The following is a 69,789-nucleotide window of genomic DNA, read 5'->3' as shown; positions in this document are numbered from 1 at the left end:
GGCTGGGAAGACTGGGGCAAGGCATGGACAGGCTAAGGCTGGAGCAAGGCTTGGACAGGCTGGGAAGACTGGAGCAAGGCTTGGACAGGCTGGGAAGACTGGGGCAAGGCATGGACAGGCTGGGAAGACTGGGGCAAGGCATGGACAGGCTGGGAAGACTGGAGCAAGGCTTGGACAGGCTGGGAAGACTGGGGCAAGGCATGGACAGGCTGGGAAGACTGGAGCAAGGCTTGAACGGGCTGGGAAGACTGGAGCAAGGCTTGGACGGGCTGGGAAGACTTGGGCAAGGCTTGGACAGGCTGGGAAGACTGTGGCAAGGCATGGACAGGCTAAGGCTGGAGCAAGGCTTGGACAGGCTGGGAAGACTGGGGCAAGGCTTGGACAGGCTGGGAAGACTGGGGCAAGGCATGGACAGGCTGGGAAGACTGGAGCAAGGCTTGGACAGGCTGGGAAGACTGGAGCAAGGCTTGGACAGGCTGGGAAGACTGGGGTAAGGCATGGACAGGCTGGGAAGACTGGGGCAAGGCAAGGACAGGCTGGGAAGACTGGGGCAGGGCTTGAACAGGCTGGAAAGACTGGGGCAAGGCATGGACAGGCTGGGAAGACTGGAGCAAGGCTTGGACGGGCTGGGAAGACTGGGGCAAGGCTTGGACAGGCTAAGGCTGGAGCAAGGCTTGGACAGGCTGGGAAGATTGGGGCAAGGCTTGGACAGGCTGGGAAGACTGGGGCAAGGCATGGACAGGCTGGGAAGACTGGGGCAAGGCTTGGACAGGCTGGGAAGACTGGGGCAAGGCAAGGACAGGCTGGGAAGACTGGGGCAGGGCTTGAACAGGCTGGGAAGACTGGGGCAAGGCTTGGACAGGCTGGGAAGACTGGAGCAAGGCTTGGACGGGCTGGGAAGACTTGGGCAAGGCTTGGACAGGCTGGGAAGACTGGAGCAAGGCTTGGACGGGCTGGGAAGACTGGAGCAAGGCTTGGACGGGCTGGGAAGACTTGGGCAAGGCTTGGACAGGCTGGGAAGACTGGGGCAAGGCATGGACAGGCTAAGGCTGGAGCAAGGCTTGGACAGGCTGGGAAGACTGGAGCAAGGCTTGGACAGGCTGGGAAGACTGGGGCAAGGCATGGACAGGCTGGGAAGACTGGGGCAAGGCATGGACAGGCTGGGCAGACTGGGGCAAGGCATGGACAGGCTGGGAAGATTGGGGCAAGGCTTGGACAGGCTGGGAAGACTGGGGCAAGGCATGGACAGGCTGGGAAGACTGGGGCAAGGCTTGGACAGGCTGGGAAGAGGGGAGCAAGGCATGGACAGGCTGGGAAGACTGGGGCAAGGCTTGGACAGGCTGGGAAGAGGGGAGCAAGGCATGGACAGGCTAGGAAGACTGGGGCAAGGCTTTGACAGGCTGGGAAGACTGGAGCAAGGCATGGACAGGCTGGGAAGACTGGAGCAAGGCTTGGACAGGCTGGGAAGACTGGAGCAAGGTATGGACAGGCTGGGAAGACTGGGGCAAGGCTTGGACAGGCTGGGAAGACTGGGGCAGGGCTTGGACAGGCTGGGAAGACTGGGGCAAGGCTTGGACAGGCTGGGAAGACTGGGGCAGGGCTTGGACAGGCTGGGAAGACTGGGGCAAGGCTTGGACAGGCTGGGAAGACTGGGGCAAGGCATGGACAGGCTAAGGCTGGAGCAAGGCTTGCCAGGCTGGGAAGACTGGAGCAAGGCTTGGACAGGCTGGGAAGACTGGGGCAAGGCATGGACAGGCTAAGGCTGGAGCAAGGCTTGGACAGGCTGGGAAGACTGGGGCAAGGCATGGACAGGCTGGGAAGACTGGGGCAAGGCATGGACAGGCTAAGGCTGGAGCAAGGCTTGGACAGGCTGGGAAGACTGGAGCAAGGCTTGGACAGGCTGGGAAGACTGGAGCAAGGCATGGACAGGCTGGGAAGACTGGGGCAAGGCAAGGACAGGCTGGGAAGACTGGGGCAAGGCTTGGACAGGCTGGGAAGACTGGGGCAGGGCTTGAACAGGCTGGGAAGACTGGGGCAAGGCATGGACAGGCTAAGGCTGGAGCAAGGCTTGGACAGGCTGGGAAGATTGGGGCAAGGCTTGGACAGGCTGGGAAGACTGGGGCAAGGCATGGACAGGCTGGGAAGAGGGGAGCAAGGCATGGACAGGCTGGGAAGACTGGGGCAAGGCTTTGACAGGCTGGGAAGACTGGAGCAAGGCATGGACAGGCTGGGAAGACTGGAGCAAGGCTTGGACAGGCTGGGAAGACTGGAGCAAGGTATGGACAGGCTGGGAAGACTGGGGCAAGGCTTGGACAGGCTGGGAAGACTGGGGCAAGGCATGGACAGGCTAAGGCTGGAGCAAGGCTTGGACAGGCTGGGAAGACTGGGGCAAGGCATGGACAGGAAGAGAATGCCGGCGAGGACTGGAACTGAGGCCTGAGTGCAGACAAAGACTGGATGAAGACAAGACAGGACAGGGCCAGACAACAAGGAACATAAAGGCTCGAAGGCAGCGATACAGGAAGTTAGGGACTAGGCAAGGCAAGGCCCCGAGAAGCAAGGCAATAGTGGCTAGGGCATGGAGCCAAGAGCAACTTGATGTGGAAGTGAGGAGGGTTTGGCAAGGCTGAGGCTTGGGCGTGGTGCAGGTGAGGAGGAGGAGACGAGGTTCGCTGAGGATTCCTGGGGGTGAGGAGGCTGCACCACAGGCTGTTGGGTGAGCTGTGAGGAGACCTCTGCTGGCGGGGAGGCGTCAAAGTCAGGGTACGATGAGGCTGCGTAGCAGGTGAAATCATAACCGTTTCTGTCTCCCATTTCTTTGTCAAATGTCCTGTAAAATCTAAGCCCGCTCCCGCCCCACCCATAAGCAAACATTCAGCTGGTAATAGCACTAAATCCATCCCCTCACAGTTATTTCCAATCCAATAACCTTGCGGTAAATGCCTCCTCCTGCTGGATCAGTTCTTAGGGCTGGGCTTGTTTTGGACAATCTCATCGGAAGGGTTAAGAGGACTCAGGCAGGTACTGAGCTTGCCCCTCTCTTGCTGGGGATTTACATTCACATAGTCTGAGACATAGGCTGCCTTCCGCCTCTCAGCTGCAAGGACGGTGCCGGTGTAGGTGACGTCTTCTGTGGGCCGGGCCTAGTTGGGGGAGAAAGCCGGACCTCATCAGTCCTTCTGCTGGGGGTCTCCGCTCCCATCACTCACTCTTCCTGCAGTCTTAGCTTCAGGCTCTTACCCACCTGGCCCGAAGGTTCACAGCTGCTCCCTGAACTGTCCGAGCTCTCGGAGGATGGGTCACTGTCCCTTGCAGAAAGACAGGGGCTGTTTGTTTGTCACCCCGAGGGTTGATAAAGGAAGCAAGAATGTGTAGGAGAGGGTGAGGGGGAAAAGAGAGAAGGAGCGGCAGAGTGAGAGAGACCCTGAAAGACCATTTAGGCGCAGAGCCAGAGGATGGAAGTGAAGGAAGAGGGTAACCTCACACCTTGCCAGGGAGGCTGCTTGGAACATGTGGGGGGCTCACCATGTCTTTATCTCTGGGGGACAGTAGGACGCCCTTTCCTCCTTCATTAAGCGCCAGATGAGTACTGAGGGCTGGGACTCACTGGTCTGCTGCTCGTCCGGGATAGCAGGAGGCCTTCTCTGGCATTCGGGCTGGGTCCTGGCCGTCAGGAGACCCCAGGGCAGGGGCCTTTATTCCCGCTGCAGGAGTGAGTCTCTGTCAAGGAAAGGCAAAACATTGCAGAGCGCACCCAAAGGCACAGAAGGAAAAGGAATTCTAATTTGCACGACTCGCACTTCTCCTCCAAAGCTGGAATGAAGTGCGTTTCCCATGACAGCGGGACACTGCACCTCTTCTCCTGCTGAGTCTGATGTGGAAAATGCTGAGGATTAGCACCAGCAGGAGGCAGCTGCCATGACCAGCAGGGTTCCTGCACAGTCCCACCAGTACGCACACATCCCGGGAGAAGGAGCCGACAGCCTGAAAGTGTCCGTAGCGGCAGCAGTTAGTGATGCACCATCAGCCACAGAGAGAGCCACAGTCTGTGCCCTCACCCCCACAACACACAAACATACACCCGCCCGACAGCCCCATGAGATGTCCGGTGGAGAACTGGGAAAGCAGGGCGAGTCCCACTGACGCTCCTTGTGACATCACTCTCTATTGCATCAGACTGTAAGCCCTCCGGGGCAGGGACCTACCAAATGCACCCGATTGTAACTTGCCTTGTGCTTGGATTTGGAAAAGCAAGTAAATAAATCTAAAATCCATACAGAGGAATCCAGCTTTCTGTCCATCGTGCCCTGCCAGGTTCATTTCTAGGGAGTGGAAACACGATCCAGTAATGCACACTGCCCCACCCCTGCAAAATAAATAACTGGAAAAGGATGGGAACGCTCCTCTGTAGTGTTTCCCTTCTCACTAGTGCGAAACCTGGCCAGTGCCTTAGTCACTGCTGCAGCAGGTGCCTGCCCGATGAGCTTACCTGGGGGGCACACAGCAAGAAAACGCCTGCCCTGTGGAGCTCTGCAGACATTAGCTCAGCCTTGCACCAGGCCCAGATGTGGCAAGGATGGGATTGTCCCATTTTTATTTGAGAAGAAACATTTCCCATATGTGGCCCCTACATATTATGCAGTTCTGCGGTGCTGCACAGAAACACACAAGAGACCGTCCCTCCCTGCTCCCTGGAGCCCGCAGCCTCCTCCAGGCAAACAAAACCAGAGTCTAAGGGAAATGCACTTATTACAAGAGGTTAAAATGTAAAAGCAGCCTCATACAGCTCAGTCCTTCTCCTTCCTGCCCAGAGGCCATTCTTGCTATTTCACTCTTTAAGATAAAGACAATCCTGGGATGAGTCTTCTGCCTCCTGGCAGGGCCTTACCCACATGTACAGTCTGGGGGCTGCTTGCATGGGGTTCATGCCCGCTCCTGTAAAGGTTCGTCATGTGGGGATGTGCTAAGGACTCTGCAGCCCAGAACGGTGAATTACTGGCAGAGCCCTCCCGACGGGCTTTCCTGCATCAGCATCCCCAGTGCTAACAAGAGGCAGCTTCCCATTCGGATTTCTCCCGATCTGTTTCCTCTTCTCTGCGTTCTTTGTGCTATGTTTCATTTCTGATCTAATGCCTCACATCTGATAATGACAACTGCAAACTGATGCCTGGAGGAGGAGCAAACCTGTGGCAGAACTGCAGCAGACTTACATACAGAACCTGGCTGTTAGTTCAGAGGTGAAAACTTATCTGCTCGGCCGTCCGGGCCGGGGGTGGGCCAGAGGGGAAAGCAGCCAGCCCAGTGGCAGGGCTTTTGAAGTTAAAGAAATCTTCCAGCTCTTATCAGCTTCGGAAAAATGGCTTAATTCTAAAATTATTGCCTTAGTTTAATTTCAGCACAAAATGAAGTGTGAAAAATATACAAACACATAACGCACAGCTTTCAGGGCCTCTGAGGAATAAAACTCTCTCCCGAGCTCATACAAAGGCTCCAGAGGGAGCAGGAACCAGCTTTCAGCACACAACACCAAGACTGCTTGGAATTCCCGCTCGGAATTTTAGCTTTGGGCTTTTTCCTGCTGAAATGAAATTTGGGGTCAGTGCCATTGCATTTTGTCGTTGCCCTGGAAATCTCTTCAGTCCTTTTTTACATTTGCTCTCCTCTTTCAGGCAATGATCAGAGACTCTCTTCTCCAAGGTCAGCAGCACTGGGACAGCCAGATGGGAGACTTCCTTTACTGGTCCTTACTGGCACGATGCCCAGCCCCTCTGCAGTGGTTGTGTACACCAGCACCATGTTTTGTTTTTTGGGGGGACCAGCAAAATCCCCAGAAACCTGCAGGTGCCACAAGCGAGAAGGGGCTGGACGTTGGGTGGATGTGAGTAATGAAAGAGGATGGATGGGGGATTTGTAGAGAGAGAGAGAGACGGTGTTGGGCAGGTGAGGATGGAGCGGAGAAAGAGAGAGAGAGAGAGACGGTGTTGGGCAGGTGAGGATGGAGAGAGAGAGAGAGAGAGATGGTGTTGGGCAGGTGAGGATGGAGCAGAGAGAGAGAGAGAGAGAGAGACAGTGTTGGGCAGGTGAGGATGGAGCGGAGAGAGAGAGAGAGAGACAGTGTTGGGCAGGTGAGGATGGAGCGGAGAGAGAGAGACAGTGTTGGGCAGGTGAGGATGGAGCGGAGAGAGAGAGAGAGCGAGACGGTGTTAGGCAGGTGAAGATGGAGCGGAGAGACAAAGAGAGAGAGAGACAGTGTTGGGCAAGTGAGGATGGAGCAGACAGAGAGAGAGAGAGATGGTGTTGGGCAGGTGAGGATGAAGCAGAGAGAGAGAGAGACGGTGTTGGGCAGGTGAGAATGGAGCAGAGAGAGAGAGAGAGACAGTGTTGGGCAGGTGAGGATGGAGCAGAGAGAGAGAGAGACAGTGTTGGGCAGGTGAGGATGGAGCAGAGAGAGAGAGAGAGAGACGGTGTTGGGCAGGTGAGGATGGAGTGGACAGAGAGAGAGAGAGAGACGGTGTTAGGCAGGTGAGGATGGAGCGGACAGAGAGAGAGAGAGACGGTGTTGGGCAGGTGAGGATGGAGCGGACAGAGAGAGAGAGAGACGGTGTTGGGCAGGTGAGGATGGAGCGGAGAGAGAGAGAGAGAGAGACAGTGTTGGGCAGGTGAGGATGGAGCAGAGAGAGAGAGACGGTGTTGGGCAGGTGAGGATGGAGCAGACAGAGAGAGAGAGAGAGAGAGACGGTGTTGGGCAGGTGAGGATGGAGCGGACAGAGAGAGAGAGAGACGGTGTTGGGCAGGTGAGGATGGAGCGGAGAGAGAGAGGGAGATTGGATTCTGGCCAGGAGGCGGGCGGATGCTGATGTGAACGGGAGATGATGAGAGGAGAGAAAGCAGACAGGGAGATAGAAGGAAGGGATGCTGGGCACTGGGAGGGCACTGCAAGGCTTGAGAGAGGGTGAGGGCACCTAATACCCTTCCACCAGCCCTGCATCTCTCCAGTATAGCAGCTACATCGTTTTTATATACCATTATTTCAAAACCCCCAACAGTGAAAGCAAACATTAATAATACAATGAGAAATTCATATTACGTCGCACCCCTTCGCCCAAATTCTCAAACTCCCAAACCTGTCTTAGGCAGCGGAAGAACAAAGCTTATTTTTATTTGAGAGTTGAATCATCATTCAACTCTCAAATAAAATGGCACAATTCTTTCCTTAAAAGGTTCGTTTTAAAAAGTTGTTTCTCTTCGCAGCAGTCAGGGATGTGTTTCTGGGTTTTATCACAGTTGCACTGTACCGTGAGGAGTGACTGAAGCCCACTCTTTCAATATGTAAACACCACACATAATCTGACACACAACTACTCATATAATTGATCTTTTTTTAATTGCAAAGTTTTTCTGATGCTATAGCATCAATTTCTATGGAGCTAAGCTGCTATATAGAAAGCTTATTTTGTTCAAAACAAAATCTTTGCTCTGCACCAGTGGTGCAGGGTCTCCTCTTCTTATGAGCTTCCTTTGAACCCAGGGCTGGAGACTCCTGAAAGGAGAAATCTCGTTCTTCGTTCGTTCATGCTACTGGGCTTTGCATCTTCCCTGGAGGAACTGCCCCTGGCAGACTCCTGCCAGAGGTTCAGAGCAGACAGATGTGCAAGACCAGACCCAAATGATCAAACCTTTATTTAAAAATAAGCTCGCTCTCTCTCTCTTTTAAAGGGTCGAGAGTAGACCTTGTCGCGACCATTCACTGGCTTATTTCATCTTGGCGTCTGTGAGGAGAGGCCACTATGAGCCTGGTTGGTTAAGTCCCACTGAGGGCTGCATCCAGACAAAGGCTCTCTGTGTTGGTTTTGTTACCTTAATGAATTCTGCTGGCATTTAATTCTGTGGAGATTCCTAATTAATAAAGGTTGAATGTCAGTCCTTGTCTCTTTCCTGGTGTTTGTTCTTCCGCTGCCTAAGACAGGTTTGGGAGTTTGAGAATTTGGGCGAAGGGGTGCGACGTAATATGAATTTCTCATTGTATTATTAATGTTTGCTTTCACTGTTGGGGGTTTTGAAATAATGGTATATAAAAACGATGTAGCTGCTATACTGGAGAGATGCATCCTTTTTGGGTTAAAGTGCAAGATTTAGGGGTTTTTCTTGAGTCAATATTATCTTTTATAACACAAATAATGCAGTTTTAAAAACCGCTTTTTATTAATCGTATCCTATCCTTTAGCCTCTCCTCATATATCTTCCAATACAGACCCCCCACCATTTTGGTTGCCCTTCTCTGGACCGCCTCCATCCTGTCTGAATCCTTTTTGAGATTCAGTCTCCAGAACTGAACAGAATACTCCAGGTGAGGCCTCACCAAGGACCTGTACAGGGGGATTATCACCTCCTTTTTCTTACTGGATATTCCTCTCTCTATGCAGCCCAGCATTCTTCTGGCTTTAGCTATCGCCTTGTCACATTCAGGGGCGGATTGGCCTATGGGGGGATCGAGCATCCCCCGGTGGGCCGACTGCTCCAGTCACGTGGTCTGCCGTGCGCGGCCGTGACAGAGCCGCGCTCGGCAGACCACGTGACGTGTCCTGGGCAGCGAATACCCGGGCCGGTCCGACATCGTGAATCCGCCGCTGGTCACATCGCCTCGCCGACTTCGGATATCAGACACGTGTTTTACTTCTTCCTGAGAGGTTCTAATGGTGCACGAACTTCAAACCTTTTCCGTCAGAAAGGAAACAGCAGAACTAGGGGTCATGAAATGAATCTTCAGGGGGGGGGGGGGACGATGCAGAACCAACGTCAGGAGATATTTCTTCAGGGAGAGGGCAATGCCCTCCCGAAAAAGGTGGAGAGGATGGGAATAGTAAATGAATTTAATAGGGCATGGGATAAGCACTGCAGATCCCTAAAGGGCAGAGGCTGGAAACGAGGAGAAGGCTGCAGGGGATGACCTGCACGCAGCCGCAGTTTAAGAAAAAGGCTTTTAAAGATTTTTGCCTTCTCTGCTTAGCTTTGCAGAGGCTGCCTGGGGCCTTCAGGAACAAAGGCAGGAAGGGCTTCCTCACGGAGCAGAATTTCTTGGGTTTGTTCTTTGCTGGAATTCTCTCTTTTCCAGCCCCCGCTGCGGGGAGACCAGGCTGCAGCATCAGAGAAGGCCCTCGGGACCGTCCGTCCTCCAGAAACACTTGGGCGCCTTTCTTTTCAGCATCAAGCTTCATAACAATGAACAGGAAATCTGTGGGGAAAATAAATTGCTCATTATAATAAACTCTGGAAAAAATAAAACAAGGCTGAAAAGAAAGCTCCTTTGAAGCGCCGTGCACGGCTGCATCAGGCTGGATTTAGGGATCGGGTGAATGGACCCAGCACAATTTAACACCTGAGGCTTTTCTCTTTTAGGAATAAATTTCAACTTAGCTCCAAATTTACTCCTTAAGCCAAAACCTTTGCTTTCAAAATTGCATGGGAGAATGAGTTGGTGCATTTTTTTGTGGGGGAAAGGGGAGAAGAAGGGTTTATAGTTTGTAATATTCTGACAGTGGTAGAAAGCATTGAATCTGTTCTCTGGGCTTCATATTTGGTGCAGAAGCAAATTCCCTGCCTGCTTTTCTTTTGCAATTTGCCCCAAATTATAGAATTTCCCATCGTATTCTATGCACTCTGGCGGACTCTCTTGTTCCCCTGCCCTTCAATTTATTTAGTACTTAATCCAAATCGTCCTAAACCCATTTTTCTCCATTGAGAACCTTCATCTAGAGGTTTATTATGGGGGCTTTCCTGAGTTTTAGCCCAGGCCTCTGCAGTCCACAGGGGAATAAGTGAATAAAGGACACTGGCAGGGCCTTGTCCGAGCTGGCAGGCACCACACAGCGGCTCTGGAGCAGGAGCTTACTGAGTGCGGAGACCCCCGCAGGTTTCCACTGCCCCCTCCCCAACACCCTCTGGATATTAACGTTTGGGCCTCCTGCAACCTCAGCTCAGGAAGGGACCTCCTGCCTTACATCTTTTAAACAGGTCCTGGCCAAATCCCCTGCACCCTCAGGCAGGACTGGAGGTTCACTCACCCTGGCGCCAGCAGGGACCCCTCTCACAGGGCTTTGACGTTTGCTCTCCTTCCAGAGCTGCTGCATTTACATTTGTCACTTCCCAGCCTGCCCTGGAGGTGAGATAAGGATCTCCGAGGAGATCTTGTCAACTGGAGAGGAAATTAGAAAAACCTGCCAGGTCTCAGATGCAGGCGAGGAGCCCTACCTCGCACAAGCCCAGTTCAGGTGGAGGTGCAGAAGAGCTGGCAGGCAGACAATCCCACAGCTCTGCACCAGGCGCCCCTTCCAGTGCATTTCTTTCCTAACTCGCCTACACGGGCCACAGAACTCAGAGACATTTGCGGGGCCCTCCGAGTTTATTCGGAGAACTCCTGCACCCCGCCGGCTGCAGAGAACCTGCAGAGCGCGATGCCCAATTTCCTGCGGGGAGAGCCTTGCAGGGACTCTGTGAATCCCCGGCCCTAACCCATTTCCTTTCTGTCTTTTTCTCAAATCGGGCAGGAATAAACCAAACTCAGGCACCGCACCGTCCTCTTCCTGGCCCCGGCAGGAGTCGTCCTATGTGAACGTCATCGCCTGCAGCCGCGGGGCCAAACTCCCAGCTCTTACGGCAAGATTGGCCCCGCGGCCGCAGGCGATGACGTTACATGAACGCGATCCGGCCAGAGAGGACCTGTAACCTGATGGCATGACGAAGAAACGGAGACCCTGAGCGACTGAGTGAGGGGGAGAGTCTGTGTATGCGAGAGAGGGGATGAAAGGCTGTGGGTATGTGAGAGAGTACCTGTGTGCCTATAAGTGAGGTGGAGAGAGCCTGTGAGGGAGTCTGTGAGAGGGGGGAATGAGCCAGTGAGTGAGTGAGGTGGAGAGAGCCTGTGAGAATCAGTGAGGGGGGGGGGGAATGAGCCAGTGTGGGAGTGAGGTGGAGAGAGCCTGTGTGAGTCAGTGAGAGGGGGGGGGGGAATGAGCCAGTGTGGGAGTGAGTGAGTGAGGTGGAGAGAGCCTGTGAGAATCAGTGAGGGGGGGGGGGGGGAATGAGCCAGTGTGTGAGTGAGGTGGCGAGAGCCTGTGAGGGAGTCTGTGAGAGGGGGGAATGAGCCAGTGTGTGAGTGAGGTGGCGAGAGCCTGTGAGAGTCAGTGAGAGGGGGGGAATGAGCCAGTGTGGGAGTGAGTGAGTGAGGTGGAGAGAGCCTGTGAGAATCAGTGAGGGGGGGGGGGGAATGAGCCAGTGTGTGAGTGAGGTGGCGAGAGCCTGTGAGAGTCAGTGAGAGGGGGGGAATGAGCCAGTGTGGGAGTGAGTGAGTGAGGTGGAGAGAGCCTGTGAGAATCAGTGAGGGGGGGGGGGAATGAGCCAGTGTGTGAGTGAGGTGGCGAGAGCCTGTGAGAGTCAGTGAGAGGGGGGGGAATGAGCCAGTGTGGGAGTGAGTGAGTGAGGTGGAGAGAGCCTGTGAGAATCAGTGAGGGTGGGGGGGGAATGAGCCAGTGTGTGAGTGAGGTGGAGAGAGTCTGTGTATGCAAGAGAGAGGGGGTGAAAGGCTGTGGGTATGTGAGAGTACCTGTGTTCAGTGAGGGGGGGGGGGGAGGAATGAGCCAGTGTGTGAGTGAGTGAGGGGGAGAGAGCCTGTGAGAGTCAGTGAGAGGGGGGGAAAGAGCCAGTGTGTGAGTGAGTGAGGGGGAGAGAGCCTGTGAGAGTCAGTGAGAGGGGGGGGAAAGAGCCAGTGTGTGAGTGAGTGAGGTAGAGAGAGCCTGTGAGAGTCAGTGAGTGGGGAGGAATGAGCCAGTGTGTGTGTGAGTGAGGGGGAGAGAGCCACTGAGTGTGAGCGTGAGCCTGCGTGTATGTGTGAAAGAGAATGAACACGTGTGTTGGTGTATATGAGGGAGAGAAAGAGGATAAAGTTTGTGCATCTTCCACCCCCCCACACACTAATCCAAGACTATCTCAGGGTGACTGGAAATCAAAAGCAGAGGATTCTTTTTATCCCTATTAGTTTTTAATTGTTGGATATTATTTGATAGGTCTGCAGTTTTTAAATATTTGTATTGATGTAATATTTGCAGTGCTGCTCTTTCCTGGATAGGGTTCTTGCAGTTGAGTCCTGGGAGTTAGTGTTGTGTTGAAATGACAGATTTGGCTCTTGGGGTAAACGGTATTCTTGGCAGGCTGAGATAGCATTTATAGGACTGTGTAATGCCCAAAACTATATGTGAGCTATTGAGATGGTATAGAACACAATAGGCAAGTCACTTTACCCTCCGTTGCCTCTGGGGATAGGGAAATACCCACAGTACCTGAACGTAATTCACTTTGAAGTGCCCAGAGGCAGAATATATACAAAAATCAAGTTACAAAGTTGGGATGCATTTCAGTGCAGGCAGTGGGAAATATTTCCCCGAGAGCCTTTTCTATGGGCAGAGCCTCTCTTATAACACCGGCATTACAAGAGCTGGGGCAGGTGCCTCTTGCAGTGAAAGAATCCTGTGCTGGTGTCCTGTGCTCGGGACCTCTCTCTCACCACTGCTGGAGGTAGGTACCACTGCTAGTGGTAGGTACCAGCCCCGGCATGGACTCATTCTTAGCACAGCCCAAACAAGATGTGAGCTGAGCAGGAGGGAAGCAGTGCTCTCCCTCTTCTGGGAAGGAGGGGAGACCCCTTTACCCCCACCTCTGCTCCCATCCCCCCGCAGGTGCTGCTGTCCTTCCATCGGGGCTGCGGGGACTCCATCAGGCTGGGTCTAATGCCAGCTGCCCAGCTCTGATCGCAGGGGAGGGTGCCTGCTTTGAACTGAGATCCTGGCATGGGAGCAGGGAACCCTCAGAGTCCTAAACCAGAGATTGAATGTTTGGCTCACCTGGAGGCTTTGCTGAAAAAAATCTGAAGATATTCCGGAAACTCAAAAGAAAACACCTGACCTGCCTGTCTGTTATTGATCTTGAGGTTTAATGGAAAGACATGAAAAGTGATTAATAGGCATCAATAAAGGACACACATGGTACAAAGAAATGATTGGAGAGCTCCCAGGGCAGCAATTCTGATTGTTTACTGATGTTTTACATTCGTTTACCACATCGAGGAGATTAGCCGGGTAATTAAAATTTTCAACATCGGTGCAGACTCTCATAACCTGTGTGATTTTGCCTGGATTAAAAGAGGTGTACCCCAGAGCATGTTTAGGATCAGAGAGTAAACTCTACAGGTAGAGAACTGAAGTTTCAAATCTAGCTTTGTAATTTTGCCTTTCTCCTCTTCTGGCAGATGCAAGGTTCGCTGATACTTTTCTACTCAGCTGCCTTGTATTCAGTCCTCAAAAAAGGAAGAATTAAAGTAGCTGAGTACTTGCATCTAGGCAGGCTGCAGCCCTAAACTGAACCTGCATGGGGGAACCTGCACAGAGCAGCAGTTACAGCCCTAAACTGAAGCTGCACAGAGCAGCAGTTACAGCCCTAAACTGAAGCTGCACAGAGCAGCAGTTACAGCCCTAAACTGAAGCTGCACAGAGCTTTATTGCTAGGTACTACAGGTACCTTAGGGCCCGTGCCTACAGTTTATTGCTAGGTACTACAGGTACCTTAGGGCCCGTGCCTACAGTTTATTGCTAGGTACTACAGGTACCTTAGGGCCCGTGCCTACAGTTTATTGCTAGGTACTACAGGTACCTTAGGGCCCGTGCCTACAGTTTATTGCTAGGTACTACAGGTACCTTAGGGCCCGTGCCTACAGTTATTGCTAGGTACTACAGGTACCTTAGGGCCCGTGCCTACAGTTTATTGCTAGGTACTACAGGTACCTTAGGGCCCGTGCCTACAGTTTATTGCTAGGTACTACAGGTACCTTAGGGCCCGTGCCTACAGTTTATTGCTAGGTACTACAGGTACCTTAGGGCCCGTGCCTACAGTTTATTGCTAGGTACTACAGGTACCTTAGGGCCCGTGCCTACAGTTTATTGCTAGGTACTACAGGTACCTTAGGGCCCGTGCCTACAGTTTATTGCTAGGTACTACAGGTACCTTAGGGCCCGTGCCTACAGTTTATTGCTAGGTACTACAGGTACCTTAGGGCCCGTGCCTACAGTTTATTGCTAGGTACTACAGGTACCTTAGGGCCCGTGCCTACAGTTTATTGCTAGGTACTACAGGTACCTTAGGGCCCGTGCCTACAGTTTATTGCTAGGTACTACAGGTACCTTAGGGCCCGTGCCTACGGTTTATTGCTAGGTACTACATGTACCTTAGGGCACGCGCCTACGGTTTATTGCTAGGTACTACAGGTACCTTAGGGCTCGTGCCTACGGTTTATTGCTAGGTACTACAGGTACCTTAGGGCTCGTGCCTACGGTTTATTGCTAGGTACTACAGGTACCTTAGGGCCCTTGCCTACGGTTTATTGCAAGGTACTACATGTACCTTAGGGCCCGCACCTACGGTTTATTGCTAGGTACTACAGGTACCTTAGGGCACGCGCCTACGGTTTATTGCTAGGTACTACAGGTACCTTAGGGCCCGTGCCTACGGTTTATTGCTAGGTACTACAGGTACCTTAGGGCCCGTGCCTACGGTTTATTGCTAGGTACTACAGGTACCTTAGGGCCCGCGCCTACGGTTTATTGCTAGGTACTACAGGTACCTTAGGGCTCGCGCCTACGGTTTATTGCTAGGTACTACAGGTACCTTAGGGTCCGTGCCTACAGTTTATTGCTAGGTACTACATGTACCTTAGGGCCCGTGCCTACAGTTTATTGCTAGGTACTACAGGTACCTTAGGGCCCGTGCCTACAGTTTATTGCTAGGTACTACAGGTACCTTAGGGCCCGCGCCTACAGTTTATTGCTAGGTACTACAGGTACCTTAGGGCCCGCGCCTACAGTTTATTGCTAGGTACTACAGGTACCTTAGGGCCCGCGCCTACGGTTTATTGCTAGGTACTACAGGTACCTTAGGGCTCGTGCCTACGGTTTATTGCTAGGTACTACAGGTACCTTAGGGCCCGTGCCTACGGTTTATTGCTAGGTACTACAGGTACCTTAGCCCGTGCCTACAGTCTATTGCTAGGTACTACAGGTACCTTAGGGCTCGTGCCTACGGTTTATTGCTAGGTACTACAGGTACCTTAGGGCCCATGCCTACAGTTTATTGCTAGGTACTACAGGTACCTTAGGGCGCGCGCCTACGGTTTATTGCTAGGTACTACAGGTACCTTAGGGCTCGTGCCTACGGTTTATTGCTAGGTACTACAGGTACCTTAGGGCCCGTGCCTACAGTTTATTGCTAGGTACTACAGGTACCTTAGGGCACACGCCTACAGTTTATTGCTAGGTACTACAGGTACCTTAGGGCCCGTGCCTACAGTTTATTGCTAGGTACTACAGGTACCTTAGGGCTCGTGCCTACAGTTTATTGCTAGGTACTACAGGTACCTTAGGGCCCGTGCCTACAGTTTATTGCTAGGTACTACAGGTACCTTAGGGCTCGTGCCTACAGTTTATTGCTAGGTACTACAGGTACCTTAGGGCACGCGCCTACAGTTTATTGCTAGGTACTACATGTACCTTAGGGCGCGCGCCTACAGTTTATTGCTAGCCGTTGAGTTAGCAAGGGTGATCTTACGGATGGGATTCTCTCTCCGTACCCAGCTACTGTGCCTTTACAACTTCCATTGGACTCTTTCTGCTAATGGGGTACCAGCTCCTTGGGGGCCTCTTTTGCTTCTTTCAGGTCGCTATCAGGTAACCGGTACTCGCTCCTTGAGGGCCCATGTTCCCTGACTCGCTGCCTGCATCTATCTCCTCTTCTACTTGGAAGAATTCGCTACAGACACCATCAGTGAGTACTACTGTCATCCACTCCTCAGAGCTGTCTCCCTGGAACCAGGTACTCGCTCCTCGAGGGCCTGCCTCCGTTCCAGCGCCAGTGCCATCTCCTACGTGGAACCGCTGTGTGAGTTCATTGCCAACTAGTCTCTCTGCTCCCAGGGATCTGTTACTCGCTCCTCGAGGGCCAGCTCTCCCTATCTCGGGGCTTCTCCATATTTGGGACTCTGTGACTGTTCTATTGTACTCACTTTCTCAGTTCTCTCCACTACAGCACTGCTACCGGAGGAACCGCTGTTCCAGCGCCCTGGGGAATACTAGCCCAGCCGGGCTACATCTTCTACTCACTATTGCCACCTCTGGTGCCTCCTCAAACTGTCTAAATAAAGAACTTCCTGTGTTTGTGTGTCCAGAGCTGAGGCTGACCTGTGGCCCCTCACGGGACTTCCCCCCCCCCCCCCCCCCGTGGGCGTGGTCAGCTGCCACAGTGTGCAAGGGTCCACCCAAAACCTCACTAACTATAACAGTGGGAGCTCCTTCGGGAATGACCAGGAGCATTTCTGGAGGTTGGTGAGAATGTGGGTTTTAATCTTCAGAGGCAAAAATGGCCCGAGGTGGGTGGCACCTTACAGACTCTGTCCTGGAAAGCCCCTGCCTCAATAAATTGCTTCGTCTGGGAGGGGCCACCCACCTCGGGTCAGTGTGGGGTGGAAGAGGGGTGGGCGTGGCAGAGGAATAGTTACTGCTTTGTTTGCATTTTGATGCTGATTGAATTTGTTATTGTATATTTTTTGATGTTTTGCTTGAGTGTGTTATTGCCTCTATGTTATGAGCTGTTCTGCATGAAAATACAATGTAATGTGATAATCCTACAAAAGAAATGCCAAAGGTCCATCCAGCCCAGCATCCTGTCTCCCACAGTGACCAGGCCACATCATTAGAAAGTACCCAGCAGATCCCATAAAGTAGATCTAAGCTCCCAGGGATACGCGATGGCTTTCCCCAAGTCTACCTGGTTAACAATTGTTTATTGGCTTTTCCTCCAGGAGTTTGTGCAAATCTCTTTCAAACCCTTCGACCACGTCCTCTGGCAGCAGATCCCAGAGCTCGCAGGTGCGCTGAGTGCCACACTACTTTCTACATCTCTTGGAGGGTAAAGAACCTCCTTTATTGACCCCACTCAGGATTCTGGAAACCTCTCATGTCCCAGCTGAAGAGCCCTCATCACAGGAGAGCCGGTCCGCATTTTGCTGTCCCTTCTCTGTGCTTTTCCAGTTCTGCTTTATCCTTTTTGAGGTGGGGCGACCAGAACTGCACGCAATGCTTAAGGAGCGGTCTGTGCAAAGGCAATATCCTAGTCTCTGCCCTGTAACACTGTTTGCTTTTGAGGCCTCAGGGGCTCAAGCTTCCTCTGTTATGGATTTCTGCATTTGGCCAGGAGATGGCAGGTCTGCAGCATCAACCCATCTCTTTTTGACTTACCAGCACTACAGTCCCCCTGAGGGAGGAGAGAAAAGCATCTCATGTGGCACGTCATGGCCAGCTGAGACCACTGGGAGAGACGTGGGCATCTGACCTCATGGGGCACTGCAGCAGCCGCATCTCAAGCCTTTTACAAAAATGCTCTTTCTGTCTTTAATCAACAGTGCAAGTTAGAAACACGTCTGTATTCATAGAGAAATTATCTTCATCTGCAGCTCAAGGCATGTCCCATCCTCAGAACCAGAAGATGCAGGCTTTCAGTGTCCGGATAATGAACAAAGATTATGGAAAGCGCTGGCGAGAGGAAGGTGTTTCATTGACTTGTGCAAGGTCCAGCAGAGAGCGGTTCAGACGCAACGAGGCCCTGAAGGGGTCCAACCAGGGTCTGGCACTGCACTTCTGACACAGAGCAGGTTCTTTGCAGCACCCCAATGTGACACTCCAAGCAGGTAGACTGGAAGTCTGGGAGAACCGCATTTGTTTTAGAGCAGGGTCTCAGGATCCAAATATTATGAGGAATGATTCAGTCTAAAGCTATTTATCTTCTCCTGCCCAGCAGAGCCTGGTACTGGTGTGAGCACACAGGTGTGACTCCGTATCTCCAGTGTAACAGACCCCATCCAGTGACTAATTAATTACTTGCTGTTTGCACTGTATGATGTATTTACTTTCTGCTTGTTGATTACAATAGATTTATCAAGATTCCCGACAGGGTGGCACTCCTTTATATAAAGCAGGAAAATAGATTGCCAACAATGCAGGAGTCAACGAGAAGGGGGAGAGAGTCAGAATCAGCGGGAGTAAAATGAAGTGGGTTCTCCTGTTAGTGCTCTGCATCTGGGGTGTTCATGGACTGAAAAGGTGAGTGCAGGACTAGATCCCTTTCTCCTCGGTCAGGTGTGCTCCATGCCCTTCACCATCTCCGTTTGGGTCTCTGGCTACCTCCTACAAGACAAAAGCTTGTGATTAAAGGCAGAGGAGAATCTGATGTTCATTTCAAGGATGCGCTAGGATTATAGGAGGTGCAGTGTACCCAGTGAGATACAGGGCTGGCATTATAGGAAGTGACTGATTTCCCACATTGCTTTCTTGTTCCAGAGTGCTACTGAAGAGACAGAAGTCTATACGAAAAGTTCTTCAGGAGCGAGGCAAGTTGTCTGACTTCTGGAAGTCCCAGCAACTAGACATGGTACAGTACAGTGAGACCTGCCCTACTATCCAGAGCACAAACGAACCACTCGTCAACTACATGGATGTAAGCGTGTGCTGTCCCAGAGTAACATTCCTACAATCTCCACTTACAGTATTATCCCAAGTAGACACTTCCCCTCCGCACACATAAGCTCCTCTGCATTTTTCCAGCCCCGCTGTTCTGGAATTCTGCACCATCGGTCCATGTGTGAAAGCCGCGGTGTCTTATTCTGCATTTTTCCAAACTTGCTGTTCTGGAACTCGTTGCTATCGGTTTGTGTCTGAAAGCCGTGGTGTCTTATTCTGCATTTTTCCAGCCTCACTGTTCTGGAACTCCTTGCTATCGGTCTGTTTGTGAAAGCCGCAGTGCCTTATTCTGCATTTTTCCAGCCTCACTGTTCTGGAACTTCTTGCTATCGGTCTGTGTGTGAAAGCTGTGGTGTCTTATTCTGCATTTTTACAGCCTCACTGTTCTGGAACTCCTTGCTATCGGTCCGTGTGTGAAAGCCGCGGTGTCTTATTCTGCATTTTTCCAGCCACACTGTTCTGGAATTCTGCGCCATTGGTCTGTGTGTGAAAGCCACAGTGTCTTATTCTGCATTTTTCCAGCCTTGCTGTTCTGGAATTCTGCACTATAGGTCTGTATGTGAAAGCCGTGCTGTCTTATTCTGCATTTTTCCAGCTTTGCTGTTCTGGACTTCTGCGCCATCGGTCCGTATGTGAAAGCCGCAGTGCCTTATTCTGCATTTTTACAGCCTCACTGTTCTGGAACTCATTGCTATCGGTCTGTGTGTGAAAGCCGCAGTGTCTTATTCTGCATTTTTACAGCCTCACTGTTCTGGAATTCTGCGCCATTGGTCTGTATGTGAAAGCCGCGGTGTCTTATTCTGCATTTTTCCAGCCTTGCTGTTCTGGAATTCTGCACTATAGGTCTGTATGTGAAAGCCGTGGTGTCTTATTGTGCATTTTTCTGGACTGCTGCGCTGTCTTATTCTGCATTTTTCCAGCCTCACTCTTCTGGACTTCTGTGCCATCGGTCTGTGTGTGAAAACCGCGGTGTTGTATTCTGCATTTTTCCAGTTTCGCTGTGCTGTCTTATTCTGTAAGGAGTTTGTAGGGTTGCTGACAGATTCTGTTTGTGCTGCCAGTTCCTGGTTTGACTCCCATTGCTTATATACATTTATTTATTTTTCTATATGAGTTTTTCGCATGGCATCCTGATGAAGCCATTTTGTGAGAGAGGACTCAGAGCATGGTAAGCTGTAAACCCATATAAAATGCAGGCGAGTATCAGGGAAGGCAAGCTGGAGCTGGCATGCTTTGAAGACAGAGAGCGAGACAGGTGTGACATCTTGGACACCAGGAGTGAGAGAGTAAGGACAGTGCTCAGAAAGGAGTGGTGAGAGGACATGGAGCGGAGTCCCCAACTGTGAACAAAGACAGAGCGAAGGTCTGTGGTGGCCCTGAGTGCATTTGTATGTGAGAGTGAGAGTTTCAGGATGGTGCCAGTGAAAAGGTTTCAGCAGGAAAAGTGAAGAGAACAACATAGGAGAGGAGAGATAGCGAGGACTCTGTTGTAATGCCAAGACCTTTTTGTAGAGTCAGAAGTAGGGAGGGGAGCCAAGCCAATAGATAGGAAGGCAGGGGACTTGTGATGAAGCCAAAAATAAGAAAACTTCCATTTTATTTGAGTTGAGTGCATCCAAGTGGTGACGGCAAAGAGGCAGGAAGAAAGCAGAGTGGAAATAGTGAGAGAGATGTGAAAGATGTGAGGTCAGCAGAGAATGAAGACGGATATACTGACATCCCATAGGACAAGGTGAGATGTGGAGAAGGGGAAATGATTCAAGAGATGGAGGGATCCTGTGACCTTAGTGGTGAGGAGACAAGCATGAGGTAAGAGAGACCTTTGTTAAGGGTGAGACAGACTGCTGGTACCGGGCAATAGGGAAGAGCTAAGGAGGGACGGGAGGGAGAGGTGGTGGGATCAGTGGGACCGGCAGGGGTGCGTGGGGGTGTGTGGGGGCAGGAAGCTGAAGGCGCGTCATTAGTGAGTGGGATGGAGATTGATGTAATTGAAGACGTGACGGAGGATCATGAGCTGGAGATGGATGAAGCTGGTGGGAGGATCAGAAGTAAACAATTCTTGCATGGAAGGGAGCAAACCCAGGCCTGGGTGCAGAGACGCGGCGCAGGCTGGCAGGCTGCGTGCTGCGTCACGCGGCGCAGGCTGGCAGGCTGCGTGCTGCGTCACGCGGCGCAGGCTGGCAGGCTGCGTGCTGCGTCACGCGGCGCAGGCTGGCAGGCTGCGTGCTGCGTCTCTGCACCCAGGCCTGGGTGCAGAGACGCGGCGCAGGCTGGCAGGCTGCGTGCTGCGTCTCTGCACCCAGGCCTGGGTGCAGAGACGCGGCGCAGGCTGGCAGGCTGCGTGCTGCGTCTGTGCCTTGGGCCACAGTTTCTGGGGCAACTCTACAACCCCTGCAAGAAGCTGAGCCCAGCCATTCCCTGACTCTTTCTTTCTGTCTCTGTCTTCAGGTGGAATATTTTGGGGAGATCTCCATCGGGTCCCCGCCTCAGAATTTCACTGTGATATTTGACACAGGCTCTTCCAACCTCTGGGTGCCCTCAGTATACTGCACCAGCAGTGCCTGCAGTAAGTAGCAGCTGGAGCTAAGGACCGCTGTGGGTACGGGAGCCCCCTGTGCAGCTTAGTTATGTTCACCCAGTGCTGCCAGATGGGTTCAGGTCCTCAAGAGACAAATCACAACCAAAAAGAGCCAGAGGTAATTAACCCAAATGAGAAGTAAAAACAAAAACAAAAAAAGATGGAACCCACAAACAATTATAAATCAATATGGTGAGCAGTGCAAACTGGAACGGAAGGTGTCAGGAAGCTGTCGGTGTGTCCAGCAAAACTGAAGCGCCCGGTCACTTCCATCATTCACCTCATCCAGTGATAATATTTCTGCAGATTGTTTTGTTTAAAGCATAATTCAAACAATCCTGATATCAAATCTTGAAAACAATCTGCAGAAATATTATCACTGGATGAGGTGAATGATGGAAGTGACCGGGCGCTTCAGTTTTGCTGGACAGCCTTCCTGACACCTTCCGTTCCAGTTTGCACTGCTGACCGTATTGATTTATAATTGTTTGCGGGTTCCATCTTTTTTTGTTTTCAGATCATCAGGTACAGTCGGAGCCGTTCCTGACTTTGCTGCACTGCCTATGGGTGGGGGCTTCCAGTGTCTTTGGGCAAAGCCATCATAATTAAACTCTGGAAGTTGTTGCCAGAGGATGTGGTGAAAGCCCTTAGCATGGCTGGGTTTAAAAAGGGTTTAGACAAGTTCCTGCAGGAAAAGTCCATGAGACTGGGGGAAGGCACTGCTTATCCCTGGTTAGGAGCAGGAAGTACCGGGATCCTGCTGGGTAGGTGTGGTCAGGACTGGTCACTGTCAGACAGGATGCTGGGCCGGCCCAGTATGGCATTTCTTACCTGCTGTGTAGCTGGGCAGTGTTACAGGGGTGCTACCAGCTCATGCCTCATTTCTCATCTCTTAACAGAGCAGCATAAACTATATCAGCCTTCAGCTTCTGACACATACAGTGCAGATGGCCGACCTTTCTCCATTCATTATGGCACGGGCAGCCTTTCAGGGATCATTGGAACCGATCAAGTTACTGTAAGTGTTTGGATTAACAGCCCCAACCTCTACCCAAACTAATGCCTACTAAGACATTTGCCCTTCTCTTGAAAATATATCTAATGTGGGAGAGGGTGCCTTTATAGAGAAACTTGGTGACTCACATGTCCTTTATATAGAGAAACATGGTGACTCACATGTCCTTTACAGAGAGAGATGGCCACTCACGTGTAGTCCTTTATAGAAAAACATGGTGACTCACATGTCCTTTATAGAGAGAAACATGGTGACTCACATGTCCTTTACAGAGAGAGATGGCCACTCACGTGTAGTCCTTTAAAGAGAGAGATGGCTGCTCACGTGTAGTCCTTTATAGAGAGAGATGGTTGCTCACGTGTAGTCCTTTATAGAGAGAGATGGTTGCTCACGTGTAGTCCTTTACAGAGAGAGATGGCTGCTCACGTGTAGTCCTTTACAGAGAGAGATGGCTGCTCACGTGTAGTCCTTTACAGAGAGAGATGGCCGCTCACGTGTAGTCCTTTATAGAGAGAGATGGTTGCTCACGTGTAGTCCTTTATAGAGAGAGATGGTTGCTCACGTGTAGTCCTTTAAAGAGAGAGATGGCTGCTCACGTGTAGTCCTTTATAGAGAGAGATGGCCGCTCACGTGTAGTCCTTTATAGAGAGAGATGGTTGCTCACGTGTAGTCCTTTATAGAGAGAGATGGCCGCTCACGTGTAGTCCTTTATAGAGAGAGATGGCTGCTCACAAAGTTTTCCCTTTTTTTAATTTGACCAGGGCTGGCTTTAATATGTGGGCACCCATGGGCGACTGGATAACTCCCCCACCCTCCAATCATCCTTATCCATATCTGCCCCCTCACTTTGACACCTATAGTGGTGCCGGCCCAATTGTAGCAGCAACTTTGGGAAGGAAATTCAGAACGGGACCTGCAATCTCCTGAGGGACCTGCAGGTCCGCCCGCATGGCTCCGCCCGCATGGCTTCCTGTTACCATGGAAACCTGCGCACGGGCACTGAAGTTACTGCTGCCGTGGGGCTGGCACCGGATCCTGCTGCCTAGGCTCAGTCATAACCAGGGCCCGGTTCTGGCAGCAGGAGTCTTCATTCCCCGCTCTCTGGGGACTTGTGCAGCTTCCAGACCCCTGCAGTCACAGGTGTCCCCATTGTGCAATGACCATGACGCGCCCCCTCCCCCGCCGGGACCACAGCATTCCCAGCCCTGCCTGACCGGGGAGGCCAAAGACTCAGATCCCTGCACTGGGCCTCTGAATCCTGTCCTGGTAAACGCAAAGCCACTTGAGTTTTCGGGATATCTGTGATGAATGTGCACGACGTGGGGCTCAGGTACATGTAAATTTATCTCATGCATATTCATTGCGGATGGCTGGGTGGCCACCAGGATGGACCTGAGAAGTCTCAGCACTTAAACATCAATTTAAAGTCTCCGGTGACATCATCAGAATTGCAGAAAAGGTTTAGCGTCCCCTCAGGTTTCCAGCACTTTCAGTTATTAGAGCCCCGACTTCAGCCTGCACAGGTCCGAGGTCCGAGGCATGAGGAGAGCAGGGTCCCGGCTTGGCCTTTGAGTTGAGCATGAGAACGTGTACGATATGGGGGAAGGGGGTGGTGATTTTACTGCCCTGCCACTCAGCCCCAGAGGGCATAGGATGATGATAGCGACCATGCGAAGAAAAAATCCCCCGAGATTCGCTGCAGAAGCCTCTGGGAGAGCGAGCGACCCGGGAATAAATTGGGCTTCCTCTGTCTGTAGGTGGAGGGCATCACCGTCAGGAACCAGCAGTTTGGCGAGAGCGTGACTGAGCCGGGGAGCACCTTTGCAGACGCGGGATTTGATGGCATCCTGGGCCTGGCTTACCCGTCATTGGCTGTGGGGGGCTGCACCCCTGTGTTCGATAACATGATGGCGCAGAACCTGGTGGCGCTGCCCATATTCTCCGTCTACATGAGCAGGTAGGACCACGGCAGAGAGGCCCGGGGGTGCCTCGGCAGCTCTTTCACCTCAGATGAACCCACGATGGGTTTAGTAAGGAAGTCTTGTGAGCCAGCGTATCCGCTCGGCCCTGGTTAGATGACGGCTGACCCCATCGCTGGCTTCTCCTGCCCCTGGCCGTCAGCTCAGTGCCCTTGAGCGGGAGAAAATGAGAAGGAGGGGTTTCTTGCAAGTCTGCTGTAATTGTGCATTGTGTTTTGGGGGGTTATTATTATTATTATTTTGGTAAAACGAAGATTGTTTCATGAAATTAAAGCTTGGCCAGATTTTCAGTGTCTTCCACTTATGGTAAATGTGATTTGACTCTGGGTTGAAGACTCTGGCATCATGGCAGGGTGTTGCGGGGTCTCCTGTGCAGCCATGAAACTGCGGCACCCATGAGGTCGGGGAAGTGTGCACAGATTGCTGGAAGTAACCCAGCCCTTTCTACCATTTTTCTCCTCTTGGCAGGAACCCAGACTCCTCCGTGGGTGGGGAGCTCATTTTTGGTGGCTTTGACCCTTCACGTTTCCGTGGGGATCTCAACTGGGTCCCTGTCACTGCTCAGGGATATTGGCAAATCCAGCTGGACAAGTAAGCTTCATGTACATTGAATGTACACCCGATGGCGTGTGTGTGCACACTGCCTGGGTGATCAAATGCCCGTCTGCGTGGAGCGCTGTGCTTTGTGTCTGAACGACTTCTATAGGGCATTAATGCATGCGACGGGACCTCCCTGCCTTGCTTTATCTCAGATGCACTCATAGAGTGGGTACAAAGCCTCAGGAACGCTGCGTCCAGAACGGCTTCAGAGAGGCCTCTGGAAACACCTCCTGGGGTTATTGAAGGGGAAGGGAGAGCAGAATGGGTCTTTTGGCACTGAATGCCCATTCTCCCCTTCCCCTCACGGGCATGGCAGGAGAGGTGGTAGGGTAAAGCAGTGCACCTCCAGTGCCCACCAGTGCTCCCCTTCCCCTCACGAGCATGGCAGGAGAGGTAGTAGGGTAAAGCAGTGCACCTCCAGTACCCACCAGTGCTCCCCTTCCCCTCACGAGCATGGCAGGAGAGGTGGTAGGGTAAAGCAGTGCACCTCCAGTGCCCACCAGTGCTCCCCTTCCCCTCACGAGCATGGCAGGAGAGGTGGTAGGGTAAAGCAGTGCACCTCCAGTGCCCACCAGTGCTCCCCTTCCCCTCACGGGCATGGCAGGAGAGGTAGTAGGGTAAAGCAGTGCACCTCCAGTACCCACCAGGGCTCCCCTTCCCCTCACGAGCATGGCAGGAGAGGTGGTAGGGTAAAGCAGTGCACCTCCAGTACCCACCAGTGCTCCCCTTCCCCTCACGAGCATGGCAGGAGAGGTGGTAGGGTAAAGCAGTGCACCTCCAGTGCCCACCAGTGCTCCCCTTCCCCTCACGGGGCGGCCGTTCTGCGCTCTGCAGGACAGCGGCTGCTGTGGCAGAAGGTGACACGGAGGAGTGGGTGCGTTCTGTGCCTCTAACCGCGCTGCCCCTCTCTGCCCTCTCTTCTCCCCTGCAGTGTCATGGTCGGTGGGCAGGTTGCATTCTGTGAAGGGGGCTGCCAGGCCATCGTAGACACTGGCACGTCGTTGATAACCGGGCCACCAAAATCCATCATCCAACTGCAGAACGACATTGGCGCCACCGCTGTGGATGGAGAGGTGAGTTCTAGCCCCGGCCGTCTGCAGCTCTAGACACAAAGCGAGGAGCTGGGAGAGGTCTGCTCTGAGGAGGATAAGCAGCACAAAATAATGTCTGGAGGAGACCCAGAGAAAGGCAACAAAAACAGGAGACAGAAGGACCTATAAATGTCTGCACCCTAGAGGAGAAGAGACGGGGGGGGGGAGATAGGACACAGAGTTTTAAAAATGCGCAAACCTTTTCCCCTGGAAAGGAAGCTGTAGAACAGGGGATCTCGATGTGCAGCTCCGATGTAAGGAGAGGTTTTTCACCCAAACTGGCCAGTGCAGAAGGGTGCGGTCAGCCAAACCTTTCTGCCTGCACGTGAACGCACATTTTCTGTGCGCAGAACTTTACTGCCAATGCAGCAAGAGGTTGCGCGCTCAGACAATGGCGTTTCTGAAGGGGCATTAGCAGCAGGCCCCAATGCAAAAAGCACCTTCCTTAAGCTCTGCAAACGTCTCTGCGTCCGAGCTGGAGTTAAGTTTCCAGAGCTACTGCACTGGCACTTACAACCCCTACAAAGGGGAAAAATAATTTTAAAAAGTTTAAAAATGTCCACCCGGCTATCTGTCAGCGGTTCCTGCTGCGAGAAGGCTGGATAAATCCGTATTTTTTCCAGCTAAGTGGTGGCGGCTGCTGTCACTTATGGTCTGCATGCACCGCCCCCGCCCTTCCGAGTCAAAATGTGCATTGGTCCTGTGCCAAACGCGCATTTTACCCTAAACGCACTTTTTAAAGCTCCTGTTGCATTTGCGTAGCATTAGCTTACTGCATCGGGAGTTTAAAAAACATTCCCCAATGGAAAGGAAGCCACAGAACTAGGGGTCATGATGTGAAACTCCAGGGCCAACATCAGGAAATGGTTTTTCACAGAAAGGGCGGTGGATGCCTGGACTGCCCTCCTGGAAGAGGTGGTGAAGATGAGGACGGTCACAGAATTCAAAAGGGAATGCAAAACTACAGATGTTCCCCAGAGGCAGCTGTGGAGAAAACCATCTTATTTATTAAATGCCCGAAAGGCAGACAGTGCCACCCAGGACACCAGCAGAAAACGCTCTCTCAAATCATTTTACTAATAAGGCATTCACATCTGCAATTCCTAAACCAATAACTGGGTTACACAGTTGTCAAAATATTTGTTGTCATGGCCTTTCATTATAAACAATTAATTCAAATGGCTGAATGTAAATTCACTCTCACTTTGTATGCAGATATCTGTGGGCCTGCACTAAGCTACATTGCCAAATGACCTTGGTGTGTTTCTAAACATAATTCTATAATCCTGTGGCTCAGTAACTTTTCAGTTTGTACAGCACCAGCGGCGGATTCACGATGTCGGACCGGCCCGGGTATTCGCCGCCCAGGACACATCACGTGGTCGGCCGAGCGCGGCTCTCTCACGGCCGTGCACGGCAGACCACGTGACTGGAGCGACCGGCCCTGTACAGCACATCTATCTAACATCTCCCCTTCTGTGGCATCTGCCTGTCTGGCAAAAGCAAGGGACAAACCGAAGCAAAATGCCATAGAATACTTAGTAATTATAAAGCTACTTAAGATCAAAAAACGTGGAAGAAGAATAATAACTTCTTGTGTGACATGTCAAAAATTGTTTTACTGCCTCTTCACTGCTCTTTCTCACAAGTCATGTCTGCAATTGGACCCGTGCACCCACATCAGTCACCTATGGTAACTTTTGGTTTAACATTTCTGCATGGAGCCAGGAACGACAGATATAACCTGAAACAGAAGGCGTGGGGGTAACCTGCATGGAGCGGCAGTTACTGCCCTTAACAGAAACATGGGGGTAACCTGCACGGAGCGGCAGTTACTGCCCTTAACAGAAACATGGGGGTAACCTGCACGGAGCGGCAGTTACTGCCCTTAACAGAAACATGGGGGTAATCTGCATGGAGTGGCAGCATGGAGCGGCAGTTACTGCTCTTAACAGAAACATGGGGGTAACCTGCATGGAGCGGCAGTTACTGCCCTTAACAGAAACATGGGGGTAATCTGCATGGAGTGGCAGTTACTGCCCTTAACAGAAACATGGGGGTAACCTGCATGGAGCGGCAGTTACTACCCTTAACAGAAAGCATGGGGGTAACCTGCACGGAGCGGCAGTTACTGCTCTTAACAGAAACATGGGGGTAACCTGCATGGAGCGGCAGTTACTACCCTTAACAGAAGGCATAGGGGGTAATCTGCACGGGGTGGCAGTTACTACCCTTAACAGAAACATGGGGGTAACCTGCACGGAGCGGCAGTTACTGCCCTTAACAGAAACATGAGGATAACCTGCACGGAGCGGCAGTTACTGCCCTTAACAGAAACATGGGGGTAACCTGCACGGAGCGGCAGTTACTGCCCTTAACAGAAACATGAGGGTAACCTGCACGGAGCGGCAGTTACTGCCCTTAACAGAAACACGGGGGTAACCTGCACGGAGCGGCAGTTACTACCCTTAACAGAAAGCATGAGGGTAACCTGCAGGGAGCGGCAGTTACTGCCCTTAACAGAAACATGGGGGTAACCTGCACGGAGCGGCAGTTACTGCTCTTAACAGAAGGCATAGGGGGTAATCTGCATGGGGCGGCAGTTACTGCCCTTAACAGAAACATGGGGGTAACCTGCACGGAGCGGCAGTTACTGCCCTTAACAGAAACATGAGGATAACCTGCACGGAGCGGCAGTTACTGCCCTTAACAGAAACATGGGGGTAACCTGCACGGAGCGGCAGTTACTGCCCTTAACAGAAACATGAGGGTAACCTGCACGGAGCGGCAGTTACTGCCCTTAACAGAAACACGGGGGTAACCTGCACGGAGCGGCAGTTACTACCCTTAACAGAAAGCATGAGGGTAACCTGCAGGGAGCGGCAGTTACTGCCCTTAACAGAAACATGGGGGTAACCTGCACGGAGCGGCAGTTACTGCTCTTAACAGAAGGCATAGGGGGTAATCTGCATGGGGCGGCAGTTACAACCCTGAATAAGAAGGCTTGGGGGGTAACCTGCACGGAGCGGCAGTTACAACCCTGAATAAGAAGGCTTGGGGGGTAACCTGCACAGAGAAATTTTACAACTCTAAACAGCATTTAGTCTTTATAAGAACATAAGAAGAGCCGAAACTAAAGTTCCATCAAGGCCAGCGTCCTGTCTGAGACAGTGCTCTCTCACTACAAGGAGATCCAATCCCTTCTTCCTCGCTCCCAACAACAAGTAGTGGCTTTCCTGAGTCACCTCCTCCAGGAAGGCCTCGCCCTTTTTGGGTAACTGCTGTCATTTAGTATCTTACAGTGTTACAATGGCCTATGAAATGGAGCAGGGGAGCTCAAACCGCTCCTACGGGCCCCACAGCCAGTCGGGTTTCAGGATAACCTTAATGAATATGCATGGATTCATCTGCATACACTACCTCCTGTGTATGCAAATATTTGTCTTGCATATTCATTAGGGATATCCTGAAAACCCGTCTGGCTGTGGGGGCCCGTAGGAGCGGTTTGAGCTCCTGTGAAACAGACTAAGCGACTCCGGCCCAGTGGTTTGCACTGAGCCAGTCCCTAAGCATTTCCCAAAACAAAATGCAGCCTCAAAGCCTTGAGGTGGATCCTGGGGACAAGGCAGGCCTGGATGATGACCATCCTGATAGTATGCAAATGGTTGTCAGCTCTAATTGTAATTTAAATCAGAGAGAAGAATTTCTAAATGAGGAAGTTTCAGATTTTTATGAAGAAAATGAAACCCAAATGCATGCGCCGCTTCCCGGCTGAGGCTTGTTTCAGAAACCCGTTGCATGTGGGTGGTTCCTCTGCTCTGGGCGCGTTGTAACCTGCCTCTCTTCTCGCAGTACGCCCTGGAATGCGACAACCTGAACGCCATGCCAGACGTGACCTTCACCATCGCTGGGATTGCATACACGCTCACCCCCCAGCAGTACACCCTGTCGGTAAGCTTGCCACACGTGGGGGGGGGGGGGGTGGCTGCCCTCTAACCTGGGCCTCGTGGCTCCCAAGCAGGAAGCTACAACAGGCAAAGACCCGCGGCTCCGAGATCCAGTGTGTGCAGATGGATCCCCCTCAGTCTTCAGAGCTCATCCTTCCTGGCCTTACTGGGGGCAGGGATTGGGAAGTCCCTGGTGGGAGAAGGAATGAGTGGTGTCTGCAGCACTAACCTGAGCCTCTCTCTCCCTCTCTCTCTCCAACACCAGCAACAGTCCGAGGGGATGGACTTTTGCAGCAGTGGCTTCCAGGGCCTGGACCTCCAGCCCCCTGCCGGGCCCCTCTGGATTCTGGGGGATGTCTTCATCGGCCAGTTTTACTCCGTCTTCGACCGTGGAAATAACCGGGTTGGGCTGGCTCCAGCTGTTCCTTAAGGGGAAGAAGTGGAGAGAGAAGCGAGAGGCCGCCTGCAGCTGAAGAGCTGCTCTGTCCTCACTGGATGGGATTTGGGTTATTGGTGCAAGAATCTACCTAATTACAATAAGAATGGGAACCTGAAATAATAATAATAATAATAATAATAATTACAACTCTTCCTCCCCCCTGGCAATTTGTAGACAATATCTGGTCCAGCAGTCACAAATCCTCTCTCCCACCACGGGCAGGTTATGGCCAGTGAAGGATTTGGGGTCAGTGGTGTAGAACGGGCCTGGACTTCCTTAATTGTATTCACAGTTCTGGAAGGAGACTTGGGCTACGGAGCAAACAGAAGTCAGCTCTGGCATTAGCTGCTTCCCGATTGCTGGCAAAGAGTGAGACCCCGTCAGGTTGCAGCACTCTGTGCATTGTGGCAGAAATAAAGACATTTTGCAAAAGCCCTGTGTGTGTGCTGCTTCAGCCGAGCCCTGTAACCAAGCTCTGCAAGCTTCTTTCCCTTACATTCATGGCATTCATGGAAGCAGTGCAGTGCGGGCCCTGGATATCTGCACGCTGGATGCATTCGGAGGGGACCCTCTAATGCCAATGGGAGCAGCCAGGTATTTACCGCACAATGTAAAATCCTCGGCGCTGCACAATAAAGAACAGAACATAATATCAAAACATGCGGGGTGCAGCATCGGCCCTGTCGGTCATGTCACAAAGCCCATAGTGTGTGCCTCGCAGCAGCAGCAGCAGCAGCACGCCGACTGTGCAGCACTACACTCCCCCCCCCCCCCCCCCCCGAAGTGGTGTGCACTAAATAAATAGATAAATGATGCTCGAGGAGGAGGAGGAGGAGGGGCTGCAGGCACCTTTGGCCATTCGCCTCCTGGCTCCAGCACAGCGGCTCTGTTCCTTGACGGCAGTGGCTCGGGTACAGTTCACCTCTAGACCTCGCACTTTCAGGAGTTTGTTGCCCCCCAAATCTTGGCATTCTAGGCGACCGCCTCGTTTGCCCAAGGGAAGCCCCAGCCCCTGGAGGGGGGTCAGTGAGTGTCCACAGCCAGGTGTCCAGCGGTGTTTCACTCCACCCCATGCAGAGGACCTCCTCAGTCCTCACACCACAACCCTCCCAAATAAATGAATGCGGAGCAGAAGCCGTCACTGGCAGCTGAAGCGTAACCTTATCCAATGTGCAGAGGGTAGGAGTGACCCCAACTTTCAAGCTCCTTCTCAGCCAAAACCTAACAGTAAGAGCTGAGGAGGAAACTCATGACAGAGGGAAATGTGGCAGAAAGTTCTCTGGTTTCGGTGTCCAGGGAGACTTTCGCAAGCAGCCCAGCACTTCAGAAAAGCAGAAGTTTGTCCGTTTGCTGTGCTTCACCCAACCCTGCTGATTCAGTTTCCCTCAAAGATGAAGAAATGAGAGGCAGTGATGAGAAAAGGAGCTTCCCTGCCATCCCTGGCCCACATCCCTCCCCTTCCTCACCGTTCAGCTCCCATCTCCCATCCCCACCTCCAACGCTCCCTCACCCCTCACCTTCCTTCAGGTTACTTTCATTTCCCTCCTTCCCCACTCCGCAGCTTCCATCTCTCCCTCCCATCTCTTATTCCCACTGCTGCTGTAAATGAACCCAGAAGGCCACTGAGCCACTCAGAGCAATGAAGAAGCGCAGCCAAACAGTAAAGCCTGTAAAACATAGCTCTAGGCTCGTTTTAGAAGTTACCCCAATCCTGCTGTAAGGCTCCCAGGCACTGACTTCAGGATAGGCCTCACTGTAACCCCCATCACCAGCACATGACAGATCAGCCATCTGACTCCCACCAAAAGTGGCAGCTGTCAGCAAGACATGAAAAACAGCAAACAAGGCTTCGTGGCCAGAGCTGGCAGGATGAGGCACTCCCTTTTGTGGATTTTCAGGTTTCTCTGTTTACAAGCACGTGCTTAGCAAAGGAAAAACAAATTCACAAGGCAGTAAAGCTTCTGCCACATGGTCTGTGTGCCTTTATCCTGCCCTGCAGCACCCCCTGCTATTCCAGTACTGAGACCCTCACACACAGCTCTGCCAATGCACCTCACTCCTGCCCTGCAGCACCCCCTGCTATTCCAGTACTGAGACCCTCACACACAGCTCTGCCAATGCTCCTCACTCCTGCCCTGCAGGACCTCCTGCTATTCCAGTACTGAGACCCTCGCACACAGCTCTGCCCATGCACCTCACTCCTGCCCTGCAGCACTTCCTGCTATTCCAGTACTGAGACCCTCACACACAGCTCTGCCAATGCACCTCACTCCTGCCCTGCAGCACCTGCTGCTATTCCAGTACTGAGACCCCCATACACAACTCTGCCAATGCACCTCACTCCTGCCCTGCAGCACCCCCTGCTATTCCAGTACTGAGACCCTCACACACAGCTCTGCCAATGCACCTCACTCCTGCCCTGCAGCACCTGCTGCTATTCCAGTACTGAGACCCCCATACACAACTCTGCCAATGCACCTCACTCCTGCCCTGCAACACCCCCTGCTATTCCAGTACTGAGACCCTCACACACAGCTCTGCCAATGCACCTCACTCCTGCCCTGCAGCACCCCCTGCTATTCCAGTACTGAGACCCTCACACACAGCTCTGCCCATGCACCTCACTCCTGCCCTGCAGCACTTCCTGCTATTCCAGTACTGAGACCCTCACACACAGCTCTGCCAATGCACCTCACTCCTGCCCTGCAGCACCTGCTGCTATTCCAGTACTGAGACCCCCATACACAACTCTGCCAATGCACCTCACTCCTGCCCTGCAACACCCCCTGCTATTCCAGTACTGAGACCCTCACACACAGCTCTGCCAATGCACCTCACTCCTGCCCTGCAGCACCTGCTGCTATTCCAGTACTGAGACCCCCATACACAACTCTGCCAATGCACCTCACTCCTGCCCTGCAACACCCCCTGCTATTCCAGTACTGAGACCCTCACACACAGCTCTGCCAATGCACCTCACTCCTGCCCTGCAGCACCCCCTGCTATTCCAGTACTGAGACCCTCACACACAGCTCTGCCAATGCACCTCACTCCTGCCCTGCAGCACCTGCTGCTATTCCAGTACTGAGACCCCCATACACAACTCTGCCAATGCACCTCACTCCTGCCCTGCAACACCCCCTGCTATTCCAGTACTGAGAACCTCACACACAGCTCTGCCAATGCACCTTACTCCTTCCCTGCAGCACTCTTTGCGATTCCTGATGATATATGGTTCCCACTTTTAGGGCTCCTAACATTAAATGATTTTTGTCCCCAAAGTAACATAGCTGCAAAATTCCTTCCTAAGGGCCCTTATATCCTTTGGACTCGGCCCTGGAGCACGATGAGCTCTAGTAATAATGAGACTTCCTGTGACTGGAGTGAGTTGCAGCAAGCTAGGCAACCAGCCTGAAAATAATTCTGTTGGATTAGACACCTGTGCATCTTCTGGCAACTCAATAAACCTGAGATTATTGTAATGGCTCCATAAAAAATGTATGAGACTGCTTGAATTTTCAAGTGAGTTCCCATCTCTTCTACCTTCTCACCCATGTCATCCACCTGTTGCTTGTTTCTTTTCCACTGGACACAAGTTGAGCTTCCTTGTTGACTATTGTTGTCAGGCCGGTGTCCATGCTAGTGCAGGGATAAATCCAGCATCCATGCTAGTGCAGGGATAAATCCAGCATCCATGCTAGAGCAGGGAAAAATCCAGCGTCCATGCTAGTGCAAGGATAAATCCAGCGTCCATGCTAGTGCAAGGATAAATCCAGCATCCATGCTAGTGCAGGGATAAATCCAGCGTCCATGCTAGTGCAAGGATAAATCCAGCGTCCATGCTAGTGCAGGGATAAATCCAGCGTCCATGCTAGTGCAAGGATAAATCCAGCATCCATGCTAGTGCAGGGATAAATCCAGCGTCCATGCTAGTGCAAGGATAAATCCAGCATCCATGCTAGTGCAGGGATAAATCCAGCGTCCATGCTAGTGCAGGGATAAATCCAGCATCCATGCTAGTGCAAGGATAAATCCAGCATCCATGCTAGTGCAAGGATAAATTCAGCGTCCATGCTAGTGCAAGGATAAATCCAGCGTCCATGCTAGTGCAGGGATAAATCCAGCATCCATGCTAGTGCAGGAATAAATCCTGCAGCAGTCCTGGCCTGGCCTGGCCAAAATCTTTTCTGCAGGAAGTGCAGCATAGGAAATCTCAGTGTCCTGGACCTGCACCTTTATTCACTAGTTTTGGTTTTGCCAGATTGTTCAGAACACATGGCCGGCAATGAATTATTTGCACCATCTTTAAGAGCAATTTTTGCCATTACTGGAAGTGAAGTAAGAAGATTAAGAGGCAAATATCTGAAGAGCTCCCACTTTCCTTCTTCCTAAGGCTGCATCACGTGACCCCCATCCCAGACTGACCTCTCGCTCAGGCTAGCGCACAGGTTAACCTGTGGATGGAGATGCGTTTTGGACGGCCATCCATAGCCCCTGATGCAATAAGGGGATTAGTGCATTGAAAACGCGCATCCAAACCAGTGCATGCTAATAGCGCTTATCACATGTAAATGCCATGTTGATGAGGCTATTAGTTAGTACCCCCTTATGTGAAAAATAAATGAGCGCTGATGCGCACATTTTAACCCTCAAAAATTAACACCAGCCCTGGAGCTGGCATTAAGTCTAGAGGAGCCCCAAAAGTTTAACTGAAGAGCAGAAAATACTACTTTTCTAAGGAACCACAGAAAGCAGCAACGTGAAAAAATGTTTTAAAAAAAGTCTTGAAGGCAGCCAGGTTAGGAAAATGGATGTTCAATTTACGAGCGTCCATTTTCCTCACCCGCGCTTTGCCACGTCTCCCGGGTGCCCGATGCGAGGAGGCACTAGGGACGCACAATTTCCCCTAGCGCCTCCTTTTTACGCAGCGGATCATTTGTCTACTACATCGCGTGCCGGGAGAGGTGGACGGGCGCGCGTTAGGAAAGGGAGCCCTCGAGCGTCCATTTTTCCCACACGAATATTGCATCGGCCTGTTTGAGGTTGGCCAAAGCACATTTTAACAGAGCAACACAGTAAATGACTGCAGATAAAGACCAAAATCATCCAGCAAGCTGTTCAGGGTTGTAACTGAGCGTAAGGAAGCCCCATTTGAGCAGGCTATAGCCCAGTGGTTCCCAACCCTGTCCTGGGGACCCTCCAGCCAGGATATCCACAATGAATATGCATGAGAGAAAATTTGCATTGCATTGCCTCCATAACATGCAAATTTTCTCTCATGCATATTCATTGTGGATATCCTGGCTGGGGGGTCCCCAGGACAGGGTTGGGACCACTGTGATAGCCAGATTCTCTTCCCCCTCCCCCTTCCCTGCCATTCTTGCTTGAGGTGCAGCCTGCAAGCTTCTCCTTCTCTCTACTCCTTCAGGGGTGTCCACTCTTTCAAATCTTGAGGTCAACCAAAAAAAGACAAACCTTTCCTTCTTAGCCCTCTGCACTATTGAGGTGAACCCTGAGGCACTTCAGTGACCACCGTTCTGTCCTCAGAGTGAGCTCCGTTTACTACTTGCGATGTCCATCTGTCCCATTCTTGAGCCTCCTAGGTAGGGACAGCATGAAAAGCTTTGCTGAAATCCCAGTAACTCCCATCCAGCGCCTGCCCTTTTGCCCTGCCAGGGTCACTACATGCGAGATTTTGCTTCCGCTGCTTAAGAACCAGGGCTGGATTTAGGCACAGGCAACCTACGAATCTGCCTTGTCAGTGCCCAAAAATGGGGACTCCCTGTACTGTTGTCTGATTTCTGGGAGCCAAATCTCCCCCGCCCCAGGCTTTGTCTATGGACCCCTAATCCTCAGTCTGGCCCTGTTAAGAGCTAAGTATCTAATAACTGTTTATCATAGATTAGCAAAATCTCTGGTCTTATTATCACAGGGGAACAGATGTTAGCAAGTGATCAGTGTGTGCCCTGCTCTTTCCTTGGGCAAGCTTTGCTGTATACGGTTAAGGGAGAAGTGCCTTTTCCTGAGGCTGGGATTCTTAACAGTATTGGATGAGGTTCTGGAGAATTACAGGCAGAGTTTCTGAAGTTATGAATTTTCAGCAAAATCTTTAATGGAATCCAGGTGGGGAGCAGAGAGGGAGAGGCTCTCGCAGATATCCCTGTGCAATTCTCCCCGAGAAGATAAAGGAGCAGGAATGAGAGAGAGCAGCCGGGGAGAGGGAAGCTGTCATGTTTTACAGGAAGTGTGAAGGAGAATAAATAGTTTGTAGATGAGTATAAGGAAGAGCTATCTCAGGGCTTCTCCTAAGCCTCTTGCTTTCTCATTAAAGCCTGAATTGTCCTGGGTCCTGGTGCAGTGAAACAGCTGGTAATGATGTCATCGCTGGACTGCCACTGGTAATCCCTCCTACTCCCAGCAAAGGAAAAACAGTGTCAGACAGAGCGGCAAGAGAAGACCGAGCGAGAAAGACGCACACACACAGGGAGAGGGAAAGACGCACACACACACACACACACACACACACACACACACAGGGAAAGACACATAAGGAGAGGGAAAGACACACACACACACACACACACACACAGGGAGAGGGAAAGACACACACACACACACACACACAGGGAGAGGGAAAGACGCACACACACACACACATACACACAGGGAGAGGGAAAGACACACACACACACACACAGGGAGAGGGAAAGACACACACACACACACACAGGGAGAGGGAAAGACGCACACACACACACACAGGGAGAGGGAAAGACACACACACACACAGGGAGAGGGAAAGACACATACATACAAGTGGGGCGTGGGAGAAGGAGAACCAGAGAGTGAGATACACACAGGGAGGAGGAGGGACAGAAAGACACGGGGCGAGGGAGATACAGAAGAGAGAGGGAAATAGAAAAAGGCGGAAACAGGAAGAAAAAAACTCCAGACCGAGAGAAGGAGACAGACACAAAGAAACCATCCGAAGGAGCAAAGTAAGAGGAAGAAACTCCCCAGAAGAATGTGGGTGGTTTGGTTCTTTGCTTTAAGGTCTTGACTTTGAGGAGACTCCAGCTGGACAGGACGGAGAAGGCAGCCAGCATGAGCAGGGAGGGCTCGCTTCTGCAGGGGGCAAACTGTGGCCTCAGCCTGTGAGTAACCTGCCTCTCCTATCTACACCGTTTAGCATTCTGCACAGAACAGGACATGTTGCTTGCTTCAGAAGTTTCAATACCTCCACTTTAGGAAGTGAATTGATTCATTTGTTTTTGGAAGCTTTTACTTGATTTCCGTATTCCTTTTGGTTTTATCTGCTGCTTGTCTTGTATGATGAGTCAGTATTATGCTGAACTGTTGTACTTTTTGTAGCTGTTCCACCTCCCCTAGAGGGCCTTGTTGTCATTTGATGAGTAATAAGCTCTCATAAATAAATAAGCAAACAAACAGGGGAAGGCTGTAACTGTAATATTAAATGCATTTCCCCACACATGCAAACACACACACACACACAAATGCTAGTTTTTCATAACGCATGAACATTGTCTAAAAATACCATCTTGGAAGCCCAGACAAAATGTATTTCATGCATTAAAAAAAAGTGGAAGGAATATCAAATGACTGCCAGCATAGTTTAATGGTGAAGTAAAAGAGGCAGTTAAAGTCAAGAGTATCTTTCACAAAATGAAAAACAGACCCAAAGAAAAATAGGCAAGAGCATAAGCATTGGCAAGATAGATGTAAAACATTAGTAAGACAGAATTTGAAAAGAAGCTTGCCAGAGAGGCAAAAACTAATAATAACAATGTTTTCAAATGCATTTGAAGGAAAAAGCCTGTGAGGGAGTCAGTTGGATCTCTAGATACCTGAAGGGTAAAAGGGGTGCTTAGGAAGGACATGGAAATAGCTGAAAACTGAATTAATTATTTGCCTCGGTCTTTACTGGGAAGGATGTTGAGAGTATACCTACACTAGAAACATTCTTTAATAGTGATAATCCTGAGCAACTAAAACAAATCTCTGTGAAAATGGAGGATGTAATAGTTCAAATTGACAAACTGAAGAGTAACAAGTCACCAGGACCGGATGGCATCCACTCCAAAGAACTCAAATATGAAATTGCAAACTTGTTGCTAGTAATTTGTAACCTGTCATTTAAAACAGTCACAATACCTGAAGACTGGAAATTGGCCAATATGCAGGGATCTTCATTTTCAGTTTGTATTTTATTTTTCCTGGGAATTTATCAATTCCACAGACACAGGAGAAAACAGCAGAAATAATGACTTGCTATTTTTCCAGATAAATATCTTTTTTTGTTCTTTTTGTAATAAACACTGATAAATTCCCAGGAGAAATAAAATGTAAACTGAAAACAAAGGTCCCTAGCAATACGACACCAATTTTTAAAAAGGGTTCCAAGGGTGATCCAGAAAAGTATAGACTGGTGAGTCTGACATCGATGCCAAGCAAAATGATAGAAGGCATTCTTAAAAACAAAATCACTGGCCACATAGAGCGGCCTGGCTCAATGGGGAAGCGTCAACGTGGTTTCAGGAAAGGGAAGTCTTGCCTGATCAATCTTTCAGATTTTTTTAAGGTGTAAATAAAGGCGCGCAGGTGGGTACTGCATTTTTGGATTTTGAGAAGGCATTTGCCAAGGTTGCCCACGAGAGATTCCTGAGGAAATTGCAAAGCCGTGGGCTAGGAGTCAGTGTCCTCTGGTGAATGTGTAACAGAGAGTGGGACTAAATGATCAGTTTTCCAGCTGGAGAAAGATCATTGGTGGAATGTCCCAGGGATCGGTATTGGGATTTGTGCTGTTTACCAGATTCATAAATGATCTGAACAGGGCGGTAGTTACTGCCTTTATCGGGACACATGGGGGAGACCTGCAAGGAGCGGCAGTTACCACCATAAGCCACTTACGGTCAGACTGGATGGCCCATTTGGTCTTTATCTGCTATCACTGCTATGTTACTATGACCTGGAAAAGGAACGACCAGTAAGGAGATCAAATTTGCAGATGACACAAAATTATTCAACACTGTTAAAACAGCAGGGGATGTGAGGAGCTGCAGGAGGAACCTTGGGAGTGGGGCGACTGAATGACAAATGAAATTTAATGTGGAAAAGTGCAACGTGATGCACATAAGGGAAAAATCACCCCAACGACAGGTTTTTAATGCTGGGTTTTGTTTCGGGAGTCAGTACCCAGGAATAATGCATTAAGATCCTTGGCTCAGTGCACAGCAGCAGTCAAAAAAAGCAAATAGGTTATTAGGAATGATCTAAGAAGGAATGGAGAATAAAATAGAAAGATCACAGAGTGACTGCACCTTGAGTGTTGTGTGCTGTTCCAGTTGTCCCATCTCAAAGAAGACAGAGCAGACCTGGAAAAGGGGCAGAGAAGGACAACAGTAGGGATAAAGTAGAGGAATAGTTTAGTATTAGAGCAGTGGGGCTGTGAAGCAAGGAAACCAGAGTTCAAATCCCACTGCTGCTCCTTGTACCCCTCAGTGCCTCAGAGGTACAAACTCTCTGGGCACAGGGAAATCCCTCCAGTACCTGAATGTGCCTGAAAGGTGGAATATAAATCAGTAATAAAGGGGATGGAGCGGCTGTCCTATGATGGGAGGCTGTGCGGCTCGGAAAAGAGACGGCTGAGGTTTATAAAATCAGGAGTGGGGTGGGACGGTTCTTTACCCTGTCAAATAATACTTCAACAAGGGGAAACTCCATGAAACGAAAATCAGCAGATTTAACATAAATCATAGGAGGTACTATCAAGCCGTGGACTCTGTTGCCAGAGGACTAGGGGCAGATTGCAGGAAAATATCGGCCATGGGGATTTTTTCAAAACTGGTCCACAGGATATCTGACGCCCTCATGCACTTCCCCTGCAGCACATGGATCTTCTGTCCGCGGCAGGATGGGGTATCTGACGCCCTCATGCACTTCCCCTGCAGCACATGGGTCTTCCAGCCGCGGCAGGATGGGGTATCTGACGCCCTCATGCACTTCCCCTGCAGCACATGGATCTTCCGGCCGCGGCAGGATGGGGTATCTGACGCCCTCATGCACTTCCCCTGCAGCACATGGATCTTCCGGCCGCGGCAGGATGGGGTATCTGACGCCCTCATGCACTTCCCCTGCAGCCTGCCTCCATTCCCTCCGAGGCCGCTCCGAAATCGGAGCGGCCTCGGAGGGAACTCTCTTTCACCCTCCCCTCACCTTCCCCTCCCTTCCTCTACCTAACCCACCCCCCCGGCACTATCTAACCCCCCCCCCTACCTTTATCCATGGATTTACGCCTCCCGGAGGGAGACGTAAATCCGCGCGCGCCAGCAGCCCGCTGGCGCGCCGAGACCCGACTCGGGGACGGTTCCGGAGGGCGCGGCCACGCCCCCGAAACGCCACGCCCTGCCCCCAAAATGCCGCGACGTTCGGCCCCACCCCCGACACGCCCCGACACGCCCCCTTCCAAAAACCCCGGGACCTACGCGCGTCCCGGGGTTCTGCGCGCGCCGGCGGCCTATGGAAAATAGGCGCGCCGGCATGCAAGGCCCTGCTCGCGTAAATCCGGGCGGATTTACGCGAGCAGGGCTTTTAAAATCCGTCCGACTGCTTTTTCTAGGACCTTAGTGATGAAAGGCAGGTTGGATGTTGGTCAGTAATTGTCCCAATCCTTGATTCTGCCAGTTTTATTTTTTAGGATTGGTTTAATCACAGCTTGTTTTGCCCTTTCGGGGAGCAAACCTTCTGCTAGCGAGTGGTTTATTATGGTTGTGAATAATCGGCGTTATTACACTGTTTACTGTTTTCAGTGCACTTGCAGGGATAGGGTCCAGTGGGTGGGTAGCAGGCTTCATTTTAGAGATGATTTGGTTTATTTCGAGTTTAGATACTGGGTCGAATGAGCTCCTTTTTACTTGTCCAGGTTTTTCCTCAGGTTCTTTGGTTGCTGAGTGGGTAGAGATTTGTGATTTTAGAGCATTGATTTTTTGTTTTAACTGCGAGGTAGCTTATTCGTTAGGTGAGTTTTAGAAAAGTTGTGGTTGTTTGATGTGCAGGAGGATGGGTTCTTGATTAGGTTTTTGACTGTTTCAAAGAGTAATTTGGAGTTAAATTTAACACCATGAAGTTGTTTAGCGTAGTAGTCATTTTTTTCTTTGTTGATTTGTTCTCGGTATTTTGTTAATAGGGTTTGTATTTTCTAGGGATTCGTAGATTGGCATTTTCTCCATTGCTTTTCAGATTTCCTCAGGGTCTATTTAGTGTGCCTTAGTTCTTCACTGTTCCAAGGTTTTTTTTGTTTAGTTGTGTTTCCTTTATTTTGGAACATTTTTATCTGGATTGGGCATAGGGTATCTGCTATTTCATTGATAATTTTATCCCAGGAGTCAAAAGATGAGGTGGTATTATCAAGATCAAACTCAATTATTTGTGTTTAATATTTTCTTCAAGAGTTAAGAACATAAGAACATAAGAAATTGCCATGCTGGGTCAGACCAAGGGTCCATCAAGCCCAGCATCCTGTTTCCAACAGAGGCCAAACCAGGCCACAAGAACCTGGCAATTACCCAAACACCAAGAAGACCCATGCTACTGATGCAATTAATTCTATAACATATACCAATACAAGGGATGCTTGTGTCCTGGTATTACTTATGTACGGTGGCTATTGTTCAAGGACAGACAATTTTATGGGTGTCCTTCTTTTTAGCCCCGTCTATTAATCTTTATTATCCAAAATTCAATGTAGATTTTCTATTTTGTCTTTTACTTTTTTATCTAAAAAGATCCCCTTATCTCCCCGTTTTATGAGGCGACCCGCTACTTGTTTGTCAATACTTATCAGGACATCCGTCTCAATTGCTTCTCGCAGGCAGACGCGATCCCCGCGAGAAGCAATTGAGACGGATGTCCTGATAAGTATTGACAAACAAGTAGCGGGTCGCCTCATAAAACGGGGAGATAAGGGGATCTTTTTAGATAAAAAAGTAAAAGACAAAATAGAAAATCTACATTGAATTTTGGATAATAAAGATTAATAGACGGGGCTAAAAAGAAGGACACCCATAAAATTGTCTGTCCTTGAACAATAGCCACCGTACATAAGTAATACCAGGACACAAGCATCCCTTGTATTGGTATATGTTATAGAATTATTATTGAAGGGAAGAGGTTGGTTGATGAACTGATGCAATTAATAGCAGTGGCTATTCTCTAAGTAAAATTGATTAATAGCCGTTAATGGACTTCTCCTCCAAGAACTTATCCAAACCTTTTTTGAACCCAGCTACACTAACTGCACTAACCACATCCTCTGGCAGCAAATTCCAGAGCTTTATTGTGCGTTGAGTGAAAAAGAATTTTCTCCGATTAGTCTTAAATGTGCTACTTGCTAACTTCATGGAATGCCCCCTAGTCCAGGCCTTTCTTTTAACCAACTGGCAATCCACAAAAGGACATTACCTCCTATCCCTTGAATTTTTAGTTTTCTTAGAATCCTCTCATGAGGGACTTTGTTGAATGCCTTCTGAAAATCCAAATACACCACATCTATCGGTTCACCTTTGTCCACATGTTTATTAATCCCTTCAGAAAAATGTAGGAGATTTGTGGCCCATCAAACCATGTTTATATACATGTTTTGTGATTTTATTCCTTATAACAGTTTCTACGATTTTTCCCAGCACTGAAGTCAGGCTCACCAGTCTATAGTTTGCTGGATCCTTTTTTAAATATTGGGGTTACATTGGCCATCTTCCAGCCTTCAGGTACAATGGATGATTTTAATGATATGTTACAAATATTTACTAATAGGTCTGAATTTTCTTTTTCTAGTTCTTTCAGAACCCTGCGGTGTATACCATCCAGTCCAGGTGATTTACTGTTCTTCATTTTGTCAACCAGGCCTACCACATCTTCCAGGTTCACCGTGATTTGGTTCAGTCCATCTCTATCATTACCCTTTAAAACCTTCTCCAGTACGGGTATCTCCCCAACATCCTCTTCAGTAAACACTGAAGCAAAGAAATAATTTAATCTTTCCACAATGGCCTTATCTTCTCTAAGTGCCCCTTTAACTCCATGATCACCCAACGGTCCAACCGACTCCCTTGCAGGTTTTCTGCTTCGAAGATATTTTTTAAAGTTTTTGTGAGTTTTTGCCTCTATGGCCAACTTCTTTTCAAATTCTCTTAGCCTGTCTTATCAATGTCTTAGATTTAACTTGCCAACTCTTATGCATTATCCTATTTTCTTCTGGTTGAGAGTTGAGGGGTGGTGGATAGGTGCGTGAGGTGATGGGTTAGGGGGTTCTAGGTGAGAGAGGTGGTGAGTCAGGAGATGGTGGGTGTGTGAGGTTGAGAGTCAAGGGGTGGTGGATAGGTGCGTGAGGTGATGGGTTAGGGGGTTCTAGGTGAGAGAGGTGGTGAGTCAGGAGATGGTGGGTGTGTGAGGTTGAGAGTCGAGGGGTGGTGGATAGGTGCGTGAGGTGATGGGTTAGGGGGTTCTAGGTGAGAGAGGTGGTGAGTCAGGAGATGGTGGTGAGTGAGTGAGGTTGAGAGTTGAGGGGTGGTGGATAGGTGCGTGAGGTGATCAGTTAGGGGTTCTAGGTGAGAGAGGTGGTGAGTCAGGAGATGGTGGGTGAGTGAGGTTGAGAGTCGAGGGGTGGTGGATAGGTGCGTGAGGTGATGGGTTAGGGGGTTCTAGGTGAGAGAGGTGGTGAGTCAGGAGATGGTGGATAGGTGGGAGAGGTGGTGAGTCAGGAGATGGTGATGAGTGAGTGAGGTTGAGAGTCGAGGGGTGGTGGATAGATGAGAGAGGTGGTGAGTCAGGAGATGGTGGTGGGTGAGTGAGGTTGAGAATCGAGGGGTGGTGGATAGGTGGGTTAGGTGATGGGTTAGGGGGTTCTAGGTGAGAGAGGTGGTGAGTCAGGAGATGGTGGATAGGTGGGAGAGGTGGTGAGTCAGGAGATGGTGATGAGTGAGTGAGGTTGAGAGTCGAGGGGTGGTGGATAGATGAGAGAGGTGGTGAGTCAGGAGATGGTGGTGGGTGAGTGAGGTTGAGAATCGAGGGGTGGTGGATAGGTGGGTTAGGTGATGGGTTAGGGGGTTCTAGGTGGGAGAGGTGGTGAGTCAGGAGATGGTAGAGAGGTGGGAGAGGTGGTGAGTTGGCGGTGGGGCAGGAGTAAGTGAGTGAGCAGATAGTGAGTGCTGGGTTCACCACTGTACATTCTCTCAGCATTTTTTCTCCTTTTCTTCCCCTCTAGTTTCTCTTCATGAATTCTAATAAGAAAGTGGACTTGAAGATTATTATTCTGGGCTCACTGGGGTAAGAAACTCCCTGTGCAAACTTTGCTGCCGACTTTTTCTCCAAGGCCTGTAATCTTTAGGCTTCCAAGGTGCAGCTTTCAGGATGCATTCACTGCTCCTACAGAAACTTGTTATCAAACAAGCAGATAAGGTAGATTGAGGCTGTAGTCCCTCAGCCCAAACACCAAAGCTTCAGGATGCAAGAAATGATTGCTTTGTTTCTTTTCACAAGGGTAGGGAAAACCTCACTTCTGCAGCAGTATGTGAATAAGAGGTTTTATGAGGATTATCGGACCACCCTTGGAGCCAGCGTCCTTACAAAGGTCATCAATATTGACAACACCAGCATAAAACTCCAGGTAAGCTCTTGAGTCACACCTGGGAAGTGGGAGGAGCTTCAGGACTCTTGGTGACATCAGATAGAGTCTCATTCTAGCTCCCAAGGGTCAGGTAGGCCTAGCTATAAAACGCAGTAACATAAAACCACCATAATTAGCACAAATGAGCAATATCGAGACTGAATGAGCGCAGAGACAAAATTTCCCTCACAATCCATAAATGCCATAACTCCACAGTGGCAGTGGGATGGGGCAGTGTGTGAGGGAAGCTTGCACTGCTTCTGCTGTCGCTGCAGTGCGATGGGGCAGTGTGTGAGGGAAGCGTGCACTGCTTCTGCTGTCCCTGCATTGCAATGGGGCAGTGTGTGAGGGAAGCTTGCACTGCTTCTGCTGTGCCTGCAGTGTGATGGGGCAGTGTGTGAGGGAAGCTTGCACTGCTTCTGCTGTGCCTGCAGTGCGATGGGGCAGTGTGTGAGGGAAGCTTGCACTGCTTCTGCTGTCCCTGCATTGCAATGGGGCAGTGTGTGAGGGAAGCTTGCACTGCTTCTGCTGTGCCTGCAGTGTGATGGGGCAGTGTGTGAGGGAAGCTTGCACTGCTTCTGCTGTGCCTGCAGTGTGATGGGGCAGTGTGTGAGGGAAGCTTGCACTGCTTCTGCTGTGCCTGCAGTGCGATGGGGCAGTGTGTGAGGGAAGCGTGCACTGCTTCTGCTGTGCGGATGGGGCAGTGTGTGAGGGAAGCGAGCACTTATCCCCAGTTCTGCCTGGGGACTGAAGTCTCGTGCTCTGCCTGAAGGTTTGAGACATTTTGCTAGAAGTAAGAACAAACCTGATTAATACAAAATTTAGGGAGAGGTGTAGCAGGAAGGGATGGGGGGTTTCTGTCTAATGGTGTGATCTTCCCTCTCTCCCAGATCTGGGACACAGGGGGTCAAGAGCGCTTCCGCTCAGTAGTGTCCAGTTTCTACAAGGGCTCAGACGGCTGTATCCTGGCCTTCGATGTGACCGATCAGGAGTCCTTTGACTCTGTGGAGGACTGGAGGCAGGACTTTCTGCAAAGGATCCGTCCCTCAGTGGGCACCTTCCCCATGGTGATAATGGGGAATAAAGTGGATATCAGCGCCCGGCAGGTAATGAAGGTGGGCTCTGAGCAGGAGGCTTCCCTCACAGTGGCTGAATGGGGCTATGAATGAGGCTGTTAAAGCCTAAAAGGCTTTGATTGATTCATTTTTTTTTAATGTCTGTCCCGCACAATCCAGTGAGCCAGTCAGGTTACAGTTGTGCATACATAATATAAACCAAACCAATACAGACACATAAAACCTGCAAGACATCAACCGGAGCCCAAGCAAAGAAGTGAAAAGAACTGAGCAGGCAGCTGGGAAAATGTATAAATTATCAAATATTACTCGATGTTAGGGGACCAAGCAAGAAAACAGTAATCAAAGTCACATCAGGAAGATTTCGCTCTGCGGCCGTCAGTGGTTGGCGAGGTTTTTAGGCCTTTAATAGTGAGCTGACCCCTTGCTAAGGCCCTCATGGATCCAATGTAAGGGAAGTCAATGACGTGATCCCAGTACAGAAGCAAGGGAGTGGAGTGGAGGAGTAGCCTACGAGCCAGGAGACTAGGGGGTCAAGTCCCACTGTTGCCCCTTGTGACCTTGGGCGAGTCTCTTTACCCTCCATTGCCTCAGGTACAAACTGAGATTATTGCAAACTCTCTGGGGATAGGGAAATACCTACAAGACCTGAATGTAAGCTGCTTTCAAGCAGATATAAAAAATCTAAATAAATGCACGTGGATCCTTAAAATCCTTGCAGTCACATTTTGAATTGTCTACAAGGCTTTCAAAACCGTTTTAGATAATCCAGTGTAAAGTGAATTGCAATAATCCTTTAGAAATGGAAAGCAGGACCTAAGAAGGCGCATTTATTTATTTATTTGAGGTTCCTTATATACTGAGGCACGTTTGAAAAAAAACATCACCTCGGTTCACAATATAACATAACTTAGCAACCAGCTTTACAATATTAACATTAACAGGGAGAGGGTTAACAGGGGACAATACATGAATTATATACAGGAATAATATACAAATGTACATGTTAATTTTAACAAATGAGTTAAATAAGGCAGTGACGGTATTTGGGGGGAAAGTAATGGAGGGAGGGGAGGAGGAGGAGAATACCTACAGGGGTGGGGGGTAGGGAAGGAGGGGAGAGGTCGGGGATCGGTCAGGCGGTCAAGAAGTATCTTTGGTGAGAGATAGCATTAGCACTGGGAAGTTGGATGACAAATACTGGTGATGCAGGCTGAGCAGAGACTTGGCCAGGAGCAAACACTGGTAATGCAAGATTAAAAAACAGGAAACCTGCAAGGGAATCGTTTGGGCCGTTAGATGACCAGGGGGTAAGAGGGGAAGTGAGGAAGCCTAAGGCCATAGCAGAAAAACGAAATTAATTCTTTGGTCTTTAGTAAGGAGGGAACCACTGTTTGTAGATGCTGAAGAAACTGAAACAGGTCAGGTGAATCTGAAAGATAAACGGATAAACTAGAAACCAGTCACCAGGATCTGATGCTATGAAGGAGCTGAGATGCAATCTCTCCAGCCTGAGGACTGCAGGGAAGCCAATTTATCCCCAGGTTTCAAAAGACGACCCGAGCAGCCTCAGACCAGTGAGCCTCCCGTTAGTCCCAGCTAAAATGGTGCATGTTACTGCTTAGAACAAAACCACTGAACATATGGATAAAGATGGTTTAACGAGGAAGGCTGTGCCTTATTAATCTGTTACAAGTCAAGGTAATGTAGGTGGAGTTTCTCAGGAAACGAAAAAGTCCCAGGATGGGCGGAGACAGGACCCAGGGACGTGCATTTGTTTCCTCCGATTCAGCAGTGCGCGCGTGCACGCAAGAACAGGGCGCGCGAGCCTGTGGTTTTAATAATGAGATGCACACGTGCGCGCCGTTTCCCCCGTGTGCTTCCGGGTTGCACCTCCCTAACAGGTGATTGGTTAGAAGATAGGATGCAAAGCGCGGGGCCGTGTGGTCAGAGTGTCTCGGGGGTCTGTAGTGGGACCAGCCTTGTTTAACTTGCTCAGTAATGTCCTGGATACGGGAGCACCGAATGAGGTGATCAGAGTTGCAGATGATACTAAATTAGTCAAGGTAGTTAGCAATCTATGGGGAATTGCAGAAGGAGCAATCTGGGCAACTAAATGGCAGTTATAATTTAATTTAGACACTGCAAAGTGATGCACGCAGGGAAAAATATTCTCAGCTACAGGTAGGCAATGCTGGATTCTGTATTAGGAGTCAGCAGCCAGGAAAAGGACCTTGGAGTCCTTGTGGACAAAATGTTAAAATCCTCAGCTCGGTGTGCGGCAAACAGAATCATTAGGAAAGGACCTTGGAGAATAAATGTGAGGACGCCATAGAATATCCTGTTGCCTCTGTGTCAAGCCATGCTGCAGCCTCACCTTGAGTACTGTCTGCAATTCTGGTCGCCCCAGCTCAAGAAAGACGGAGCAGAACTAGAGTAAAAGGTGATAAAAATGAGAAAGGGGATGCAACAGCTCCCCTAGGAAGAAGGGCTAAAGAAGTTTTATTTAATCACTTTTATATTCTGTTCCTTCCAAATGAATTCCAGGGCCATTCAGCTTGGAGAAGAGACAAAGGAGAGGGAATATGATAGAGATTTATCATATCATGAGTGGGAAGGAACAGATACATAGAGAATGGTTATTTATTCTTTCAAACAGTACAAGAACTAGAACATTCTCCTTGAAATGAATGGCTGCAAACATAAAACAAATGGGTGAAAGTATTTTTTTCACTCAACACACAATTAAGCTGTGGAATTTGTTGCCAGAGGATGTGGTTAAAGCATCTAGCACAGCTGGGTTTAAAAAGGGTTTGGAAAAGTTCCTGGAAGAAAAGTCCATAAATATTTATTAGTTGGGTAGATTTGGAGAAAGCCACCACTTGTCCTCTCCCAGGGATAAGGGCTGCCTAACAAGAAATGTATGTATTTATTTAAAGTTTTTTTTTTATCTATGGGCATTCGTAGATACATCATGCCGGTTTACACAGAACAAAGTTAACAGAAACAAATAGAACAAGGGAATTTGTAACAAGGAATTAAGGCATTAAAGGTAATTTAATAACTAAATTGAACGCAATGAGCTGACCATTTGAAAACATTTAAATAGGACAGTGATAACAGTAAACGAGTTACATAAAACAAGTGTATTGACGATAAGTATTTAAGGAATGAAATGGATCTATTTGTTGGGATCTCCTGGATTCTTGTGACCCAGCCTAGCCATTGTTGGGGACTGCATTCTGGGTTCAATGACCCAGCATGGCCTTTGCATACTTTGGCTTCTGTCTTGGCTGTGCAGAGGGCAAACGAAAGAGGAGTTGGCAACTAGCCGGTCCCTTCTCATGCAACTTTATCCCCCCATGGTGTGATGAACACAGTTACCTGACAGTGTGCTTCCATCTCACAGGTGTCAAAGGACAAAGCTGCAGCCTGGTGCAAAGAAAGAGACCTTCCTTACTTTGAAGTCAGTGCTAAAAATGACGTGAATGTCCAGCAAGCCTTCGAAGCACTGGCAAGGAAAGCTCTTCAGCATGTGAGTATCTCCCTCTGCAACTATCCCGGCAAATCCCAGCCTGGCTCATACTGCAATGACACCAACGGCATAGGAAAATGTGGGAGACAGGCTCTGGAAGCCAAATTTAGGCCCTTAGGTAGGAAGCTGAAATCCAGACCCTCCAGGGTAGCATTCTCTGAAATGCTCCCTGTTCCACGCGCAGGTCACCAGAGGCAGGCAGAGCTCCAGAGTCTCAATGCGTGGATGAGACGATGGTGCAAGGAAGAGGGATTCAGTTTTGTAAGGAACTGGGGAACCTTTTGGGGAAGGGGGAGTCTCTTCCGAAAGGTTGGGCTCCACCTTAACCAGGGTGGAACCAGACTGCTGGCGCTAACCTTTAAAAAGGAGACAGAGCAGCTTTTAAACTAGACCTTGCAAGACTGGCAGATTGGGCATCCAAATGGCAGATGAAATGTAATGTGTACAAGTGCAAGGTGATGCATATAGGGAAAAATAATCCTTGCTATAGAACTTAACATCATGTCACTATCTTAGGACTTACCACCCAGGAAAGAGATCTAAGCTTCATAGTGGATAACACATTGAAATCGTCGGCTCAGTGTGCTGCAGCAGTCAAAAAAGCAAACAGAATGTTAGGAATTATTAGGAAGGGAATGGTGAATAAAACGGAAAATGTCATAATGCCTCTGTATCGCTCCATGGTGAGACCGCACCTTGAATACTGTGTACAATTCTGGTCGCCGCATCTCAAAAAAGATATAATTGAAATGGAGAAGGTACAGAGAAGGGCAACCAAAATGATAAAGGGGATGGAACAGCTCCCCTATGAGGAAAGACTAAAGAGGTTAGGGCTGTTCAGCTTGGAGAAGAGACGGCTGAGGGGGGATATGATAGAGGTGTTTAAAATCATGAGAGGTCTAGAACGGGTAGATGTGAATTGGTTATTTACTCTTTCGGATAGTAGAAAGACAAGGGGACACTCCATGAAGTTAGCAAGTAGCACATTTAAAACTAATCGGAGAAAGTTCTTTTTTACTCAACGCACAATTAAGCTCTGGAATTTGTTGCCAGAGGATGTGGTTAGTGCAGTTAGTGTAGCTGGGTTCAAAAAAGGTTTGGATAAGTTCTTGGAGGAGAAGTCCATTAATGGCTATTAATCAAGTTTACTTAGGGAATAGCCACTGCTATTAATTGCATCAGTAGCATGGGATCTTCTTAGTGTTTGGGTACTTGCCAGGTTCTTGTGGTCTGGATTGGCCACTGTTGGACACAGGATGCTGGGCTTGATGGACCCTTGGTCTGACCCGGTATGGCAGGTTCTTATGTTCTTATGACCTGCGTTTGGAAGGAATGTTACCCTCGTATCCCTTTGCAGGTTACTGACCCCTGAGTCTGGCTGTACCTGGGACTGCAAGGTACAGGGGGAATCGGTAGCAAATCTGATTACTTGCAGCCTCTTAGGTTTGTGCATCCTGCTCCTGGGTACCACTTATCACTGTCTTTTCTAATTTATTCCAGTGCTGAGAAAAATCCCCTTATAAAAGCCCTTCTTTCAGTCAAGGCAGCCCACTACAGAGAGATCAGAGGCTTCTGCTGAGAACGCGGGGCCGTGTGGGAATGGAGCAGCTCTCAGGCTCTGCTGCACTAATCTTTACACATCAAGCCCTGAGTCTGTCGAGGCAGGAGGAGGCAAAACCTAGCATGTGGGTCCCCAAGCATTTATCTGTCTGCTGGTGTCTTCTGTCTTCCAGTACCTGCAGTCCATCGAGAGCTACCTGACAGATTCTATTAAGCTGACGTCATTAGATCCCCCCAAGAAGAGATGCTGCTGAAAGCTGGGACAGACAATCGGACACGTGGCACACGGCCGGTCTCACTCACTCTGCCTGGCCTGACTCCACCCGTGGTCCCTGGTTTGAGGCTGCGACAAATCTTCTCTGCACTGAACCCAAGCCCTCACAGTCTGGGTTATGAGGTCTGAGTCCCGAAGATTGTTCCCTCACTGAGCAGCGAGAGTCCTGCCAGGGTGGAGGAGGGTGAAAGTGACTTCCAGCACTAAGAAACACCTGAAGGACACAGAGGCAAGGCTCCCAGGACCTCTGATCACACACACACACACACACACACACAGCTGAGGGCCTGCCAAAAGTGACTCCAGCGTGGCTCCTTAGCCATATAATGTCCATATTCCTGGCTCTGTCTCATGGAGGAGACAAACCAATGCTTGAGCAGCACCCGTGCACTAACACTAACAAACGTTCTCTAGCAAAAAATAAGTGTGCAAATGACAGAGATGAGAGTGCAAGACGAGACCCATTTGAATGTACAGCAATTTGAGGGCAATGCTCCTTTCCCTCAGGAATGCTGGTTTAGTGAGATTTCAGGGACCAGTTCTTCGCTATTCCACGTCAGGAGAATGAAGGGAGGGACCTGTTGGCCTTGCAGAGGATTCAGAAATCAGTCAGAGAGAATGACAAGAGAGGGATGTGTAACATGTTCAGCATAAGCCCAGACTGAGGAAGTCGCTGCCGCTGCTTTCTGTGCACTTACATCTCCCAGCTTTTAAATCTTTCCATGGCAAGTTTTCACCTAGAGATAATTTCTGTTTCCTCTTTCTGGGGACTTCCAAAGGACATTCCAACATGCTCTCAAACTCAGCAAGACCCTCGAATCCAGGCATTCAAAGAAAGAAAGACTCCACTTTCTTCAGAAGGCACCTCCATCCTGATCCTTCCACCATCCCAATTCTGCACCTCCATCCTGCTCCTTCCACCATCTTGATTCTGCATCTCCATCCTGCTCCTTCTATCATCCTGATCCTTCCACCATCCCGATTCTGCACCTCCATCCTGGTCCTTCCACCATCCCAATTCTGCACCTCCATCCTGCTCCTTCCACCATCTTGATTCTGCATCTCCATCCTGCTCCTTCTATCATCCTGATCCTTCCACCATCCCGATTCTGCACCTCCATCCTGGTCCTTCCACCATCCCAATTCTGCACCTCCATCCTGCTCCTTCCACCATCCTGATCCTTCCACCATCCCGATTCTGCATCTCCATCCTGGTCCTTCCACCATCCCAATTCTGCACCTCCATCCTGCTCCTTCCACCATCCTGATCCTCCCACCATCCCGATTCTGCACCTCCATCCTGGTCCTCCCACCATCCCGATTCTGCACCTCCATCCTGCTCCTTCCACCATCCCGATTCTGCACCTCCATCCTGCTCCTTCCACCATCCCGATTCTGCACCTCCATCCTGGTCCTTCCACCATCCCGATTCTGCACCTCCATCCTGATCCTCCCACCATCCCGATTCTGCACCTCCATCCTGATCCTCCCACCATCCCGATTCTGTACCTTCATCCTGCTCCTTCCAACATCCTGATTCTGCACCTCCATCCTGCTCCTTCCACCATCCCGATTCTGCACCTCCATCCTGGTCCTTCCTCTGCCCTGATTCTTCATCCATCTTAATTTTGCACCTTTCTTTCCTGAGGGAGGATTTGCTGCAGCCCTGGCTGTAAGATATAATCTCTGCTATTAAGGCCTTCGCCCAGCTGGAACTGGTACTGCTGGGCTACAGAGTACATAACACACCCAAATGGATACCACTTACAGGGCCTCAGCCACAGAGACTACAGTGTAATCTTACCGTAGGCCTGATTTACTTTCACATTGGCCCTGAATGCAACAAGTTTTCAATAAAGATTAAAACACAAATACAATCAAAATGTTTCTGATCTGAATACAGGCACGTTCTGCACTCTTTGAAGTCATAGTGTGGGATAAACACACCATCAGTCATGGCTCCCATCTCACTCAGGTCAACTCAAATGTGCTGATCCAGTTGTGGCTTTGCCCCTGTTCTGGTTAGCAAAGATGAGATCACTAGGACCATTATTGAGGAAAAGAAGGGATATTTATTTATTTATTTATTAGAGGCTTTTATATACCGACTTTCTTGATACAAATCAAATCAACTCGGTTTACATCAAACTAAGTAACTATAACCAACCAATCAACAAGAGACATATTAAACGGAACATAAAGTTACATTGTAACAAGGAAGCCTTAACTGGGAGTAGGAAGTAAAGAAATGGAGAACGAGGATAAAGAACTATATGCATGGGATGGAGGCAAGGAGCTTACCTCAAGGTAGCTTGCAAGCGTGATTTAGCATTAATTTATTTACATAGGTGATGGAACAGTTCTAAGTCAGGCTGTGGGGCTTGTAGTGGGGAAGGCTCGACAGAACAGCCATGTCTTTAGTTTCTTTTTAAAAGTTAGTAGACAGGTTTCCTGCCTGAGGTCCGGAGGCATGGCGTTCCAGATGGAGGGGCAAGCGATGGAGAATGTCCGGTCTCTGATGGGAGGATGGCTGATGATGTGACTTTGGGGAGGGTGGTGTAGAGGGTGTTTCTGCTTCGATGATTACAGCAGCTACATGACAGCTATCTCCATGGCCACCCGACAGTAGTACCGTAGCAGAATGCATTGGTGCCCTATGGCCTCTCTTGCCTACCTCTTCCGGCAGCAGTGGAGTTGACAACCCTGAGAAATCAGTCAGATGCACTGTGGGCTGTGAAAGTAGCTTCCCAGGACTATAGTCAGTGTGCAGTGTGTGCTACTTAAAGGAGACTTGTCCACTCCTCAGGCAGGAAACAGTGTGTTGTGTTAAAGGAGACCTGTCCTCTCCTCAGGCTGGAATTAATGTGCTAGTGTTAAAGGAGACCTGTCCTCTCTTCAGGCTGGAATCAGTGTGCTAGTGTTAAAGGAGACCTGTCCTCTCCTCAGGCTGGAATTAATGTGCTAGTGTTAAAGGAGACCTGTCCTCTCCTCAGGCAGGAATCAGTGGGCTAGTGTTAAAGGAGACCTGTCCTCTCCTCAGGCTGGAATTAATGTGCTAGTGTTAAAGGAGACCTGTCCTCTCCTCAGGCAGGAATCAGTGGGCTAGTGTTAAAGGAGACCTGCCCTCTCCTCAGGCTGGAATTAATGTGCTAGTGTTAAAGGAGACCTGTCCTCTCCTCAGGCTGGAATTAATGTGCTAGTGTTAAAGGAGACCTGTCCTCTCCTCAGGCAGGAATCAGTGGGCTAGTGTTAAAGGAGACCTGTCCTCTCCTCAGGCTGGAATTAATGTGCTAGTGTTAAAGGAGACCTGTCCTCTCCTCAGGCAGGAATCAGTGGGCTAGTGTTAAAGGAGACCTGCCCTCTCCTCAGGCTGGAATTAATGTGCTAGTGTTAAAGGAGACCTGTCCTCTCCTCAGGCAGGAAACAGTGTGTTGTGTTAAAGGAGACCTGTCCTCTCCTCAGGCTGGAATTAATGTGCTAGTGTTAAAGGAGACCTGCCCTCTCCTCAGGCTGGAATCAGTGGGCTAGTGTTAAAGGAGACCTGTCCTCTCTTCAGGCTGGAATCAGTGTGCTAGTGTTAAAGGAGACCTGTCCTCTCCTCAGGCTGGAATTAATGTGCTAGTGTTAAAGGAGACCTGTCCTCTCCTCAGGCAGGAATCAGTGTGCTAGTGTTAAAGGAGACCTGTCCTCTCCTCAGGCTGGAATTAATGTGCTAGTGTTAAAGGAGACCTGTCCTCTCCTCAGGCAGGAATCAGTGGGCTAGTGTTAAAGGAGACCTGCCCTCTCCTCAGGCTGGAATTAATGTGCTAGTGTTAAAGGAGACCTGTCCTCTCCTCAGGCTGGAATTAATGTGCTAGTGTTAAAGGAGACCTGTCCTCTCCTCAGGCAGGAATCAGTGGGCTAGTGTTAAAGGAGACCTGTCCTCTCCTCAGGCTGGAATTAATGTGCTAGTGTTAAAGGAGACCTGTCCTCTCCTCAGGCTGGATTCAGTGTGCTGTGCTTAAGGAGACCTGCCCTCTCCTCAGGCTGGAATCAGTGTGCTGTGTTAAAGGAGACCTGTCCTCTCCTCAGGCTGGAATCAGTGGGCTAGTGTTAAAGGAGACCTGCTCTCTCAGGCTGGAATCAGTGGGCTAGTGTTAAAGGAGACCTGTCCTCTCCTCAGGCAGGAATCAGTGGGCTAGTGTTAAAGGAGACCTGTCCTCTCCTCAGGCTGGAATCAGTGTGCTGTGTTAAAGGAGACCTGTCCTCTCCTCAGGCTGGAATCAGTGGGCTAGTGTTAAAGGAGACCTGTCCTCTCCTCAGGCTGGAATTAATGTGCTAGTGTTAAAGGAGACCTGTCCTCTCCTCAGGCTGGATTCAGTGTGCTAGTGTTAAAGGAGACCTGCCCTCTCCTCAGGCTGGAATTAATGTGCTAGTGTTAAAGGAGACCTGTCCTCTCCTCAGGCTGGATTCAGTGTGCTAGTGTTAAAGGAGACCTGCCCTCTCCTCAGGCTGGAATTAATGTGCTAGTGTTAAAGGAGACCTGTCCTCTCCTCAGGCTGGAATTAATGTGCTAGTGTTAAAGGAGACCTGTCCTCTCCTCAGGCTGGAATTAATGTGCTAGTGTTAAAGGAGACCTGTCCTCTCCTCAGGCAGGAATCAGTGGGCTAGTGTTAAAGGAGACCTGTCCTCTCCTCAGGCTGGAATCAGTGTGCTAGTGTTAAAGGAGACCTGCCCTCTCCTCAGGCTGGAATCAGTGTGCTAGTGTTAAAGGAGACCTGTCCTCTCCTCAGGCTGGAATTAATGTGCTAGTGTTAAAGGAGACCTGTCCTCTCCTCAGGCTGGATTCAGTGTGCTGTGTTTAAGGAGACCTGCCCTCTCTTCAGGCTGGAATCAGTGTGCTAGTGTTAAAGGAGACCTGTCCTCTCCTCAGGCTGGAATTAATGTGCTAGTGTTAAAGGAGACCTGTCCTCTCCTCAGGCTGGAATTAATGTGCTAGTGTTAAAGGAGACCTGTCCTCTCCTCAGGCAGGAATCAGTGGGCTAGTGTTAAAGGAGACCTGTCCTCTCCTCAGGCAGGAATCAGTGGGCTAGTGTTAAAGGAGACCTGTCCTCTCCTCAGGCAGGAATCAGTGGGCTAGTGTTAAAGGAGACCTGTCCTCTCCTCAGGCTGGAATTAATGTGCTAGTGTTAAAGGAGACCTGTCCTCTCCTCAGGCAGGAATCAGTGGGCTAGTGTTAAAGGAGACCTGTCCTCTCCTCAGGCTGGAATTAATGTGCTAGTGTTAAAGGAGACCTGTCCTCTCCTCAGGCAGGAATCAGTGGGCTAGTGTTAAAGGAGACCTGTCCTCTCCTCAGGCAGGAATCAGTGGGCTAGTGTTAAAGGAGACCTGTCCTCTCCTCAGGCTGGAATCAGTGTGCTAGTGTTAAAGGAGACCTGTCCTCTCCTCAGGCAGGAATCAGTGGGCTAGTGTTAAAGGAGACCTGTCCTCTCCTCAGGCAGGAATCAGTGGGCTAGTGTTAAAGGAGACCTGTCCTCTCCTCAGGCTGGAATCAGTGTGCTAGTGTTAAAGGAGACCTGTCCTCTCCTCAGGCAGGAATCAGTGGGCTAGTGTTAAAGGAGACCTGTCCTCTCCTCAGGCTGGAATTAATGTGCTAGTGTTAAAGGAGACCTGTCCTCTCCTCAGGCAGGAATCAGTGGGCTAGTGTTAAAGGAGACCTGTCCTCTCCTCAGGCTGGAATTAATGTGCTAGTGTTAAAGGAGACCTGTCCTCTCCTCAGGCTGGAATCAGTGGGCTAGTGTTAAAGGAGACCTGTCCTCTCCTCAGGCTGGAATCAGTGTGCTAGTGTTAAAGGAGACCTGCTCTCTCAGGCTGGAATCAGTGTGCTAGTGTTAAAGGAGACCTGTCCTCTCCTCAGGCTGGAATCAGTGTGCTAGTGTTAAAGGAGACCTGTCCTCTCCTCAGGCTGGAATCAGTGGGCTAGTGTTAAAGGAGACCTGTCCTCTCCTCAGGCAGGAATCAGTGTGCTAGTGTTAAAGGAGACCTGTCCTCTCCTCAGGCTGGAATTAATGTGCTAGTGTTAAAGGAGACCTGTCCTCTCCTCAGGCTGGAATCAGTGGGCTAGTGTTAAAGGAGACCTGTCCTCTCCTCAGGCTGGAATCAGTGTGCTAGTGTTAAAGGAGACCTGTCCTCTCCTCAGGCTGGAATCAGTGTGCTAGTGTTAAAGGAGACCTGCTCTCTCAGGCTGGAATCAGTGTGCTAGTGTTAAAGGAGACCTGTCCTCTCCTCAGGCTGGAATCAGTGTGCTAGTGTTAAAGGAGACCTGTCCTCTCCTCAGGCTGGAATCAGTGGGCTAGTGTTAAAGGAGACCTGCTCTCTCAGGCTGGAATCAGTGTGCTAGTGTTAAAGGAGACCTGCTCTCTCAGGCTGGAATCAGTGTGCTAGTGTTAAAGGAGACCTGTCCTCTCCTCAGGCTGGAATCAGTGTGCTAGTGTTAAAGGAGACCTGTCCTCTCCTCAGGCTGGAATCAGTGGGCTAGTGTTAAAGGAGACCTGCCCTCTCCTCAGGCTGGAATCAGTGTGCTAGTGTTAAAGGAGACCTGCCTGACCCTTGGGCTTTCTTGATGTACACATTCTCCCACTATGAGCAGTTATTTTCATCCTGTTCCTTTGTACTTTCAGCTCAGTCTGTACAGGGCTGGAACTGATGCCCAGGGCTTTTTCCTCTGCTTAATACCTCCCCTCCTCTCCCGGTCTACCTCATCTGCTCATGGCAGTGACCAACCCTCTTCAGCTGGGGGCCGTGTCCCAGGCTTCTTCCTGCAGTCATGGGTCCTGAATCTGGCCACAAGGTGTCACCCTTCAGCATTAACCAGGCCTCTCTCCACCCCCAGAGTCAGTGACACCACCTCCTGCAGCATCCCCGGTCCCCGTGATCCAACCAAGGGATGAAACTGGGACCTTCTGTGCGATTGTACTACCAGGCCCATCCAATTACTAGTTTCAGAAACTTCAAAGATTTCTAAGTTTTCTGGTAAAAAAAAAGGTTTAAGATAGCATGAAAAGGGAATTAGAGGTGAAAAGCTTTGAACTTTGTTCATTGTTTGGGTCCTTTCTGCTGCACTTGTCTTGGAGAAATTCTAGTGTCCAGCCACAGGAGGGCAGCAGAGGACCATAGAATCGGGCAAAGCAGCTCTGCTTCTGCCACTCTCCAGCCAACTGCGATCCGGAGCCCCCCTCTACCCTGAGGCCTCTGCCAAGGATCCCCAGAAAATCTCTGTGTAATCCTGGCCTTAGGTTTCTGACGTGAACCTCTTCAGCCAGCTCCCGAGGGAGGAAAGAGCCAACTGGTGCTGGGTAGGGGGCAGCTGGAGTAATGTTCTGCTCTGATATTTTTTATTTCCATTGTTCCCTGATGAATCTGGGCTGAATTTCACAGCCAGAGAAAACGTTGCCTCATCTGATTTGGAGACACTTTGGATTCACGGAGATTCCTTCTCTTACTTACCTGATTTCATTTCCTTTGCAGATTTAAATCACTTTTTTTCCAGTCAGTGCACAGTTAAGCTGTGCAGTTTGTGGCTGAAGGATGCCCTTAAGGCTGGCAGTGCAGCTTCTGTGCAAGATGCTGGGCTTGGGGAATGTCTCCTCTTATTGCTGGGAGGGAATGAGCTCACGTTTTAGCATCCCTTGATCATTTCTTTCAAGTGACTTCATAGTGGCCATTTGGAAGAAATATACAACAGATCCTACAACAGGATGCCGAGTTCTAACCAAAAGCAGTTATTACCCATTTAAAGAAGTACCAGACAACAGATTTCGGCATAAAATATTGAATCCCAATTGTTTGTTTATATTGTCTACAGGGGGATTCACCATAGAGGCTTGGTTTTTTATCATTTCTTCGGTTCTTCCAGATGTTAGTAAAAGACCAGACATGAGTGCCTGCCTTATTTGTGCTCTCTGCATTGTCTTATGCCCTAGGTACAGCCAGTAGAAAGGAAGCCTCTGACGTGACAGGAAAGCACCATGAAAACAGAAAGAATCCCACTTTATGAAATAAACCTCGGGGGCACCTTTATTATACAAAGTTACAAAGGCTGCACATTTACTTACAGGACGGCAGCTTCAGCAACGACGGGGGCAGGATGCTGCCAGGCTCGGGCGAAGGTTGGAAGAGCATTCCTCTCCCTTGGGCTTTAAATCAGATCCCTTCTTGGATCATTTCTGGCTGAGATCCAAGCACAGGGCCTGAACTTCAAGCTGAAGATGGTCCCTTCTTGACCTTGGGTTGAGATTGAGAACCTAAAAATGTGGCAGGAGGGTGAAATTTAAAGACTTGCCACCTGACAAATTAGGAGGAATAAAAAGGCTTGACCCTGAAGGTGTTTAGGACCCTGAAGGTGTTTAGGACCTAGTCCTTGTTTTGGGCTCTTTTGGTAGCCACTAGCCAGGGTCAATCACTGAGATCTGGAGCTCACCATGGTTTTAGGCAGGGCCGGCGCGAACCACTGTGCAAGCCATGCAGTTGCACAGGGCAGTGACTCTGAAGGGGCAGTGGTTTGAGGGCCACTGACTGAACCCATCCCACTAGAGGCCACAGAGAAGAAGCTGAAGAGACAAGATCCTGTGGCCACTAGGGGAACCCCATCTCACCTGGCAGCCCAACCAGAGGGGGCTCGCATCCCATCCAGCTGCCCAACTGAAGGAAATGCCCAGCAGAAAAGTGAAGAGGAGATCCCACAGCCACTGAGAGATCCCATCCTGACCAAAGAGGAGGCCCCGAGACCATCGAGGGATTCCATCCTGCCCAGTGGCTCAACTGAAGAAGAGGCCTGGTGACCAAATGAAGAGGAAGATCCAATGGCCAAAGTAGACAGTGAGAGACCCTAAATGAGGGCCTATGTGTATGTGCAAGAGAGGGAGCCTGTTTGAGCATGTCTGTATCTTAGAAAGAGGGCGTGAGTGTGTGTATGTAAGTGTAAGAGGGAGCACACGTGTGAATGTGAGAGAGTGAGCATTTGTGCTTGTGAGTGAGGGAGCATCTGAGAGAATGTATGTGAGGGAGTGTGTGAGTGTAAGTGTGAGAGAGAGAGTATGTGCATGCATGTGAGTGAAAGAGTGTGCGAGAGAGTGAGCATGTGTGCATGTGAGTAAGGGAGTGTCTGAGAGAATGTGTGTGAGGGAATGTGAAGGTGATAGAAGGAGCATGTGCATGCATGTGAGTGAGGGAGTGTGTGAGAGGGAGCATGTGTTCATGTGAATGAAGGAGAATTAGAGAATGTGTGTGAGGGACCATGAGTGTGAGAGGGAGCATGTGCGTGCACATGAGGGAGTGTGTGAGAATATGTGCATGTAAGTGAGGTAGTGTGTGGGAAAGTAAGCATGTGTACGTGTGAGTGAGGGAACATGTGGGAGAATGAACATATGTGAATGACGGAACGTGTGAGAGCGAGCATGTGTGAATGTGAGTGAGGGGACGTGTGAGAGTGAGCATGTGTGAATGAGAGTGAGGGAGTGTCAGAGAGAATGTATGTGAAGGAGCATGTGAATGTGAGAGAGTGAGCATGTCTGCTTGTGAGTGAGGGAGCGTGTGGGAGAATGTGTGTGAGAGCGGGAGAATCTGAATGTGTGTCAGGGAGCGTGTGAGTGTGAGAGAGGGAAAGCTTGTGTGTGTATATATGAGAGAGGAGAATATGTGTGCCCATCCCTCCCCCTCCCACTAATCCACAACAATCTCAGGGTGACCAGAAATCAAAAGTTCCCAGGTACACAAAGTTTAGGGAATTTTGTATTCTTATTGGTTAAAGTTATCTGATGTGTCTGCTGTTTTGAAATATTTTATAGGTGTTTGGGAAATTTAAAAAAACAACTCATTTTATATGTTTCAATTATTGGACGTTCTATTCACCAGATGCTTTCAAATATTTATTCTTTTTATTAGTATGGCTTTTCTATTATTTATTTTATTTAAAAATGTTTCTATACTGCTTTTACAAACACAGTTTATTTTATTTCTGCTTGCTATTATGCAGTTTCCAGTTCAGTGTTTGTCTGCACATTTCTGTTTATACTTTATGGTCACTTTATTCTGTATTTGGTGAGAGTCCATCTGTGACCGAGGTGAGATATTCTGCTAGCGTGTGGCCTCTGGGATCTATAACAGCCTGGCTTGTTCTGTTTTCCTAATAGGGGGTGTATGTGGTGTTTTAGACCCTGGCGTAATATTTGCATTATCCACTTTTCCTAGATGGGGTTGTTACTGTTTGAGTGCTGGCAGTTAGTGCTGTTTTGGTACAGGAGGTTTACTGTATTGTGATTGTAACTAAATGTATTCATGGCTTTCCGAGGAACACGCCCACACCCAGCATGTCTTTTACAATGCACCATATGGGATCCACGGGGGTCTCTTGCTTTTTTTTTGCAGGGGTTTCTGGTTGGCATCGCAGCAGTGCATGTAAATATAATATTCATGGTGGTAGTGATATTTTTACCTCAAAAGACTGCACACTTTGAATGTCCTTTTTATGTAAAAGTCTTATTAAAAACGTATTTTTAATTGTGCGTGGAGAGGGCAGGGCACAAAGCTGTAAGGTTCACTTAGGCTGCCTGCTACCCTTGCACTGGCCCTGACTGGAAAGACAATACGAATTAAACGTTAATTAAAACAGAACGAGGAGGGGGCAAGAAAACCCTAGCCGCAGCCCTGCGTGCAGGAGGCATGGCGCCCCAGCTTATTGGGGGGGGGGGGGGGGGGGAATTCTTCGGGGCTTGCCGTTGGCTTCCACGCCCCACTGGTCTCGTTCTGATCAAACACATTTTCTGGGTCAGCTGTGCTTTCTTTTTTCTATTGTAAAATCTTCTTGCAGCAGAACAGAATTTCTGGCAGTGAGAGGACAGATCTGTGACCTGTGGGGAGGGGGTTTTCAACCTTGGAGCAGGGATTTGGAGGGTCGGGACCCTGCAAGACAGGTCCCAGGCCTCAGCACGCTGCTCCAGGGCTCCTGGTTTTCATCAGGTGCTGTTGTTCATTCCTGTTTTTTTCTAACTTACAGACAACATTTTCTGGGCTTTGCATGCCTGCTTTTCATATGAAGGGGTCTGAGTCATTTGGAGGTCTCGCTGTGGGGGCTCTGCCCAGGGACCTCTAACAATCATCTTTCCCAGGGCAGGGAAGAGGGAGCTAGCAGCGCGGTGCCCAGAAAGGGAGGGGCTGAGCTGGCACAGCCAGGACAGCTTTCCCTTTGCACTGTTAAACCATTCCTAGCTGATAGGAACCTGCATGCACAGAACGTCTTTCATTCAAGGGCACTTCCTGACCATCATTCCGAGCCATGCAGCCACTTCTGGGATGGAATCGCTGGCTACCAACGCGATCAGCTAACAGGAGGAGCCTGCATGCAGCACTAAAGGTGCCCTGCCCACTGCCCCCAGTCCAAGACCCCAGGCCTTTCCACAGGACATAACACTTTGCCCTCCCCTGGGCTTGCTGAGAGTGCAGTTGTGAGGGCTGCCGCGCAGGCTAAATAATCCCTGCATCCAGCACTCATTCTGGACCTTTCCACTCTCCTTTGTCCAAATGTTTGCAGTAAATATTGGTGAAGCCCTTTGAAGGCGCCTGGGACTTTCTCTCACCTGCCTGCGCCGTGGATGCTAGGGTGGCTCCAAGCTTTTCAACGCTTCGCTCATTTCCTGAACTTTATTTCCGTTGATCTTGCGGGTTCCTTCCTTGCTGTATTTTATTTATTTATTTGTTTTTATTTAATGATTTTTGTATACCGGCATTCATGTCAGTACATATCACGTCGGTTTACATCATAAGTCAAATGTGGGTTATTACATTTGCATAAAAAGGGGAATAGCATCTAAAACAAATTCATTTAAAATATAAAATCTACAACATATCTGTCTCACTAAAAGCTAAAAATAAAACTAAAACTATGGATCAAAACACATTCTAAAAAATATACAAAGTGTACCACTAATAATTATGATAAAAGAGATAAATACAACAGAGTCAATCCTTGTTGTTAAAAGCTTGGTTAAAAAGCCAGGTTTTGACTCCTTTTTTAAAAACTCTGATATCCGTTTCCATCCTCCACTGCGGTGGTAAAGTATTCCATAAGTTGTAGCTTTTGCTGGAGCTGCTGAAGTAGAGCTCACAACCCTGGGGGAAGGACGAGCTTTCTATCTCTCCTCTACCCCGGGGGGAATTATTCTATGCAAAAAAAATTAGAAATTCTGCACACAACAGTTTAAACTTCTGCAAACTTCAGCAGACTTTATTTGTTCAGATAACACTAAATCATAAGAACATAAGAACATGTCATGCTGGGTCAGACCGAGGGTCCATCGAGCCCAGCATCCTGTTTCCAACAGTGGCCAATCCAGGCCACAAGAACCTGGCAAGTCCCCATCCCAGCCTTTGAGTAATAACCTTCCTGCAGCTCTGGATTGCTCCTGTCCTCTCCCAGGCTTGAACACCTTCCCTATGCTTGATCTCTCCTTCCCTTCAGTTCAATTCCCCAGTTCACTCGCTACTTCTCCCTTCCTTCTGCCATCTCTTCCCCTTCCCACCAGACTCAAACTTCCACCCTCTGCTCTGTCTTCCAACTCTTCCCCCCCCCCCCCACCCAGGAAAACCCTCAGCTCACTCTCTGCCTCTCCTCTAGGGTGGGACCCCCAGCTTTCTCTCACTGACTCAGCAGGCTGGAACTCCTCCCCAGCTCTCTCCTCTAAGACCTCCCCAGCTGTCTGTCTGTCTGACTCCCCCAGCCTTGCCTCCTCAGGGGGAGCAGAGAGAGGAAAGGTTTACCTTCTCCCAGTTCTCTCCCCTCACCCAGCAAGACCCTCCATCTTTCTGGTTTCTGGGAGCTGTTGGGCAGATCAGCTGGACCTTGCAGTCTCAACTTTATAATCAACAGCATGGGGTTTACTGAAAAGAAGGCAGAAAGCCCTCAGACCTATTAATCTACAAAGTGACTCTTAGTCCGCATTATGGTGCATCCAAATAACTTGCTGGGGTGCCTGCCTCTTGTCATGTGGCGGTCTCAGACCCTTTGGTGTCCTTGTCTGACTGGGGTTCCTCTGATCTGACCCAGATGGAGTAGGATCATTTGTGACCCCAGTACTGGCAGCATTTCATTAGCAGAGGCTGCCATCAGGTCCTGGTCGGTGCTGACTGCCATCAGGTCCTGGTCGGTGCTGATGCCATCAGGTCCTGGTCGGTGCTGACTGCCATCAGGTCCTGGTCGGTGCTGATGCCATCAGGTCCTGGTCGGTGCTGACTGCCATCAGGTCCTGGTCGGTGCTGATGCCATCAGGTCCTGGTCGGTGCTGACTGCCATCAGGTCCTGGTCGGTGCTGATGCCATCAGGTCCTGGTCGGTGCTGACTGCCATCAGGTCCTGGTCGGTGCTGATGGCATCAGGTCCTGGGTGGTGCTGATGCCATCAGGTCCTGGTCGGTGCTGACTGCCATCAGGTCCTGGTCGGTGCTGATGCCATCAGGTCCTGGGCGGTGCTGACTGCCATCAGGTCCTGGTCGGTGCTGATGCCATCAGGTCCTGGGCGGTGCTGACTGCCATCAGGTCCTGGTCGGTGCTGGATTCCATCAGGTCCTGGGCGGTGCTGGATTCCATCAGGTCCTGGGCGGTGCTGATGCCATCAGGTCCTGGGCGGTGCTGACTGCCATCAGGTCCTGGTCGGTGCTGATGCCATCAGGTCCTGGTCGGTGCTGATGCCATCAGGTCCTGGGCGGTGCTGACTGACTTTCATAACCTCTCCTTTCTTGGTGGCTCTGAACACTTAACTTGGAAATCAAATCAATGCCACAGGAGATCAAGTAACCTACTGAGAGAGCAAAACCTGTGGGAGGTTGGCCTCATCCAGGAACAGACTTTTCCCCACTGTCATTCCAATCTCACTTATCTTATCTGCAACTCTTTCTAATTCCACAATCAAAGGCAAATAAAGCTATTAATAGTCTATATAATGGGAGCTGTGACTTGCCCCAGTGCTTGCTAAGCCAATTCCCAATCCCTTGTGGGGTTCCACCTTCTAATTAATACCCAGCTCTTTATCTCCTTTAGATTTCTAATCCTCTGCAAACACATCAAGCCCTCCCTCCCCCCCATCCCTTTACTTTATAACTCTTTACAGCTTTGAAAACAGTGGAGTCCTGGAAAGCTCCTCCTATCTGCATTAAGCTGGGTCAATACAAGAGCTCAACCTTTAGTTCTATGTTTTCTGTAAGGGAAGCACTTCCTGCATTGCACACGTGTGTATGGGGGGGGGGGGATATCTGCGAGGGGACGGAGCTCTTCAGGTCAATACAGAAGGGTGCGCTCGGCCGAGTGCACCGTTAGCCCCCGTCTGGACGCGCGTTTTTGATGCGCTATTATCACCCCTTATACAGTAAGGAGTAATAGCGCGAGGAAAATGCGCGTCCAACCCCCCAAAAACTAATAGTGCCCGCAACATGCAAATGCATTGTTGATGGGCCTATTAGTCATTCCCGCGCCAAAAAGAAAATAAAATGTGCAGCCGAGCCGCACATTTTACTCTCAGAAATTAACGCCTGCCCAAAGGCCAGCACCGGGGAAGTGTACAGAAAAGCAGAAAAAAACTGCTTTTCTGTACACCCTCCGACTTAATATCATAGTAATATTAAGTCGGAGGCCCCAAAAGTAAAAAAAATTTTTAAAAACCAGCCCGCGGCTCGAGGGTCGAAAGACGGACGCTCAATTTTGCCAGCGTCCGTTTTCCGAACCCATGGCTGTCAGCGGGTTCGACAACCGACGCTGGTAAAATTAAGCGTCGGCTGTCAAACCCGCTGACAGCCGCCGCTTCTGCCAATAAGGAGGCACTAGGGATGCGTTAGTGTCCCTAGCGCCTCCTTATTACCGCGGGCCCCCATTTGAATACAAAATCGTGCGCCCAGGAGAGTGGCCTGGGCACACATCGGGAGAGCAGGCGCTCGCCTCGGAGTGCCGGCTCTCCTGCGCATTTTACTGTATCGGCCCGACTGCTGGCAGAGTGTATGTGTGTGTGTGTGGAGAGAGAGCTCACACTGCTGGCAGTGTGTGTTTGCGTGTGTGAAGAGAGAGAGCTCGCACTGCTGGCAGAGTGTATGTGCGGTGTGTGTGGAGAGAGAGCTCACATTGCTGGCAGTGTGTGTGTGTGTGCGTGTGTGAAGAGAGAGAGCTCGCACTGCTGGCAGAGTGTATGTGCGTGTGTGTGGAGAGAGAGCTCACATTGCTGGCAGTTGTATGTGCATGTGTGTGGAGAGAGAGCTCACACTGCTGGCAGTGTGTGTGTGTGCGTGTGTGAAGAGAGAGAGCTCGCACTGCTGGCAGAGTGTATGTGCGTGTGTGTGGAGAGAGAGCTCACATTGCTGGCAGTGTGTATGTGCGTGTGTGTGGAGAGAGAGCTCACACTGCTGGCAGTGTGTGTGTGCGTGTGTGAAGAGAGAGAGCTTGCACTGCTGGCAGTGTTTGTGTGCATTAGTGTGGAGAGAGAACTCGCACTGCTGGCAGTGTGTGTGTGCATTTGTGTGGAGAGAGAACTCGCAGTGCTGGCAGTTTGTGTTTGTGGAGAGAGAGCTCAGGGCAGTGTATGTGTGTATGCCTATGTGATTGTGTATGGGAGGAGAGAGAGCTTGCACTGCTGGCAGTGTGTGTGTGCATGTGTGTGGAGAGAGAACGTGCTGGCAGTGTGTGCGTGTGTTGTGTGTGCACTAGAGAAGAGAGAGCCTGCAGTGCTGGCAGTGTGTGCGTGTGTTGTGTGTGCACTAGAGAAGAGAGAGCCTGCAGTGCTGGCAGTGTGTGCGTGTGTTGTGTGTGCACTAGAGAAGAGAGAGCCTGCAGTGCTGGCAGTGTCTGTGCGCATTTCCATAGTGCTACTATAAGTCAGCACTGTGTCTATTCTGTGACTAAATGGAGGATCTATTTATAGTGTTGTAACCATTGGTCAATAATATTTATCATAAAGTTATTTTAGCTTGAACCCTTTGCAGGGCACTGCCAGGCTACCACTGTCCTTTCTCTCTAGAAGACTCTGATATTGCCTGGCGCAAGCTGTTGGAAGAGGCAGCGCCCACCCGGGAGCCGGGTTCTCTGTTTGCTCGCTGGAAGTGAAGCTCTGCAGTAACACCCCCCACCTTGCTCCTTTCACCCACTGAGCAGGAAACTGTTTCCCAATTATCTGAGCTATGCTGGAGGGATCTGTGTGGAGCAGGATATGTGCAGACCCTGGACAGAAGCTCACAGAGGGGGGGATCAATGTGGGACATTGCAGGATGGAAGAGAACCAGTTTGACTAGGGCCCTGATCATTAATCCCCCAGGATTACCCCTGCTTTACTTATGTACCCCTTCATACTGTCTTCTGAGACTTTTTAAAATAATATAATCCAAAACTATAAAACAGACTTCCGGTTGTGCTGGGCAGCTGAGAAGTCGCAATGCAGCTGCGCTTCACAGGGATCTCGCCAAATCTGCATTAATTTTGCTATCAGGTTGGCAGGTTTTGAGCTGATAACTTACCTTAAAGGTCTGAGAGCAACTTTTATGCAGTTGGAGTAGTATGTCCACAAGATCATTAAGAATGGTTAAAGAAAACTTTGGCTCACAAATCACAAAAAGGCATCTGATGCAGAGAACTAAAAGATGATTTGGTCAAGGAGAGCTCTGTGGATGAGAGTCGGGAGAGCTCTGAGAGCTCTGTGGATGAGAGTCGGGAGAGCTCTGTGAATGAGAGTCTGGAGAGCTCTGTGGATGAGAGTCGGGAGAGCTCTGTGAATGAGAGTCGGGAGAGCTCTGAGAGCTCTGTGGATGAGAGTCTGGAGAGCTCTGTGAATGAGAGTCTGGAGAGCTCTGTGAATGAGAGTCTGGAGAGCTCTGTGGATGAGAGTCGGGAGAGCTCTGTGAATGAGAGTCGGGAGAGCTCTGTGGATGAGAGTCGGAAGAGCTCTGTGGATGATAGTCGGGAGAGTCTGAACAAGCACTAGGAACTTACAAGAGCTGGAAAGCCGCATCTTGACTCAGGAGACGGCAACGGACTCCTTTGCTGTGCAACTCAAGAGAAGGCAGACCAACAATCTTCGTCTCATTAGAGCGTCGGAATCGGTGAAGGATGCAGATCTGTTGCAATTCGTTCAAGTCTGGGCTGCCCGAGGCCTTGGGCCTCTGGATGGAGACTGAGTCTGTGCAAGGCCGAGGCCAGTAAGTGCCCACATAGTAAAGAAACTCTGCCCATGGTAAGCAGGGCTATCATGGTAATGCCTTGCTCTTCTTTAATGGTTTTTCAGTAAAATTAACTACAAGTCGTAAGGCTTCAGCCGCTATTTATACTGAATGGCCTGGAAAAGGTGGAACACTTTCCTTACTGTGTCGTGCGAGATTGCGTTCTGTTCAGGATGGGAAAGCAAACTGAACAGCTTGGCGGGACTGCAGTCATTTCTCTTTTACAGCTGCTCCTTCTCTCCATTCATGGCATCAACACGTGGCAGACTGGGTGCAAGCTGGAAAACTTTCTGGTGTTTTTCCATGCAGAAGAGAAGCCAAATATTAGGGTTGACCATGGGAACCTCTTGCCAGCCGGTTTGCATAAGAGTCTGGAGGAGCTGCAGCGTTGTCTCTCCTAATGAGCTCTTCCCCGGGGTTCCCCCAGTAACCGGACCTTGTATGCTCAGCTGCTGTGCGGCTGCAGCTTTCCCTTCCTCTTGTGATGACTGTTGTGTCGTGCAGCATGGCAGCCAGGCAAATACAGAAAAATAGGCAGGTGCCTTTCTAACAGCAACCGGAATATGAAACCAAGCTGAAACAATTCCTGCGAGGGTGCAGACTGTATCCTCACCGTTCTCTGCGTGCACGCGGCTGCGTTACTGGTCAGCTCTCACATCCCTGCTGCCACACATGATCGATTCCCACTGGGGGGGGGGGGGGCGCGTTTTTAATGCAGGGCATGAACTCCCGATCCCAGGTCCCACTGCTTCCACCTTGCATCACCTTCCTCCAGGGCCCTTTCTACCCTTAGGAAAACTATGCGGAAACCCAGGGAGCCAAAACGTGGGGAAAGGGGCAAAACCTGGAGGTGCCACCTACAGAGAAAGAGAGAGAGGATGCCGGGCCCTGCAGGAATGAGGGGAGGGAGAGTTGCTGTGTACGGCGGAGGACGTGAGCTGGAAGGGTCCCCCAGGCTGCCTAATTCTCTTGCACTGGCCCTGCCGTGCTCAGCCAAGGTGTGCGCAGGGGACAGAGTCTCCACCCGGGAGGTGGCTGCCTGCATGAGGCCATGAACAAAGGCTGCAGGGAACAGTCACTTCTTTCATCTAATGACTTTTCTCCTCTGTATTTTTGAGGGGTGGGGGTTGTCGTCACCTTTCTGAAGAAGAACGTAGAGGGGAGAGCAGCCAAGGTGCTGGCAAGGTTC

General features: G+C 50.0%; 2 protein-coding genes across 5 annotated transcripts; both read left to right on the top strand.

The window, feature by feature from the left end:
* Positions 1-18,062: 18,062 nt before the first annotated feature.
* LOC115074433 (cathepsin E-A-like) lies at positions 18,063-30,689 on the top strand. Of its 2 annotated transcripts, none has more exons than XM_029573890.1 (9): positions 18,063-18,191; positions 18,429-18,519; positions 21,057-21,174; positions 22,086-22,204; positions 23,959-24,158; positions 24,649-24,771; positions 25,712-25,853; positions 29,724-29,822; positions 30,084-30,689. In XM_029573890.1, the coding sequence occupies exons 1-9, from the start codon at positions 18,136-18,138 to the stop codon at positions 30,246-30,248; spliced, it is 1,113 nt and encodes a 370-aa protein (XP_029429750.1). In that variant the 5' UTR covers positions 18,063-18,135; the 3' UTR covers positions 30,249-30,689. The 2 variants fall into 2 exon arrangements, with proteins under 2 accessions (XP_029429750.1, XP_029429749.1); XM_029573889.1 differs by having other exon boundaries at positions 18,429-18,585.
* A 6,272-nt stretch (positions 30,690-36,961) lies between these two features.
* LOC115074341 (ras-related protein Rab-7b-like) lies at positions 36,962-53,232 on the top strand. 3 transcript variants are annotated; one of them, XM_029573692.1, is made up of 6 exons: positions 36,962-37,411; positions 44,536-44,597; positions 44,811-44,937; positions 45,828-46,043; positions 49,423-49,548; positions 51,049-51,257. In XM_029573692.1, the coding sequence occupies exons 2-6, from the start codon at positions 44,545-44,547 to the stop codon at positions 51,052-51,054; spliced, it is 528 nt and encodes a 175-aa protein (XP_029429552.1). In that variant the 5' UTR covers positions 36,962-37,411; positions 44,536-44,544; the 3' UTR covers positions 51,055-51,257. The 3 variants fall into 3 exon arrangements, with proteins under 3 accessions (XP_029429552.1, XP_029429551.1, XP_029429550.1); XM_029573691.1 differs by lacking the exon at positions 51,049-51,257 and adding an exon at positions 51,282-53,232 and having other exon boundaries at positions 36,969-37,255; XM_029573690.1 differs by lacking the exon at positions 51,049-51,257 and adding an exon at positions 51,282-53,232 and having other exon boundaries at positions 36,972-37,411.
* Positions 53,233-69,789: the final 16,557 nt, after the last annotated feature.

Source organism: Rhinatrema bivittatum, chromosome 12, assembly GCF_901001135.1.
Source record: "Rhinatrema bivittatum chromosome 12, aRhiBiv1.1, whole genome shotgun sequence".
NCBI classification, from domain to species: Eukaryota; Metazoa; Chordata; class Amphibia; order Gymnophiona; family Rhinatrematidae; genus Rhinatrema; species Rhinatrema bivittatum.
Note: the sequence above shows the minus strand (reverse complement) of the source record. Positions and strands in the feature narration are given on the sequence as shown.

Coding starts and splice junctions, on each gene's coding strand:
- LOC115074433 (XM_029573889.1), top strand. CDS start 18,136: ATGAAGTGGGTTCTCCTGTTAGTGCTCTGCATCTGGGGTGTTCATGGA. Junction 24,159..24,648: donor TTCTCCGTCTACATGAGCAG/GTAGGACCACGG, acceptor TCCTCTTGGCAG/GAACCCAGACTCCTCCGTGG. Junction 24,772..25,711: donor TGGCAAATCCAGCTGGACAA/GTAAGCTTCATG, acceptor TCTCCCCTGCAG/TGTCATGGTCGGTGGGCAGG.
- LOC115074341 (XM_029573691.1), top strand. CDS start 44,545: ATGAATTCTAATAAGAAAGTGGACTTGAAGATTATTATTCTGGGCTCA. Junction 44,598..44,810: donor ATTATTCTGGGCTCACTGGG/GTAAGAAACTCC, acceptor TCTTTTCACAAG/GGTAGGGAAAACCTCACTTC. Junction 44,938..45,827: donor ACACCAGCATAAAACTCCAG/GTAAGCTCTTGA, acceptor CCTCTCTCCCAG/ATCTGGGACACAGGGGGTCA.